General features: G+C 41.7%; 2 protein-coding genes across 10 annotated transcripts; both read right to left on the bottom strand.

Moving 5' to 3' along the window:
* Positions 1-21,060: 21,060 nt before the first annotated feature.
* On the bottom strand, positions 21,061-43,009 carry LOC309643822 (interleukin-36 beta-like). Of its 7 annotated transcripts, XM_082426939.1 has the most exons (6): positions 39,834-43,009; positions 26,404-26,885; positions 25,893-25,928; positions 25,230-25,337; positions 22,465-22,604; positions 21,061-21,678 (listed from the first exon to the last, which is right to left on the bottom strand). In XM_082426939.1, exons 2-5 carry the CDS (start codon positions 26,417-26,419, stop codon positions 22,501-22,503), a joined length of 264 nt encoding a protein of 87 aa, XP_082283065.1. In that variant the 5' UTR covers positions 26,420-26,885; positions 39,834-43,009; the 3' UTR covers positions 21,061-21,678; positions 22,465-22,500. The 7 variants fall into 7 exon arrangements, 1 of the variants encoding a protein (XP_082283065.1); XR_014254074.1 differs by lacking the exon at positions 39,834-43,009 and having other exon boundaries at positions 22,465-25,296; positions 25,893-25,983; positions 26,794-29,325; XR_014254070.1 differs by lacking the exon at positions 39,834-43,009 and having other exon boundaries at positions 22,465-22,586; positions 25,230-29,325.
* Positions 43,010-55,123: 12,114 nt separating this feature from the next.
* IL36G (interleukin 36 gamma) lies at positions 55,124-62,656 on the bottom strand (the record flags this gene model as incomplete). 3 transcript variants are annotated; one of them, XM_082426922.1, is made up of 5 exons in its annotated part: positions 55,124-55,853; positions 59,265-59,404; positions 60,179-60,286; positions 60,771-60,829; positions 62,582-62,656. In XM_082426922.1, the coding sequence occupies 4 exons, from the start codon at positions 60,808-60,810 to the stop codon at positions 55,653-55,655; spliced, it is 489 nt and encodes a 162-aa protein (XP_082283048.1). In that variant the 3' UTR covers positions 55,124-55,652. The 3 variants fall into 3 exon arrangements, with proteins under 3 accessions (XP_082283048.1, XP_082283047.1, XP_082283046.1); XM_082426921.1 differs by lacking the exon at positions 62,582-62,656 and adding an exon at positions 61,351-61,431; XM_082426920.1 differs by lacking the exon at positions 62,582-62,656 and having other exon boundaries at positions 60,771-60,870.
* Between the last annotated feature and the right edge of the window lie 9,433 nt (positions 62,657-72,089).

Here is a 72,089-nt window from a genome sequence, read left to right as displayed (position 1 = left end):
TAAATAAATTAGAGTTTTATTTCTTATAAGAAAGTGAGGGATTAGATATTAAGGCCAATTTAGACCAGGAGTCAGAAAACTATGCCCCATGGACCAAATCTGGCCCACTAGTTATTTTTTATACAGTTTATGAGCTAAGAACGTTTTTTACATTTTTAAATGAGTGAAATAAATTTTTCAAAGAATATTTCATAGCAGTAAAATTTATATGAATTTCAAATTTCAGTGTCCGTAAATAAGGTTTATTGTAACACAGCTTTGCTTATTGACTTATGCATTGTCTATACCTATTTTGTGTTGCTACTTCAACAGAGTTGAATAGCTGTCACAGAGACTGTATGGCTGAAAAGTCTAAAGTATTTATTATTTGGCCCTTTACAGAAAAAGTTTGCCAACCCCTAGATCACCAGTCAAATGTTGCCTCTCCGTGCTTCCTTAGTTAGGGTACACATTGTCCACTTTTTATGTAGTGGGGAACCTAGGCCTGCTTCCCCCCACCAGGTTAATGACAGGCAAAGGGCAAGAAATGATCTTAGTATTTTTGTATCTCTCCATACCTGAGCACCACCCCCTATATTAAGACTATATCATGCTATAAACATCTATTTGAATTATCACCTACCTGCATTCCAACTTTGATCTGGTGTTTCTGATAACAGTTTCATCTGCATGTGAAATATCTCTCCCAGTAAAATCTTGAGAAGGCTAGTTCATCGTGCACAATGAGAGGCTGAATCATACTGTATTATACAGTGGCTAATCTGAGACTCTTGCTATAAATGTAAATGTGGCTTCTGTAGTATTAAAATGTACTGAGTTCTGCTTCCAGCAAGATGGGGTAACAAGAACCAAATTTAACCTCCCACTTGACTCAACTGAAAAACAAAAACAAAAAATAGATAAAATCTATGAAGCAGTGGTTTTAAAACCCTGAACATCAGCCAGTGAAGGACAGTGATTCCCTGAGAGACAGGAAACAAATAAGATGACTCAATAATTACCCCAGCTTTGGAGGAGAAACTCAGGCAGGGCCCTGCATCCTTTGTGAGTAGAGGAGATGGAGCTTTTCAGTTCATGGAGATAAAGGTAGTTAGAGATCATAAAATAGAGTATGAGAGGGAAGGGCTGCATAGAAAGAGAATCCAGAGGATCTATAGGAGGTCCCCATTGCATAATCACCAGAATGCTAATCAGTGCATGTAGGGGAGGAACCTACCCAAGGCTAGAGATTAAAACATTCTAAAAGATTAGTGGGAACAATACCTGTTCCCACCATCCAGACTAGAAACCTCATAATTCGCAAGGCATTGGGGTACAGTATTCAGAAAGGCCTTGCTTAAGAAGTGGAAGTAATTAGACCTGGACTAAATACTGCTGTGGCCCCACCTATCATATCTGAAATCAAGACCCAAAATGATCAAACTCTTTCCCAGGAGCTTAATCGCGTCTCAGAACAAAGCTGGAGAATATTTTTAGGAATACCAAAATATCCCACGCCCTTGGGAAAATGGCTGATTTTAGTACTGGGGCAGGAAGATGAGCCTGGATTATCCTGTAGTGCCAGAAAGTAATAAAATACTTTTTTTAAAAAAATCCACAATGATGAGGTATATCAAAGAGACACAAGAGCTAACTGAAAGAGTATCCAATGGCCAAGGATGGAACAATCTGAGCAACAAAATTAATGAAGTAGCATTGGATTATAATGTAAAGTATAAAATAAATATTCATGAAACCAGACTGATATAAATAAATGATTAAATAAATAAATGGTGAAGAACAAACAAATCCCCCATTCAAGTGAGTTCCAAATAATTTATGTTGGTACTGTGCCCTCAAAGAGTTGAAGCATATTCCACGTGTCTTAAGTGTGGACTGCATTAGTGACTTCCTTCCAATCATCACAGTATGGAAAGGAGGAAAAAAGAGGAGAAACCTAGCAAACACTACCTACCCCAAGTGATAAAGATTAATGTCGAGTGTTAATATAACTTAATTTATTAAACTATACCATTTCATTTATTTAAGCCAAAACCCTGCTAAAGCAAGAAAATAATAGAATAAAATCTCAATTAGATTTGAAAAGTAAAGTCTATTATTTAATTAATTTCATTTTAAAGTATTTAATACAGCATAGTTTTTAATCCTCACCAATATGTGAGTATACTTTCAATGCTTTAATTATACAATTGAAACCTTCTAAAGCTTTTCATTTAAAATTGAAAATATTGGTTTAAGTTATGATAAACCTGAAATCAGTGTAATCCTTATGAAGCAGGATGTCATTTAAATGTGTTCAAATTTGGTTTTATATCTGTAATATTTTAGGCATGTTAACTTTTGCCTGTCTCTAATAAAAAAAGTTAAAATTTAAACAATGATGATATTTTCTCTAAGTAAATAATGCAATTGGCTGAGTGGAGAGGTGATGGGAAGATGAGTCACGTGGTAATGGACAATATAGAAATATACACATAATAAAATGAAAGCCTTTCCATTTCCAGCCATCGATTCTTCTTGGGTAATCACTGTTAACAGTTTGCTTATGTATCTTTCTAGACATATGTCTTTTATAATTAAACATGCACATGTAGATTTAACCAAGGATAATATGCTATAATTTCTGTTCTGAAATGTGCATATTTTCTTCACTTGTTATGATAGCAGTCACCTTTAGCATATGTCCCAAGTTTGAATTCCAACTAACATGCTTAATAGATGTGGGACTTATGTAAGTTCCTTTGCCTCTCTAAACTTTGATTTCCTCATTTGTAAATGGGGTAAAAACTGCTGAGAAAAAAAAAAAAAGAAAAAAAAAAACTGCTGAGAAAGAAGAATCATTCCAGGATGGGTTAGTCAAGAAAATTTTCACCCTGTGGGTGGAGTGACTAGTCATTCTGGTTTTTGCCTATTGTCCCAAAATAATTATTAATAGTAATCTTATTCATCCTCAGAAGTACCCTGGTTTGCATGTTAAGTGTTACGACCATATTTATAGTGTTGCTGAGAGGATTAAATGAGATAGTGTCTGGTGTGATGTGAGTTCTATATATTTATCCTATGAGTAAATTATAAATATATGTTACATCATCTATACATAAACTACTTTAGTGCTTTCACCTTCATTTACATGTTTTTACTATTAAACAATGCAAGTTAGATGTAGGTAGACATACACGAAGTGAGGATTACTACAGATTCTCTTAGATTTTAAATTTAGAACAAACATCTAAAAAACAGGATATGAAACATCTCTGTGGTATAATTAAACTAGATGTCATAATATTGATTGTACAAGTTTTATCATCTTGTTAAAATATGGCAAAATTTGAACAAAGGCTGCTATTGAAGCTGACATGCAATGATTGCATTTTTCATATTGTATATATATCTAGTGTGAAAAAAGAGGGAATTTTCACTAGTTTGTATCTCTTCATCACAATAAGTTTGGTCTTCCAGAAACTTAATGTGCCCTTATTTAAATGAAAACATGATGGGTGGGTAATGCCAGTACTCGGGGATTAAAGTACCCGCACCCACTTCAGAGCTCCATCATGCTGTCACTCTGATTGGGGACCGCCAACCTCTATACCTGGGCAAGCTGCTAACAAGTTAGGCTGTCAAGCTTCACGAACGCTGGCCGAAGACACAAGATTTCTGGGTCAGGGACAAGGAATAGTCTTTTCAACACGTGGTGATGATACAGTTGCCATCAGAGCAAAAACTCAGGAGTTGAAACCTCTGTGGAAACCAGAGCCAGGGTAGGAAAAGCAGAACTGTAATTGACAAATTGCTGGAGGCTCAGAGGGGACAAGTCTGAGAATGAAAAACTGGAAGGGGGCCCCATCAAGGGGAACCCCGACACATTGTGAATTTTACCTCCAGGATGTGGACCAGGTTCTAACAGTAAATATCAGAGAAAAATCCTTCTGTGCTTCCGGCAGGGGGAGAGGAAAAGGAACCATTTGGCGGGTGGTATCACATTCTTAGTTCCTCATATGTTGAGTAATTTTGGATTGCCCTGTGGACATTGTAAATGCTGTATTATAGAATGTGTTCTGTTCCATTCCTCTGAAGAAGTTTATATTTCTGTTTTAGCATGCAGTTAACTTTGACATGAAATGTAAAGTCTGTCTTTCAAGCAACAGTGTATATCTCAGATCAGTTCTTTTATCTTTAGCTGGGGTTCTAGGCATGGTTCCAGGATCAGCCAGAGATTTGGGCAGTTTTTACACAGAACTTTGTGGCTTTCTCTCTTACTGCCTCTCTCCTAAGATTATCTCCTCAATTTCCACTGGCTGTGGTTGTCCCCAAATCTGTCCCCTAGTCCTTCAAGAAAGACTGTTGGGTTTTCTATTTGTTTTAGTTGTTTCATACTGGGCAACGTTAGTTTGCGTGCAGTCTAAAACTGTAAAAATGGGAAATTGACCATTGCAGATCATTTTCCTAAGTGGCTACTTCCCTCTAGAACCTCCCTGCACGTGTTTTCTTGTGCTCCCTTGCCAGTGCACTCAGGTGCCTCCCCGCCAGCTCTTATAGTTGTTTTTGTGAAAGTCTTGGTCCAAGAGGAGCCTATACGAGACACCAAAAGAAACTCATATCTTTCTATTTTAAGAATGGCTTTCATAATTAGCACATTGCAGCATTTCCCCCCTAATTTCTTAATTTTCTGTCAACTGGAGAATAAGTTAAATTGACAGATTGCTGAAATACCTCAATTTATTTCCACCATTCTTCCACTTTTTCTTTGTTTTCTTTCTGATATCCTCTGTTTCTTTCTTTTTCTCCTTCCTTTAGTGCCTTCAATTGGATGGAGTGAGGTGGTTTTGTTTGTTTTTCCTTTATTCATCTTCTTCTCAAGTTTGGAAGTTACATACTCTCAATTAATTCGATAGTTATTCTAGCTATTTTAACAATCTTTCTTGACTTAACTAAATACAAAGTTAGTCATTATTTTTAGCTGGGGAACTGTGCCATAGTGAGGGTGGCCATGAGGGTAGGATGGTGACTACCTCCTGGGGTATCTGAGTTTTCCCTCCTCAAGTGTCCCCTGAGTTTTGTGATGAGGACAGAGTGGGCCTCTCCACCATTTGGCTTGTAATGGTCTTGTTGAAGTGCCAAGTAAGAGCAGAATTCAAAGCTGGTGCCAGCCTCATCCTACAAAGCAAACACTGACTATGTCCTTGGATACTGGATCTGAAGATGACTGGAGTGAATCAGGCATCAGGGACCAATGTGGACGAGTTGGTATCCAACCTAGAGACAGGAGGCTATATGCAAAAATCTATGTCCATCCATCCTTCCTCCTCAGCCCTTGAACTGAAAGGACAGAACACATGATTATTTCCCTTCAGTCTGATGATAACGGGAGAAGATCACAAGAGGACGTGGTTTGTATGGTCTGGAATAGACAGCTGCCCACTGAGTCACTCTCATTGCTGAGTTCTTCAGCTGCAACACAAACATAGGTGGAGATGGAGCAGTTGAGAGGATGGGCTCTTTCCACCTGTCCCTGAATCCATAGACTCTCTACAGCTCAATCTTTTGTCTTCATCTCTGACTTTTGGTTTCCCTCTCCTGCCACTGGTCCTTGAAGTCATAAAGCTTATCTTTTCTCCTGGTGATCTGGGATTATGCTCTACCAAAATAACCCATTCCAAAGCCTCTCATCTGAGACTTAGGCTTGAAGTCTTCACTATTCTACATCTGCCCCCATATCAACCAACCTCCTCAATTTGTGGCCAAATTCCTCTGATTCATTCTCTTGAGGAAGGAAATGCCCAGAAAAAACCTCTCATTGCAGATCTACCCTAATTATGATGCATAAATTAAACTGGACTAAGAAACACAAAATTACTCATGCAAATTTAGTAATATCAAACATCTACTCTTTTAATTGATCTGACCTAGGGTCAAATTAGCACATAAAATTTAGTACATAATTTTGATGAGAATTTACCTCTAAAGCATAAAACTTATTAAAACAAATTTCCTAAAGAGTACTTAAATGTGTTCAAAAATAGATAAAATATTTTTAAAAACTATAAGGTTGTAGAAAAATCCCATTATTCACATAATAATTCAAAGAGTGTACAAAAACGTAAAGTATGGACTAGTTGGGTCTTCTACAGGAGCTAGGTCTTCCAAAAGAACACAGGTTTGTACTCTGTCTGTTGAGAGAATCCACACCTGAGTCTCAAGGGAACTACTAGAAAGAACAAAGGGTCTTGATGCTGGAACCTCCTTGGAGGCCCATGACAGAGAAGGAAGGATCTGAATATGGTGGTGTCAGAGAGGGTGAAAACTTTCTCTACCCTTCTTGGTTCTTCTGGCAGGTATAAAAATTAAATTGACATGAGACAGATTAACAGGAGCTAATCAAATAAAAGGTGAAATAACATATACACATGGGAGAGGCCCAGGAAAACTGAGTAACTCACCAAAATGGCCAAAACTCTCACCTTAAATACCATCTTCAGCTAAAGACAAAAGAGGGTGTTGGGGGTATTGATCTGGGACTTCAAAGGGTAGGAAGGCAATTCACATGAAGATGGAAAAACAAATGTTTGGTAAATAAATGTTTGCTGGCCCTGCAGAGACAATGGGAAACAGAGAGGAATTTTAACAAACAGACTTTGCTAGGTTCCTCCCTGTCTACTCTACCTAGTTCATATTAATAGTTATCTATGATCATAGCTCCATTCCTGGAACAAGTTCCTATCTACATTCTTTAGGCAGCAAGGGGAGGTTAAAAAAAACCTTCCTGGGTCTTCTGTTTCTTAAAAATAATCATCCTAAATGAATCTTCATGCTAAGGAGACACAATTTGGAGTGGCAAATTGGCTCTCCTACATTGGATACATGGCCTGATGGAGGTTGAGAGCCATCCTCCATCTGTGGTCACAGCTCCACACAGATATCCATGTTCATCACAGGGAGGAACAGAGGGAGATGCCAACTGGTTTTCAAGCACTTCAAACACACCTAAGGGTTAGAGGAGATTCTGGTTTAGTCTCAGCAATTATTTTGCTATGGCTACAGTGATTCTATTACATTCTCCAGACTGGAGAAACTTAGGGAAGGGCAAATTTTCTACAGGTGGGAAGCAAGAGGGTGGGCAATCTACATGGAGCAGTGTAGTCCTAGATTTTGTCTGGCTCAGATGTGGCCTCCTCTGAATGCCTGAATCATCAAGGCTGTGCCTCCAACATTATCCACCTCACTCTGAACCAGGAAAGGAACATCTGGGTTTTCAGCTTTGAGAAATCAGAATGAGGAATTCTGCACAGGATCAAAGGCTTACTCATTTTTTTGGGCTCAAGGGCCTCTGAAAGCCTGAGAATGACCTATTCTGGAACTGAGCTACTTGGGCACCACAGAAATGTACTCTTCCGGAGACAGGAAATAGAAATTCCAGTTCGTCATTTACTTTGTCACCAGGAAGGACAAGAATTGAGGCAGAATTTCCAACCTCAGCATGAAAAATGAGCTTGATGCCCTCAAGTGCATTCTTCAGATGTTTGATTTTCCTCTCTAAGAGAAAAGAGGAAAGATGCCATGGTTTGTGATTTGGATAAATCCTCCTGGATTTCTTATATTGATCTCCTTAAAGGAGACTCAGTCCCCATCCTGGTGAAAAAGAGAAAGACATTTTCAAATGAGTAAAACAAGGACACAGAATCATACTATCCTAATTCATTTTAATTTTTACCATAGTAATACATACATATTGCTTTAAAAATTCAGATAGAATTTAAAAGTACGTAACTACAAACAACAGATCCTTGCCCACACCTTTCCCCCAATTTCCACTCCTCTCAGACATCCATTTTCCTTCTTTTAGTCCAATCCTCAGCTCTAGTCAGGAAAGATATTCCCTATACCAAGATGGGGTCATCCCAGGATCCCCATGTCTCTTTCCTGGGCCTTCCATCTTCTTAGTCTATTTCTCTTTTTAACCCATTAGGAAGGGCCATCAAATCATCTAGGTATAAACATCAAAATATTTCTTTTTCCTTTCCTTTTCTGCACTGTCCACTTTTTATTTTTTTAATTTTTATTGGAGTATAGTTGACTTACAATGTTGTGTTAGTTTCAGGTGTACAACAAAGTGAATCTGTTATACATATACCTATATCCACTCTTTTTTAGATTTTTTTCCCATATAGGCCATTACAGAGTATTGAGTAGAGTTCCCTGTGCTATACAGTAGGTCCTTATTAGTTGTCTATTTTATATATCGTAGTGTGTATATGTCAATCTCAATCTCCCAATTTATCCCTTCTTCCCCCCAGTCCCCCTTGGTAACCATAAGTTTCTTTTCTACATCTGTGACTCTATTTCTGTTTTGTAAATAGGTTCATTTGCATCATTTTTTATATTCCACATTTAAGCAATATCATGTGATATTTGTCTTTCTCTGACTTACTTCATTCAGTATGACAATCTCTAGGTCCATCCATGTTGCTGCAAATGGCATTATTTTGTTCTTTTTTAGGGCTGAGTAGTATTCCATTGTATATGTGTACCACATCTTCTTTATCCATTCCTCTGTTGATAGACATTTAGGCTGCTTCCATGTCCTGGCTATTGTAAATAACGCTGCAATGAATATTGGGGTCTTCACTGACCACTTAGATTTTACTTTATTCACTCCATCTTTCCCATTAGGTGTCAGGTCCTCTAGAAACATCTCAGGTGTGGGAAATTTCTTGTCATTTTTTCTCAGAATGGTGGGGAGAGTGGGGAGATTATGTTTTGGCTCTGAGGAAGCTGTTCCCTTTCTTTTTACCAGGCCTAAGTGCTGAGATGTTAGGGGCAGAGCAGGAATAGAAATGCAGAGTTTGTATGGCACTGGCTTCAGGCTTGCAAGGGGAGATGTTCCCACACTTGCTGGTGCAGCCTGGTTTTATCTGATTTCAGTAGGTGCTGTGGGGAGGAAGAAATTTTCTTCTACCTTTCTAGGTTCTTCTGGCTGTTATAAAAGTTAAATTGACATGAGACAGATTAATAGGAGAGAATCAAACAAAAGTTTAATAACATGTATACAAGAGAGAGACCCAGGAAAGCTGAGTAACCTGTCAAAATGTTCGAAACCCTCACCTTAAATACTATTTCATCTAAAGACAAAAAAGGATGTTTGGGTAGTGTTTTGGGACTTCAAAGGGGAGAAAGGCAATGACGTGGAGCTGGAAAAGCAAATGTTTGGTAAACAGATGTTTGCTGGGCCAGGCAGAGACAATGGGACACAGACTGGACTCTGATCTCTAGGCCCTGCCGAGTTTCCCCACCACATTTAGCCCATATTCTTTGCAGGCATCTCTGGTGGTAGCTCTGTTCCTAGAAGAGGCCCTTTATGTAGTCTTTAGGCAGCTAAGGGGGAGGTAAAAAGACTTGCTGTGTCTTCTGTTTCTAAAAAATCACCTAAAATAATCCTGGGGACTTCCCTGGTGGTCCAATGGCTAAGACTCCGCACTCCCAATGCAGGGGGCCCCGGTTCGATCCCTGGTAAGGGAACTAGATCCCACATTCCGTAACTAAAAAAGATCCTGCGTGCCGCAACTAAAGATCCCGCATGCCGCAATGAAGATCCCTCGTGCCACAACTAAGACCCGGTGCAGCCAAATAAATAAATTTTAAAAATAAAATAAAATAAAATAATCCTCATGCCAAAGAGACACATTCTGGGACAGCAAATTTTACTTGTCTATAGCAGTATGTGTGTAGCTGTCAGGGAGAGTGAGACCACCAGCATCACCCTGACTCTTCCCACCATTTAGCATCCTAAGAGGGACCTGCATAGTTCCCAGACCCAAACTCTTCAGGGTTGGGCATCTCAGCACTTGACCCCTTGACCCCTTGGAGAAAAACCCCACAGTTCCAAGCCTTTTGCCAACCTCAGGTTTCTTCACACGAAGTCATGAGGGCCTCTGGGATTATGTTATCCCCGCCACCCCACCAAGCATCTCAGACTTCTGAGTTGCGGTGGGAGTTTCCACCAACTGCTTCCCAATGATGAAATAAAATTCATATTTTAAGGCAAGACAAGAAAAAAATTAAACATAAAACTTTTTCTCTGCCCTTTGGCCTCCTCCTTCCCCTCCAGTGTGCATTGTGCATCTGTATTATGCATTAACCAACCAGACCTCCCCAATGGCAGAAATACCTGCTCAACCATAAAGATCAATTTTTCTTCTTCTGGCGCCAGCCATGTAACTCCTTAAAAGATAACATTCCTTTCTCAGTCCTGTAAGTGATCACAATGACCCACCACTCACCTTGTACACGCAGACATCTTTGGTGAACTTTATGTGCAATGGCAATATAGCCTTTCCTTAAAGACAGCAATTGGTGCAGAACAGACTGGTCAGATGACTTAAGGAGATACTGAGCCACACCCAACGGAAGTTCTTAGTTTAAATACTTACTCATGACCTTATTAATGTTACTAGCTACATTACTTGTATCCTGCCTCTTTTACAAGATTATTGTTTCTTGCATTACCAAATGTGTGACTGAGCCTCAGACAAAATTAATGATGATTAGGTAACTTGAAACGCTTGATCAAATGTATAGTTCTGTAAGATCAGTGATTGTAATGGTGTAACTCTAAGTATGGGAAGAAGCAACCAGAGGGAACCATTTTCTGGGCCATTACAGAGCAGGAAGATAGGTGGTCCAGAGGCTTTTGGCTATCATTAACAGGGCCTAGTCTAGTAAAACACATTGAGTAGCCAATCAACGAAATCCTCTTCTGACCTGAGAATCAGCATTCTTAGCACCGTGGGACAAATTGGTCACAAAATGCCTCCCAAACGTTCGTTGAAATTAAGACCAAAAGGGAAGGGATTGTAAAATAAAGAATGCTGCCCACCATCTTGTTCTATAAGAAACAAGCCACTAGCCACTGCAGTAACTAACCTACATTACACGCTGAAAGGAATTCAGGGCAAAGATCAGGATGAGGTACTTTGTACTCTGGGAAAACTGACAGACTGGTCCCGACATAGTTAGATATTTTCAGGTGAAAATTTTATGAACCCAGTTTCTTGCACCTTCCCATACTTAGAAAAGCACTAAAAACACTAAGATATCTGTTCCTTGCCGATAACAGTAAACTTCTACCGAGATGAGTGCTTGATTGCATGCACGTACCCCTTTGCCAAAATCACATATATACTGGCCTCCCCCTTTACTTCTTTGGAAAAGTCCTCAAGAGCTCTCTGAGAAACTGTCTTCTCAGTTACAATCCTCAGATTGGCCCAAATAAAATTTTCCATTTCTATCTTAGATTGACTATTGATTAATTTTTCACCGACACCAAGATGTTGCCCCACAGTCTCTTTAAGCTCTGCTGGCATAGAAAATGCTAGAGTCTTCTATCTTCATAAATCTCTAGAATACCCCACACTTTGCAGGCATTGGGAATTGGGAAATGGGCTTTGGGAGAAGCCATGAACCAGAGCTTCAGCATTGGAGGGCATTTCTCTCTCTTCTGGATCCTGATGGAGGGATGTTGAGTCCATCATCGTGGACCACCATGCCTGCAGGTGGCCTGCCCTGAGCTCTGAGGAGCTGGGGACCTGTCAGATGGGGGTGCTTTTCACCAGAACCCCTTCATCCAGCCTTAGGAAGTGCCCTCCCAGCCCCCAGGGAACTCCCAAATTCAGATGGAACAGGGTCCAAGCACCTGACTCAGGACAGTCCCACAAAATATTCCTGTCGTTTCATGTCTTTATAGATCCCACATGCCCCAACTACTGAGCCTGCGTGCTGCAACTACCGAAACCCGTGCTCTGCAGCAAGAGAAGCCACCGCAATGAGAAGCCCACACACTGCAACGAAGAGTAGCCCCTGCTCACCACAACTAGAGAGAAAGCCTGCACACAGCAACGAAGACCCAACACGGCCAAAAAAAACCCAAAAGATGAATGGATAAAGAAGATGTGGTATATATACACAACAGAATACTACTCAACCATAAAAAAAGAATGAAATTTTGCCATTTGCAGCTACATCAATGAACTTGGAGGGTATTATGCTAAGTGAAATAAGTCAGACAGAGAAAGACAAATACTGTATATTACTTACATGCAGAACCTAAAAAATATAACAAACTAGTGAATATAACAAAAAAGAAGCAGACTCACAGATATAGAGAACAAACTAGTGGTTACCAGGGGGGAGAGGGAAGCAGGGAGGGGCAATAAAGGGGTAGGGGAGTAAGAGGTACAAACTACTGGGTATAAAATAAGCTACAAGGATATATTGTAGCATGGGGAATATAGCCAATATTTTGTAATAACTATAAATGGAGTATAACTTTTGAAAATTGTGAAACACTATAGAGTACACCTGTAACTTATATACTATTGTACAGCAGCTATATTTCAATTTTTTTTTTTAAGTTAAATGACAAACAGACAAAAAAAAGAAATTTGGCTGTTTGAATTACATCAGCAAGAATGAAACATCTACTTTTACCTGAAGGATATAAGTCACTTTGACACAGAGGAGCAGCCTTGACTTCCAGCCCAAACACAGGGTTTCAGAGAGTGTTCTGGGCACAATATTCTAGATCTATCTCAGCTTTGTACTTTCAAAGGACACAGACCTGGGATGCCTTTCACAGACTGAGGTTGATCCCTTTCCACACAGTCTTTTTGCTGTGGGTCCAGCAAAACACTGCCTCACTTAAATTTTGCCTAAGCATTACCCTTGCCCCAAATCAATAACTTGTCTCTCTTCCTTTGTTTGGTGAGATGGCCCACAGCTCCTGGTGGACAGTCTCCCTTATTGCAATGAGTCAATTAACCTGACGCTGTCTGGCTACGGAGTTGTTCCTGGTGGTCTTAGGCTGATGGGGACACTGTGACAATCAGGCATGGGTTCTTCATAGTTGGACCATGATAGCAGATCCAAGTACCCATCATGATATTCTAGATGAGTGGCTAATATATGCACTGCTGCCCTGATTGCTGTTTCCAGCCTCCTCCTTCACCAGTGCTGTTGTGTCACGTGTGCTTAGTTGTCACTTCAGACTGAACCCAAATATTAGGTCAACCTGGAGTGGGACACATCCATTGATACCGATGACCCTGGCAGTGAGGCCAGAATTGCGTTTTTTGCCGTGTTAATTGTTAGAGTTTGAGGGGAGGGGTAATGGCATCCCTCTTTCCCCCCTGAGTTATGAACAAATTGAGAATTAAGACAAAGTCCAATTTTTTGCTTACTGATAAGGAGGGTATTACTGATAAAGCTGATTTTGGAGAGTATGGATTCCTTTTGGGTTTTTTTGGTTTTTTGGGGGGTGTCTGGGGAAGTTTTTTGCTTCTTATATTTGGCTGCATCAGGGTTTAGTTGCAGCATATGAGATCTTTCATTGTGGCGCATGGGCTCTTCCTTGCGGCACGCAGGCTTCTCTAGTTGCAGCGTGCGAACTCCTCTCTAGTTGTGGTGTGCAGTCTCAGTAGTTGCAGTGCGGAGGTTCAGTAGTTGCAGCGCGTGGGCTTAGTTGCCCCATGGCATGTGGGATCTTAGTTCCCCGAACAGGGATCGAACCCACGTCCCCTGCATTGGAAGGCAGATTCTTAGCCACTGGACCACCAAGGAAGTCCCATGGATTCCTCTTTGCAAACAAATGAAGCACTGAGGAAGAATCACAGTCATGCCCAGCCACAGGCAGCTCTGGACTCTCCCAGATTTCCTCACAAAAATGTAAATAATGAAGGAGCAGAGTAGAAGGGATGCTTTCTTCAATTCAGTTGGTTCCCAATAGAAAATAGGTAAATAGGTGGGCCATACGATCCCAGCTTCTAATAAATAAGGTGACCCCATATTTATCCTATAATATGGCACTTTTGAGAGTGGAAGAAGATGGTATCAGCAATTACACCAGGACAATAGATGTTCACCAGGATGTGTGGTCTTCCCTCCACTTGTGTAGCAGGAGTGCAGGGGAGGAAGAAGGCCAGGTGCATCACGGAAGGAAACATCATGAGTGAGGAAGAACTGCTTTCCCTCTTTGGTGGTTTATGTCAAAGGGGAAAGTGTTACCGAATTGGTAGAGTAGACCCTGGCCGAGATCCCTCGTCTCAACCAAGGAGTTTCTTTTTCCACTCGGATTTGCACAGCCAATAACAAAACCGGTGCTGAGACTGGAACAGCACAAGCTTTATTCAACTGCCAAAGAATGGAGAAGTGAGAACTTAGTTCACAAATCAACTTCTCAATCCAATTTGGGTGGAGACACTGGTGTACATATCAGAAGGTTGAGGTGAAAGGGAGGGAATTGGAAAGAGAGGGAGGAATAGTCATGAACTGGGGTGTGGTTTGGACCTGGAACTGCTACAACACTCCTTTTCAGTCCTTGTTAGGCTTTTTCGGTTGTTGTCATGTCAACCGTCAACTCTGTGTGTGTGTGTGTGTGTGTGTGTGTGTGTGTGTGTCACTTAGCTAATGCATTACAATGAGTGTATAATGAGGCTCACAGTCTAATGGAAGTCAAATCTTCCCCCATCTTGGGCTTAGTTGGTTTTAACCAGTTCTTGTTTTTCTCCTTGCAGCTTCCTCCTGAAACCTAGATAAGAGCAATTGGTTTGCATTCAAGGGAGGGGCAGGGGTATGATTCTGGGGCAACAGCCTTGGTAACAAATGGAAATTAAAGAGGGCCATGGGCGCTGCCTTCACAAAGCTGAAGCCCTTGTGGGGACTTAGAAGCTCCCTTCTCTGTGACATCTAGGATTAGGAACAGGAAGGTAGGCTTTATTCTGAATGAGGCTAGTCTTGCTAGGGAGGGTGGGCTGCCTGGAGAGGAAGTCAGCTCCTCACTTATTCATTCACTTAGCAATTTATTAATAATTAATTTACTTATTCAACATTTTTTTTTTAATTTTTTGGCTGTGTTGGGTCTTCATTTCTGTGCGAGGGCTTTCTCTAGTTGTGGCAAGTGGGGGCCACTCTTCATCGCGGTGCGCGGGCCTCTCACTATCGTGGCCTCTCTTGTTGCGGAGCACAGGCTCCAGACGCGCAGGCTCAGTAGTTGTGGCTCACGGGCCCAGTTGCTCCGCGGCATGTGGGATCTTCCCAGACCAGGGCTCGAACCCGTGTCCCCTGCATTGGCAGGCAGATTCTCAACCACTGCGCCACCAGGGCAGCCCCAACATATATTTATTAAACACAGATACTGTGCTAGGGGCTGGGGATATAATGGTGAATTTGACAAACACTACTTCCCTGCAGTCAAGGACTTTATATTGCAAAGAGGGAAGGAAAGAAAGACAGTGGCAAATAAAGTCATTACAAATTGTGTGAAGGAAAAAATGAAAAACTGGAGATAGAAATTTCAGGAGGTAGAAGAAACAGCTTACTTCAGACATGGTGGTTAGGGAAGGCCTCTTGGGGATGTGACATATAAGGAGCTCCTTGAAGGAGCCAGAAAGGCAAAGAATGAGAATAAGCCAATACACATAAAAGGGACGTACATGAGCATAGCATATGCAAAGGTCCTGGGGCTATAAAGGACTTGGCATGTTCAAAGAACTGACAGATCAGCATGACTGAATATGGCAATGGAGAGAGTGACCTGGAAGAAGGGTTGGGCCAGCAGGGGCCAGACCATCCAGGCAAACCTGTATACTATGGTTTAAAATTTTGCATTTCATTCTAATTGCAAATGGAAGCATCAAAGACGTCTAAACATTGAAATGACATAGTTGAATTTCCATTTATGGAGATAATCCTGGCTGGCTCATAGGGAACTGATTTAATATATAGATGGAGTAGTAGATGGAGGTCACCAGTCAGGAGGCAGATTTACAGGACTGGTGAGATATGGTGGTTGCCAGATATGCAGTGGTGGGTGGCAGAGAATTTGGAGAGGGATAGGTGGATTTGAGGTGTTTTTCTTTTTTTTTTTTTTTTTTTTGAATGATTCCATTTATATGAAATGTCCTAACTAGGCAAATACAGAGAGAAAGAAAGCAGATTAGTGGTTGACAGGAACTGGGGGGAGGGGTGATGAGGAATGACTGCTTCATGGGTTAGGGTTTGTTTTGGGAGCTCAGCAAAATGTTCTGGAATTAGGGTGATGGTTGCATAACATTGTGAATGTATTAAAAGCTGCTGGATGGTATATTTTTAAGTGGTGAATTTATGTTATGTGAATTTTACCTCAAGTTAAAATGAAATCACCTGGAGAGCTTGTTAAAACAAGGTGGCTGGGCTCCACCCCTGTGTTTTTCTGAGGCAGCAGGTCCGGGTGGAGGCTGAACATTTGCATTTCTGGTAGGTTGTTGGGTGATGCTGAAGCTGGGACCACACTCTGAGGGGCTCTGATCTAGGCAGGTGTTGAGTGATGGAAGAATTCCTCCTTCGTATATAAATCAGCACATCAGGGCTGTATTGATCCCCGTCCATGTTTCAACAGTTTACTGCAGGTAATCCAGGGCTGAACTGATGTCTGCAGTGAAGAAAATGAGTTTTTTAAATAACTGAACTTTGTATCAGACCTAGTCTCTGCCATCCCCTGAGAACTCTTAAACAAGTGCCTTCACCTCGTTTGCAAAATGGGAATAATATCTCACTAGGTTGTTTTAAAATGTAAATTAAAAAATAAGGAAATATAGAGAAGAAGAAGATATTACTATGAGAAAGTACCCACCATATCATCTAGCTTAAAGCAGGTTCTCAATAGTTATTCCAAATGGATTTGAGATGTATTTTGAAGGTAGACTTCTTGGTGGATAGACTTGATGGGTTGGCAAAAAAAAAAAAGACTTGATGGGTTGGATGGTTGGATGTAGGTCTTTAGGGAAAAGAGGAATCAAGGATGACTCCTAGGTTTCTGTCTTGAGTAACTGAGATGGAAAAGACTGGGAGTGGGAATAGGCATATTGGGCAAGGATCAAGGGTGCTACTTAGGACATACTCAACTTGCAAGTTCTGAGACAATCCAAATTGGTAGCTGCAAATGCAAATCTGGAGTTCCAAGAAGAGCTCTGGGCCGGATCAAATTGTCAATATCCATTTGGAATTTAAATTCATAACAAGTACGATCATCCAGTCAAACAGTATAGAGGAAACAAGGAATCAAGGATGAGCCCTGAGGAACTTTAACCTTCAGAAGTCACATAAGGAGGAACCAGTAACGGAGAGCGAGGTTGGGGAAAAACTAGGAGTGACTTGCTGCAGAACCCCTAGCATTGAGGGTAAAGATGAGGGGAGAGCAGCAGACCATGTCCAATGCCAATTAAGGTGAGGACAGTGGAGTGTCCACTGGATTTGGCAACAGCGACATCATTGGTGATGCTCAAAAGAAAGGTTTTGGTGGAGAAGTCAAAAGTCAGAGGTCTTGACTTCAGAATGTTCTAAACAGCAAATGGCTTACTAGTAATCAGGGACTTACCAGTTAAAGTAACAACGAGAGGTTATTCTTTGTACACTGATGAACAAAACTTTTTTTTTTAACTTGAAAGTAAGTTTTGGGCAGGGAGGAATTAACACATAATTGGGAGTATACATTGGAAAATCTACATCAAAGGGCAGATTGTCAGTAGCAGTTGAAAATAAAGAATGTCCAGGGAATTACCTGGCCGTCCAATGGTTAGGACTCCGCACTTCCATTGCAGGAGGCACGGGTTTAATCCCTGATCGGGAAACTAAGATCCTGCATGCCACAAGGAGAGGCAAAAAATTAAAAAAAGAAGGAAAAAAGAAAAAAAAGAATGTCCTTTTTTTTTTTTTTAAATAGGAAATTGACATTGGTACAATACTTTTTTTTTTTAACTTTGGGTTTATTTATTTATTTTATTTATTTATTTATGGCTGTGTTGGGTCTTCATTTCTGTGTGAGGGCTTTCTCTAGTTGTGGCAAGTGGGGGCCACTCTTCATCGCGGTGCGCGGGCCTCTCATTATCGCGGCCTCTCTTGTTGCGGAGCACAGGCTCCAGACGCACAGGCTCAGTAATTGTGGCTCACGGGCCTAGTTGCTCCGTGGCATGTGGGATCTTCCCAGACCAGGGCTCGAACCCGTGTCCCCTGCATTGGCAGGCAGATTCTCAACCACTGCGCCACCAGGGAAGCCCAAAGAATGTCTTTAATCTATGGTCAAGCAACTCACCAATCTATTCTAAAGAATGTCTTGTGTGTGTGCACAGGAAGCATATACTAGAATGTTCACTGACACATTGTTTGTAAAACAACAACAAAAAATGGAAACTAACTGTCCATCAATGAAGGGATGACTATTCAACCAATGGTAAAAATCATTCTATTGGAAACTGCAGCAGTTGAAAAGAATGAGATAGATCCATCCATATAAGCATAACTAGCTATTTGAACATATTGTTGAGTGAAAAAAGTTGGAGGAATATAGGTATTGTATCATACCAATTAGGGAAACACACACACACAGAACAACACCAAGTGTTTCCAATAGGTACATATGAGTATGTAAATGCATAGGAAATGGACCAACAGTGGTTATCATTGGGATGAGGAGGGGGGAATTGGGGTTTGGGGAAAGGATTTGGATTTATCAGTTATGTTTTTACTTTTTTTAATTTACAGGAGAATGCAGCCATGTATTAATAACAGCTGAAATTAATATTTTTGAAAGTGGAAAGAGTGACTGGGTTGTGAGGAAAGTAGTTTATAAGCAGAGGCTGTGAGTTTCTCAAAGGGAAGAGAAGTAACTCCTCTGGTCAACAAGACTCTGACCACCATAGAGCAGTGGGTAAGAGGACCAACTCCACCCTGAGGCTGCCTAGAGCAGCTGGGAGCTTAACCCTCTGCCTTATTCTCTTGGTTCTGCTAGCAGATGACAGATCATCACAGTGGCCTGAGACTATGAGATCAGAGTTGATGAACACAGTTTAGGCCCCAAAAGTTGAGGTGGGGAGTAGAAGGCACCTCTCATTTCTCTGTCTCAGCTGCATCAAAAATAAAGGCACTGCTTTGATTTTTATTTTGTCATCAGTATATTCTCTATGTGTTTGAATGTAGATGGGGACCATGGGTAAGGGACCGTACCCCCAAACCTTCAAAATTTAATGTCAGTTTCAGGAGGTTAGATATATGTTTTTCTGCTTTGTTTACTACTGTATCCCCAGCATTTAGAACAGTATAAGTGCTCAAAACACATTTGCTAAATGATTGAAATTATTGGTCCTGACACTTCTCTTGAGAATAAACCCAAGTTCTGGTATTTGGGGTTGAAACCACATGGTGAGTTTAGGGAAACCATTGCTGCTGGCTTTGACCTTGGTCAGTAAGTTACAGCTTTTATTATGGTCATGCTGCTATTATAGGCACAGATGAAGCTGATATTAATCAGAGCTTTCATCTGCAAAGATCTTCTAAATTGCACAGAAGTAGAGAACATCACTGTGTAGGTTTTGATCTTTTAATGGTTGGTATTAGATATTGGGAGGTGGCACTCTATCAGCTGCACAATCTTTGTTAGTGTGTATCTCATTTCTAGTTGCATCTTTGGCCAAGTAGAGAACCAATGAGGAGTGATGTTACGACTTTTCACGTGACCTGTCCACTTATTCCTGGAGTCATTACCCAATCATACGGCTTAGAGTTGACTCTGGAGTATTTTCTTCATAATCAAGGCTCTTCTGCTTATAAATGACTCAAATGCTAATTGATCAGTTAATTGACAGTTTATTTTCTGCATATTTCTCTTCCCTTCTTCTTTCTCATTGATAACTAGTGTTGTTTTCTTGCCTCAAGGTCACATTAGATTATAAACAAAATTAAAGTTCTCAACCTAAGTGAGAGACAAAAATTCTCAGTTGCAAGCTCACAGAGCCTATGAAATTTTCTCTTCCAAAGAATAAAAGAAACTGGAGATGAAGAAAGGGAAAAGCAAATATAGACACTGACCCAAATTGGAAAGGATGGGTGGGAGGGAGTAGGAATCTGAAATAGACTTGTATTGGGGAGTTCAGGTTGCTGAATGGAAGAGATTCAGGAGAAAGGCTATCCTTGAGCATCACAGGTATAACCCCCTCTCTGCCAGTCTGTGGATAACTCACCAGTCAACAGCCCTGGATCTGAGTAAGGCCACCTTAACTTGAGCTTAAGAAAGCAACAGCATCAACATCTTGAATATTAGAGTATTTCAAAGGCTGGAGGGAAAAGTCATAGAAACCAGTGTTTCAGAGACCGGAACAAGGGAAATAACACTGCTACAGCTCTCTTTTTCCATCTGTCATGAGGGCATGTGAGCTCAAGGTCCTTCTATTCTGCCATTTTGTCCCTCCTCTCTTTCTCCATCTCTCTATCTTGGAATGATGAGAAGTGATCCCAGGGAACAAGAATGGGGGCTGGGGAAATTGAAGCAGGAAAATGAAGGAAGCCAATGCAAGGAGGTGTTCCTGAGCTCAGCACTCCTGTGGGCCACTGTGACTCAATCCTGCTGGGACCCTCTGAGGAACCATGTGGAATGCATCTCAGAATTGTCCACTTCAGTGATGGAAGAGAGCAGCATTTCCCTACCCGCTCCCATCCCCCATTGGTGAAGGATTTCCAGCCATTGCAAATCCCGATACACCTGCTCGTCATGTGGAAAGAAGGGCAAGGTTTCCTGACGGAAGAGAGCCTGACATGCTCACATTCATGTTCAGAACATTGCAGTTACTTGCAATTTACACGTCACTGGTTAAGTGAATACATAAATTATACCACAGGCTTTAACTAAAGTAATCCTCACAAAATGGACAACTGGCTTAAAAGCATCTCAATAAAGAAACTGTTGATTGAAAGTTCTACTAGAGTCTAGAAAACATGAATAATAGCAAGAATATATCATAGCTGATGCCTGAAAAAAATGTAAACCACTATTAGTGATTCTTTGAAATACAGACTGATTTACATTTACTATGGTTAACAATTAATCTTAACCAAAGTATATACTGTGTGTCAGGTTATTAACTAATGATATTATGAGTTTATCGTGATTATCAAGACATGTAAAATTTTTACTTCACATTCATCTTACCCTTTAGATTCCTCTTTTGGAGTGCATAATATTTATAATAAACATGCATAGAATTAATAATTAATATTCTTTTATTGATAGGGTTGTATGAACTAAACTGTTTGGAATTCACATCTCTAGGCTATGGCTTGGCAGAAGGAATAGGAAGAGAGGCTACAAGAAGCATTTGGGATGTTGACTTAAGTGGACTTAACTAGGTGGATGGTGGGACAAGATCAAGAAAGAATAAAAAGTGACTCGTAGGTTCACCCTGGAATGATGCTCAAGTAGGGGGGGACATGGTATACCTTGAGGATATCTAGAGGGTGTCCAGAGGATGAGATGGTTTTGGAGTGATGAGAATGAGGTAGGCTACGGGTGGGCATCAGTGCATGGTGGTCTCTTAAGATGACCCACTGTGTTTTCAAACAGAAGAATCTCTGACTGCTTGATCCAGCCACCTAGAGCCCAGGCTGGATTTCATTTTCATCCTCTAAGTAGAAGTCAGTGCTTTCAGTTTTGCCCCTCTCCTTGGTGAGAGTGACGGGCTGTTCCCCCATGGAGGAGGTAGCTATGAACCAGCCTGGGCAGGAGACTGACTGAAAGACAAAAGTGGAGCCCTCCTTGCTGCGGAAAAAGAGAAAGGGCTCCTGCCCTTTGACGTCCCCATATAGGTTCATGATATTTTCCTCCTGGGGGTAGGAAAGAGGCTTGTTAGAGGAAGGGAGGAGGAAGCTAAACTAACTCAGCCCTGGGAGAGTCTCATTTCCCCAAAGGGAGGGACAGAGGCCAGGGACACAGGCAGATGAAAGGAGAACACCAGCTTTAAAAATAGGCAAACCCACTGGTTCCCAGTAGCTTGGCATCACCCCAGGATCCCATCACACAAGGTGTTTCTGATTCCTTAAGGCAGCATGTCTTCCTGAGAACGGGGGCGGGGAATTGTAAGTCTCTTTCATGGATGCACCCATCTGATGGTTCAGGCCAGTCTCACGAGATTCCCAACCTCCAAGTGGGTTTATACATTACAGCTTCCATCATAAGCAGAGGATTCACTTCAAAACTACAAATCTTACTTTCAGTACGGGGACCATAAGTATGTCATCCGCAAAATCTGATTAACAATCTCCCCTCTTGTCTCCACTGCCTTTGCTTAAGAGGAAGCATCCCAGCACCTAAGAGAATTTCTGGGAGGCAGTTAAAGAAGACTGAGAATGGAGAAACCACCATTCTTTGGCCTTTCTGAAACATTTTCATGGGTGTATTCTCTGGCTGGCAGAGGATACTCTGACATTAAAAAGAGTGTTACACCCATTCCAAAGGTCGCTTGTATTGATTTGGGAATCAGCCAGGTCAGCTGTCCTTCTTTACACTGAATATCCAGGATTGCAAACCTGTTACTTTTATTCAGTAACATATTAAATGAGATTGAAAGTTCATCTCATTGCACTTCTCTCATTAGCTGTAAAGCCACTCACCTTAAGCTGCAAAGTAGGCTGGCCCTGGATTTCTACTCAGCAGAGACAGAGATTTTGTTCCTTGATTCCCAGGTAATATGGAGTACCTTTTCCTGTACTGTAGAAGTCTGTGTCTGTACATGCTATTAAGGAAAGAGTGACTGGAAACAGGAAAAATGGAAACAGGTGTCAGGCCCCAAGCAGTGGAAAGGCCAGTCCTTCTGATGTGACACTCACTTACTCCCCCAGCCAGGGTATGCTAAGCAGCCAGGAGCCCTGCCACAGAAGGCTCCTCCAACTAGCCGTGTGTCAGAGACCCTTCATTGTTGTCTGAAACCCCTTTCCTTTTTCTCCCTTAATATCACAACTCCAGCTGTCACCAGGGTACATTACTTCCCCAAAATAAAAATAAATTTCCCACCACACTTACAGCTAACTTTGACCATATGCTTAAGTTGTAGCCCATGAGATAGGAGTGGAAGTGTTGTATGAGATTTCTAAGAATGTCCTTTAAAAGTAGTTGACTCGTCTGGGAGGAACTTTTTTTCTTATACCCTGTGTCTTCATACTTAGATGATGGTGGAGGTGACCTTGAAGTTGGTAAAGCAGAACACTAGAATCCTTGGATTCTGGTGGCGTGATGAAGCCACCATACTGGCCTTAACCTGCCTTCTCAGACTTCTTTTCCATGAGAAGGAAAGAAACTTCTACCTTATTTAAGTCCCAGTTTGGTGGATGTTCTGTCACTATCAGTTGAATTTAATTCCCAACTAATTTAGTAGGTGATTCCCAAGAGCCTGTGTGTTCTGCATCTATCCTTCTGGGCAAGGGGGAGGGAATTTATCCATTCAACATTCTTTATTGAGTGCTCATTCAAGACAAGACCCTGGAGATCTAGGTGAGAACAGGAAAGACATCGTCATTATTGCCACGTAAAATGAGACTAAACCACGTAAGCAGAGAAATGACCAGAACCACAGTAAAAGGCAACACCTGCTTTGGGGAATGTGGCCAAGGCCTGGGACAGTAGAAGACAGACCAAACTGAGAAATAGGAACCACGAAAAACCTCTCTGCTGAGGTGAAGTTCAAACCAAGACCTTAAAGCTAAGAGGAAGCTAGTATATGAAGAAATGGGAATCCGGTGGTGGAGGGGGTTGGATGACAGTGTTGACAGGGAAAAGAAGTGTAAAAATGCTTACGTGGAAAAGAGCTTGATAAGTTCAAGTCTCCAAAAGAAGACTGCTGTGCCTGAGATCTCCCCACTGCTCCCTTTCCCCCACCTCCCACCCCTAAAACACAAATAGATGGGAAGGATATTCTTCAATTAACATAGTAAGAAAGTCACTCTTGATGCTTTGTGATGGCTGGATAGGAGGCTACACAAGTGAAGTGGGAGGGAGGGCAGTGAGGAAGTGATACAGTGATCAAGGTGAAAGATGATATTATCTCATAAATAGGCATATTTTGCACATAGACTCATCAGTGTCTGCTGATGGATTAAATGGAAATTGAGGAAAAGGAGGAATAAAGATGTCTCCTGTATTTCTGGCTCCAGACTGGGTCCATGAACAGTTTGTGGAGTCAGATCCACAGTTCCACTTGGGATAGATGTAGTTAGAGATGTCTGAGAGGACATCAAAAGGACATGTGTAGGATTTTCAGAGGCGACGTCTGGGTTGGAAGCATGAATGCCAGAATGTAGAGGTAAAACATCAATCCAAGAGACCAGCTCTCAATCCCTTTAGAGGGGTGGTAGGATGATTGTAGGCTGAGGTCTGAAAATCCCCAACACTTGGAGATTTTATAGAGAAAGTGGAGTCAGAAAGGAGAATGCAAAAGAGGAGCCAGTGAACCACAGAGAATGTTCTTACCAAAGGAGAAGATGGAGAGTGTTCAAGAAAGAAAGAGTTATCAATTATGCTGACTGCTGCTGAGGAACCAGATATGAAGACAGAGAAGTGGGTCTGGTGGCCTTGGAAAGAGAAGCTGGAGAGGAGTGGGCAAAGAACAGTTCAGAAGTTCTATTGTTTGATGTAAGCATGAACAAGAGGGGAAATGGAAACAAGTTGTATAACCAACTCTTCCATGACTATGATTTTATGTAGAGCAGTATATAGATTGCCACATAGGAAAATAGAATGGTTGTAGAAATGAAATGTGCAAATCCAGAGGAGGTTTTTAGTATTAAGCTTGGAAATGTTATATTAGAGCATGTCTATCAGCAATAGAAAGAATCCAGTAGACAAAGACGGGATATGCCAGGAAGAGAGGAATTAAATCAAACATTGAAGGAACAAACAAGAGAGGAAAGAAGCTGATTTGGATTAACTTTTTTTCATCTTTATTGAGGTATAATTAACATGTGATGGAGTGATGGGAGGAAGGAATATTCCCCCATTATTAGAAGAAAGGACAGCAAATTAGAAAAGTGTAGGTATGATAATGGAAAGATTAAGGAGTTTAAATCTGAGGACAGAGTTTGCGACGGTTAGAAGAGAGAAACTCCAAGGAGAAGGCCAGCTACTAATTGAATGAATAATCCCTTCTTAACTAAGGACATTTTCTTTTGGTAAGGAGGGCTGCCACTCCATCACACCCTCATTTCTGGGTACGGGTTTCCTTTATGTGAGGGAACCATCTTGCCCTTTCTTGCCATTCTTGGGGACACTGAGCTGGTCCCCCGTTCCCAGAAGCTGGTTCCCAGGCTCACACAAGCTCAGCCCCATCCCCAGTGGAACTGATGTCCCTTTAAGAGGCAACGCAGTGGCTTTGATTGTCACTCACCAGGTTCGACATTGCTGCCAAAAGGAACTGCTATTAACCGATTTCCTTTTAGGACCCACACCATCTGCTGAGAATCACGAATAAGATGGTAACTCGGAAGTGATTGTACTGCCAGATGACAGAAAAGCACAAAATACACATGAGGTTATTATAAACTTCAGGACTCCTATTGCATCCTGGTAATAAAGGCTTTTGAATTCCTAAGGGGAGATTTACTGCTCTGACAAAGAGTAACTATAGGAGAAAGGGAAGGAAAATAAGGCAGGGGCTGGTTTGTGAATGAAAGCATCTGAAAGGAGCTCCAGGCATTCATAGTCCGAGAGATTTTCAATAGTCACCCTTTTTTCTAGGGTTATCAGTGACTTGTCTTTTTTCCTGACTGATAGTTTCTTGGTAGTAACAAAACCAAATATATTTAAATCAGTCATCAATATGTTATTTGTTTCTTCTTTACCCTCTTTACCAAAATCAATAAGCAGGTCTAAATGCACATCATAAGAAAAGAGCTAAATAAGATTTTCAAATGCGGGTTTTGTGATCTGAGTATTTTAGCAAGAGCAAACACATTTACAGCTTGAGCAAATGATAGTGTCCCTTGTCCCCTCTTTCTTTGGAGAGGGTAGATGGAAGTATTTCCAAGCTGGTTTGTGATTCACCACTTACCCTGGGGATTAATCGCCATGTTGGCTTCAGGGCTTTCTGTGAAGAGGACAAAGTAGATCAGATGGTGGACAGGTTGTGGTCCGCAGTTGGTCTTGTCGGGGAGGAGGGAACAAAAACATGTTATCCGTTTCTCTCCCCTCCCCCAGAATTCTGTGCAAAAAAATTTTTGAGAAAGCTGCCCTGAGATCCTATCTTATCAATAGATGCACATTTGAGATAAAGGATGGGAAATCATGTTCCAGGGCCATAAAACCCCAGATGGAAGCTCCCATCACTGTCATGGCTGCAGTGGCCCTAGGATGCCCTCCATCCATCACATCTGGGATTGTTAGGAGGTTCCGGTGCATCAGCTCAACCACCTTCTAGTGTAGCGAGTCTCTGGATTCAGAGGAAGGAAGAAAGAATGTGTGCCTATCTCCCTTTAGCCTTCCATACAGCTGGTAAGCCACCAATTCTCCCGACTTCAAGCTTGAACATCCTAAATAATGGGCAGCTACCCTGTCTCTCTTACCCCCATCATCCTCCATCCCTCACCCAAAGAGACATCTCTAAGGGTCCTGTGCAAGGACATCCATGGGCCCCATGAGGTATTTTGACTGTTAGGGGACATCCACCTCTGGGCTTATGGTTAGGATCCCAGGACAGTTTCCCAAGAAGACCACAAACTTCCCACAATGAGAACCAGTTGTTCACATCCCTCTCTGCCTCAGGATCTGCAGTGCCTGATTCTATAGTCATCCCCAGAAAGGAAGTAAGCAAACCACCACCTACACCGTTGGAAGCAGTCCCAGCTCCTCTGACACCCTGTGTCTTGGACCAAGGCCCAGAGAGGCTCCTCAAGGTTGGACACAGAGCAGTGAAAGAAGGTTCCCCACACATGGTTCTGAGGAGCAGGAATTACCTTTGTCCAAAGAGATGCTCTTGTCCTCGAGTCCAATGTTCAAGCTCCACCTGCATCCAAGGGCCCAGTAAAGCTGTCCAGGACTCCCAGGCCTTTAAATGAGCAAGGAAGGAGGGTTATTTCCTGGCTCTGGGTGTGCCCACTTTGGCAAGAAAGCTAGTCCGGAACAGAAGTCCTGTAAGCCTTCAGTGGGTGACTGCGAGGCAACACTGGTGTGGCCGGGCTGGGGTACTGGAGAAACCAGAGCAGAGTAAATGCCAGGAGACACCAGTGAGGAAATACAGAAAAGGCCAGGTGCTGAGTGAAGGAGAACTTCCTTCTGGACTGCTTGGAGGCAGAGGTGTGGCTCTCTTGATTCACTGACTTGTGTGAGCCATAGCCTCATTCACCTCTGATTTGGGGCAATTCATTGTCCTCCTTTCAGAGTTTTGCATAACCAATATGGAGAGCTCATTCTGTATCTGACAGAGATTTACCTGATTAATCTTTTCATCCTCACCACAACCCTTTAGGGGCCATTCATCTTTATTTGTTATGGAAGAAAACAGTCCCTGAGAGATGACAAAACTCACCCAAAGTCACATAGCTACTGAGAAATTTAGCTAAGTTAAAAGCCAAGTCTTGGGACTTTCCTGGTGGTCCAGTGGTTAGGACTCTGCACTTCCACTGCAGGGGGCATGGGTTCAATCCCTAGTCAGGGAATTAAGATCGTGTATGTCGCATGGCACAGCCTAAAAATAAAAATAAAAAGCCAAGTCTTTCTGCTCTTTTTTTTTTTCACACACACACACTGTATTTTATTTTTACAAGAGATAAATAGACTGACACCAAGCATTGTAAATGGATGACCACAACAAAAGCAACAATGATTGCAATTACCAAACACGAAACACACTCATACTATGTCATAATATTGACATTCAGTCCAGTAATCCTCCACTGTAACAGCTCCTTTACTTTGCAGTGAAAATTGATTTGTGTATTCTTTGTTTCTGAGTCCTTGTGGGATTTTTTTTTTAATTCAAACAGAAAGTCACAAAAATTATAATCATCCTCATCAGTTCACTCAGTCCCATGTAATTAATTTTTTTTTCATCTTGATCTTTTGTTAGCACTTTTATGAGTTCATCAGTTTTTCATTAGGGTTCTGAAAATGCTTATTCATTCAGTTCAGCAGTACAGTTACCAGAAACCTGTACTTGTCAGAGTCTTTTCTATGAATTTCTTGAAGATGAAACCCTTTTATAGGAACATATTTGCAAAAGCATCAGAGTACACCCAGAACTGTCTGTAAATGACAAAAGACTTAAAAATGAGCACGGTTAAAGATTTGATGAAAGTTCATAATAGTGCAATTGACAAGGAAATTTAGTTATTTCTGATATACATTTTAAAGTAATAACTAAAATTATGACTTACAACATTATACCAGAACATATAAGATTTTTAGAAATTTCACGTAATGTCTGAAACATTTATATTAACATACTTCCATACAGATAACCCAATGAAAGTTTAGTATTAGTTGTTTTGTTTGTTTGTTTGTTTACACTGCAGGTTCTTATTAGTCATCAATTTTATACATATCAGTGTATACATGTCAATCCCAATCGCCCAATTCAGCACACCACCATCCCCACCCCACCGCAGTTTTCCCCCCTTGGTGTCCATATGTCCATTCTCTACATCTGTGTCTCAACTTCTGCCCTGCAAACCGGCTCATCTGTACCATTTTTCTAGGTTCCACATACATGCATTAATATATGATATTTGTTTTTCTCTTTCTGACTCACTTCACTCTGTATGACAGTCTCTAGATCCATCCACGTCTCAACAAATGACTCAATTTCGTTCCTTTTTATGGCTGAGTAATATTCCATTGTATATATGTACCACATCTTCTTTATCCATTTGTCTGTCGATGGGCATTTAGGTTGCTTCCATGTCCTGGCTATTGTAAATAGAGCTGCAATGAACATTGGGGTGCATGTGTCTTTTTGAATTATGGTTTTCTCTGGGTATATGCCCAGAAAGGGGATTGGTGGATCATATGGTAAATCTATTTTTAGTTTTTTAAGGAACCTCCATACTGTTCTCCATAGTGGCTGTATCAATTTACATTCCCACCAACAGTGCAAGAGGGTTCCCTTTTCTCCACACCCTCTCCAGCATTTGTTGTTTGTAGATTTTCTGATGAAGCCCATGCTAACTGGTGTGAGTTGATACCTCATTGTAGTTTTGATTTGCATTTCTCTAATAATTAGTGATGTTGAGCATCTTTTCATGTGCTTCTTGGCCATCTCTATGTCTTCTTTGGAGAAATGTCTATTTAGGTCTTCTGCTCATTTTGGGATTGGGTTGTTTGTTTTTTTAATATTGAGCTGCATGAGCTGTTTATATATTTTGGAGATTAATCCTTTGTCCATTGATTCATTTGCAAATATTTTCTCCCATTCTGAGGGTTGTCTTTTCATCTTGTTTATGGTTTCCTTTGTTGTGCAAAAGCTTTGAAGTTTCATTAGATCCCATTTGTTTATTTTTGTTTTTATTTCCACTGCTCTAGGAGGTGGATCAAAAAAGATCTTGCTGTGATTTATGTCAAAGAGTTTTCCTCCTATGTTTTCCTCTAAGAGTTTTATAGAGTCCGGTCTTACATTTAGGTCTCTAATCCATTTTGAGTTTATTTTTTGTGTATGGTGTTAGGGAGTGTTCTAATTTCATTATTTTACATGTAGCTGTCCAGTTTTCCCAGCACCACTTATTGAAGAGACTGTCTTTTCTCCATTGTATATCTTTGCCTCCTTTGTCATAGATTAGTTGACCACAGGTGCGTGGGTTTATCTCTGGGCTTTCTATCTTGTTCCATTGATCTATGTTTCTGTTTTTGTGCCAGTACCATATTGTCTTGATTACTGTAGCTTTCTAGTATAGTCTGAAGTCAGGGAGTCTGATTCCTCCAGCTCCATTTTTTTCCCTCAAGACTGCTTTGGCTATTCGGGGTCTTTTGTGTCTCCATACAAATTTTAAGATGATTTGTTCTAGTTCTGCAAAAAATGCCATTGGTAATTTGATAGGGATTGCATTGAATCTGTAGATTGCTTTGGGTAGTATAGTCATTTTCACAATATTGATTCTTCCAATCCAAGAACATGATATATCTCTCCACCTGTTGGTATCATCTTTAATGTCTTTCATCAGTGTCTTATAGTTTTCTGCATACAGGTCTTTTGTCTCCCTAGGTAGGTTTATTCCTATGTATTTTATTCTTTTTGTTGCAATGGTAAATGGGAGTGTTTTCATAATTTCTCTTTCAGATTTTTCATCATTAGTGTATAGGAATGCAAGAGATTTCTGTGCATTAATTTTGTATCCTGCAACTTTACCAAATTCATTGATTAGCTCTAGTAGTTTTCTGGTGGCATCTTTAGCATTCCCTATGTATAATATCATGTCATCTGCAAGCAGTGACAGTTTTACTTCTTCTTTTCCAATTTGTATTCATTTTATTTCTTTTTCTTCTCTGATTGCCGTGGCTAGGACTTCCAAAACTATGTTGAATAATAGTGGTGAGAGTGGACATCCTTGTCTCTGTCCTGATCTTAGAGGAAATGCTTCCAGTTTTTATGTTGAGGTAGGTTTATTATGTTGAGGTAGGTTCCCTCTATGCCCACTTTCTGGAGGGTTTTTATCATAAATGGGTGTTGAATTTTGTTAAAAGCTTTTTCTGCGTCTATTGAGATGATCATATGGTTTTTATTCTTCAATTTGTTAATATGGTGTATCACATTGATTGATTTGTGTATATTGAAGAATCCTTGCATCCCTGGGATAAATCCCACTTGATTGTGGTGTATGATCCTTTTAATGTGTTGTTGGATTCTGTTTGCTAGTATTTTGTTGAGGATTTTTGCATCTATATTCATCAGTGATATTGGTCTGTAATTTTCTTTTTTTGTAGTATCTTTGTCTGGTTTTGGTATCAGGGTGATGGTGGCCTCATAGAATGAGTTTGGGAGTGTTCCTTCCTCTGCAATTTTTTGGAAGAGTTTGAGAAGGATGGGTGTTAGCTCTTCTCTAAATGTTTGATAGAATTCACCTGTGTAGCCATCTGGTCCTGGACTTTTGTTTCTTGGAAGATTTTTAATCACACTTTCAATTTCATTATTTGTGATTGGCCTGTTCATATTTTCTATTTCTTCCTGGTTCAGTCTTGGAAGGTTATACCTTTCTAAGAATTTGTCCATTTCTTCCAGGTTGTCCATTTTATTGGCATAGAGTTGCTTGTAGTAGTCTCTCAGGATGCTTTGTATTTCTGTGGTGTCTGTTGTAACTTCTCCTTTTTCATTTCTAATTTTATTGATTTGAGTCCTCTCCCTCTTTTTCTTGATGAGTCTGACTAATGGCTTATCAATTTTGTTTATCTTCTGATAGAACCAGCTTTTAGTTTTATTGATCTTTGTTATTGTTTTCTTTGTTTCTATTTCATTTATTTCCGCTCTGATCTTTACGATTTCTTTCCTTCTGCTAACTTTGGGTTTTGTTTGTTCTTCTTTCTCTAGTTCTTTTAGGTGTAAGGTTAGATTGTTTACTTGAGATTTTTCTTGTTTCTTTAGGTAGGCTTGTATAGCTATAAACTTCCCTGTTAGAACTGCTTTTGCTGCATCCCATAGGTTTTGGATCGTCGTGTTTTCATTATCATTTGTCTCTAGGTATTTTTTGATTTCCTCTTTGATTTTTTCAGTGATCTCTTTGTTATTTAGTAACGTATTGTTTAGCCTCCATGTGTTTGTGTTTTTTACGTTTTTTTCCTGTAATTCATTTCTAATCTCATAGCGTTGTGGTCAGAAAAGATGCTTGATATGATTTCAATTTTCTTAAATTTACTGAGGCTTGATTTGTGACCCAAGATGTGATCTATCCTGGAGAATGTTCCGTTGGCACTTGAGAAGAAAATGTAATCTGCTGTTTTTGGATGGAATGTCCTATAAATATCAATTAAATATATCTGGTCTATTGTGTCATTTAAAGCTTCTGTCTCCTTATTTATTTTCATTTTGGATGATCTGTCCATTGGTGTAAGTGAGGCGTTAAAATCCCCCACTATTATTGTTACTGTCGATTTCCTCTTTTATAACTGTTAGCAGTTGCCTTATGTATTGAGGTGCTCCTATGTTGGGTGCATATATATTTATAATTGTTATATCTTCTTCTTGGATTGATCCCTGGATCATTATGTAGTGTCTTTCCTTGTCTCTTGTAACATTCTTTATTTTCAAGTCTATTTTATCTGATATGAGTATAGCTACTCCAGCTTTCTTTAGATTTCCATTTGCATGGAATATCTTTTTCCATCCCCTCACTTTCAGTCTGTATGTGTCCCTAGGTGTGAAGTGGGTCTCTTGTAGACAGCATATATATGGGTCTTGTTTTTGTATCCATTCAGCAAGCCTGTGTCTTTTGGTTGGAGCATTTAATCCATTCACGTTTAAGGTAATTATCGATATGTATGTTCCTATGACCATTCTCTTAATTGTTTTGGGTTTGTTTTTGTAGGTCCTTTTCTTCTCTTGTGTTTCCCACTTAGAGAAGTTTCTTTAGCATTTGTTGTAGAGCTGGTTTGGTGGTGCTGCATTCTCTTAGCTTTTGCTTGTCTGTAAAGCTTTTGATTTCTCCATCGAATCTGAATGACATCCTTGCTGGGTTGAGTAATCTTGGTTGTAGGTTCTTCCCTTTCATCAGTTTCAGTATATCATGCCACTCCCTTCTGGCTTGCAGAGTTTCTGCTGAGAAATCAGCTGTTAACCTTATGGGAGTTCCCTTGTATGTTATTTGTCGTTTTTCCCTTGCTGCTTTCAATAATTTTTCTTTGCCTTTAATTTTTGCCAATTTGATTACTATGTGTCTCAGCATGTTTCTCCTTGGGTTTATCCTGTATGGGACTCACTGTGCTTCCTGGACTTGAGTGGCTATTTCCTTTCCCATGTTAGGGAAGTGTTTGACTATAATCTCTTCAAATATTTTCTCGGGTCCTTTCTCTCTCTCTTCTCCTTCTGGGACCCCTATAATGCGAATGTTGTTGATTTTAATGTTGTCCCAGAGGTCTCTTAGGCTGTCTTCATTTCTTTTCATTCTTTTTTCTTTAGTCTGTTCCGCAGCAGTGAATTCCACCATTCTGTCTTCCAGGTCACTTATCCGTTCTTCTGCCTCAGTTATTCTGCTATTGATTCCTTCTAGTGTAGTTTTCATTTCAGTTATTGTGTTGTTCATCTCTGTTTGTTTGTTCTTTAATTCTTCTAGGTCTTTGTTAAACATTTCTTGCGTCTTCTCGATCTTTGCCTCCATTCTTATTCCGAGGTCCTGGATCATCTTCATTATCATTATTCTGAATTCTTTTTCTGGAAGGTTGTCTATCTCCACTTTATTTAGTTGTTTTTCTGGGGTTTTATCTTGTTCCTTCATCTGCTATATAGCCCTCTGCGTTTTCATCTTGTTTGTCTTTCTGTGAATGTGGTTTTTGTTCCACAGGCTGCAGGATTATAGTTTTTCTTGCTTCTGCTTTCTGCCCTCTGGTGGTTGAGGCTATCTAAGAGGCTTTATGGGAGCCTCTGGTGGTGGGTAGAGCTGACTGTTGATGTGGTGGTCAGAGCTCAGTAAAACTTTAATCCACTTGACTGTTGACAGGTGGGGCTGGGTTCCCTCCCTGTTGGTTGTTTGGCCTGAGGCGACCCAACACTGGAGCCTACCTGGGCTCTTTGGTGGGGCTAATAACAGACTCTGAGAGGGCTCACGCCAAGGAGTACTTCCTAGAACTTCTGCTGCCAGTGTCCTTGTCCCCACGGTGAAACAGAGCCAACCTGCCCCCCGCCCCGCCTCTGCAGGAGACCTTCCAACACTAGCAGGTAGGTCTGGTTCAGTCTCCCCCAGGGTCACTGCTCCTTCCCCTGGGTCCCGATGCGCACACTATTTTGTGTGCGCCCTCCAAGAGTGGGGTCTCTGTTTCCCCCAGTCCTGTCGAAGTCATGCAATCAATTCCCACCAGACTTCAAAGTCTGATTCTCTAGGAATTCCTCCTCCCGTTGCTGGACCCCCAGGTTGGGAAGCCTGACGTGGGGCTCAGAACCTTCACTCCAGTGGGTGGACTTCTGCGGTATAAGTGTTTGCCAGTCTGTGAGTCACCCACCCACCAGTTATGGGATTTGATTTTACTCTGATTGCGCCCCTCCTACAGTCTCATTGTGGCTTCTCCTTTGTCTTTGGATGTGGGGTATCTTTTTTGGTGAGTTCCAGTGTCTTCCTGTCGATGATTGTCCAGCAGCTAGTTGTGATTCTGGTGTTCTCGCAAGAGGGAGTGAGAGCACGTCCTTCTACTCGCCATCTTGGTTCCTCCAGTCTTTCTGTTCTTAACCACTATGTGATATGTTTCCTTTGGGCCATGGTCTCCTGCACCTTGTGTTAACTGAGGCACATAGGAGGCCTTGTGCTCAGTGGTGGATAATAAAAACTGCACTGTGTCCAAGGAGACTCACATAGTAGGTGGAAACTTGGAGATCTTCTGGCTTCCTATCTCTGCATTAGGAATCAGACTCAGCCTCAACATTGGTGGTGAAAGGGAATCATTACCCTTGAAACCCATATTGTTGTTCAGGCCTAAATGTTTTAAGAAAAGAAAAAAGAAAATCTACTCATTCTATGCCAAAATTTGCTTCCATGTAACTCACAACCACTGATCAGGGTTCTGTCCTCTGAAATCCACCACTGACTCTCTCCCTGGGAGTATTGCAATAACCCCTAACTGGTCTCCCTGGTCCTGTTCTTACCTCCTTAGAGTTAAACTTCCACCCAGCAGTGAGCAAGATCAAAGATGTCGATGTTGTCCCTTCACACCCCTGCTCAGAACTCTTCAGTGGCTTCGCATCACACCCAGAAGCTCTCACCATGGCTTACACAAGCACACATAACCTTGCCCTTGCTTGTCTCTCCACACGCCTTCTATCCCTGCCCTTCCAACCCTCCCTGCTCTAACTGCACTGGCGTCTTGCTGATTCTCCCACCAGAGAGCTCATCCTCACAGTGAGCCTCTCCTGTTTCCCTGCAGGAGTGGGTTTCCCCAGATCATTATGGGGTTCACCCCCTCACTTCTATGCATTTGCAAGAAAAACAATCTCTAAATGATGTCTTCCCTGACTGCCCTATCTCGAAGAGCCCCCTCACTCATGCTCTGATTTCTAATTCTTCTCTATTATTTTCTTTATAAAATATATGTCTCCATGGCCATGGATATTTATCTGTGTATGTACATATGTATGTATGCATTGTCCTCACCACCAAAATGCCAGCTCCATGGGGCCAAGAAACTTGTGTGTCTTGTTAACTATATCCTTAATGTCTGGAATAGTGTCTAGTCCATTATTGGGATTAATAAAAATTTGTTAAATAAACAAAGGAATGAATGGAGTATTCTATGAATAAGAGGAGGACTGGGAAGAGAGAAAGGGAGAGAGCTGCCTTGTAGGAACATCACTTGAGATGAGGGCGAGTTCCTGTCCCCCTCATGGAGAAGGGTCAGGGGCGGCTCTCCTGTCCCATATCAGGAATGCAGTGCCCCAGGAGAATCTTTCAAACAGGTAGAGGAGACTGGGAGCTTCACCTTCAGCTGGATGATCTATATACCTAGAGACATTCGGGCTCACCCTGGCTCCTCAGCCAGGACAGGGTGTTTAGGGAGGGAGTTCTTAGGGAGACTGACATGGGTTCCAACCTTGCACCCAGGAGACCATAGACCCAGTTGGTCCAAGAGCATCCAGTTTATGCCCATCATCCCAGTGTGATTCTTTTTTTTATTTTTTTCTTTTCTTTTTTCTTTTCTTTTTTCTTTTCTTTTTTTTGGGGGGGGGGGGCTGTGCCTCGAGGCTTGTGGGATCTTAGTTCCCCTCAACCAGGGCTCAAACCCAGGCCCCAGAAGTGAAAGCACCAAGTCCTAACCAATGGACCTCTAGGGAATTTCCTCAGTGTGATTCTTAATAGAGCTCCTTTTAGTCTCTTAAGAGTCTTGGTCACCTCACAGCTCTAGGGAAATTACCTACATAAGGAAAGGCAGAGGAGAAACAGGTCTACCTTTTCGTAGGAACCATGAGAAATGGAAAGCTCAGGGATTGCTGTGATATCTATCACCAGGAATAAATCTAATCTCTGACACTGATGTGGCCACTCAAATGCTGAAAGGCAGAAGGTGTTAGGATGGGATGAGGAGGTTGGGGCAATGCCTGCGGGGCCCAGGAAGTCATCAATGTGTTTGGAAAAATAGTATCTCCACATCTTTCTCCAAATCTTAGGACAAGTAAAAATATAATGGAAAGTAAAAAAATCACAACAAGAGAAATCATCATATAATGGAGAATGAAGTTTACCGACATGATGTGGGAAGAAACTTTATTTCATAAAAAGGTAGAAGAGGAGATAAACCTTTGTAATAAATATGCTCTAGATGAATGGGAGCCATGTCAGATTATGGCTTGTGAGTTCATGGAAAAAACCCACAGAAGACTCTCAGAAACCATTGCCAGGATGGGATGGGGGAACTTTCCAATTAGCTGTGCACTAGCATTATGCACTGAAATATGAAGTATGATTTCTATTAATGATGCTTTTTTTGTACCACCCACCCCAGTAGTGAAGCCAGGGGAAACCTGAGTTTAGGAAGATACCACATTCCCCAGCTATCCTACTGGGTTCTTAGAAATGGGAGACTTCATGGGAACCTGCTTTACAAATGATAGAACTCCTTATGAATGCAAGGAATCAATGTTATGATCATTATATCTCATTAAAGTCATTCCATTCATAACAGAGCAACTGATAGACAAAATTTTTACTTCACAAATTTAACTCTCCGTGAGATCTAGTGATAATGCTTTAGGTGAAAGTTTCATAAACACCACTAGTTCTTCATTCAAACCAGCAGAATATATAACTTCACTGAGACACAAGCCACACCCAGGAGGGGCTCAGCTTTCTTTTATAAATTTATTTGTTGATTTTTTAATTTGTGGCTGCATTGGGTCTTCGTTGTTGCATGCAGGCTTTCTCTAGTTGCTGCGAGAGGGACTATTATTCATTGCAGTGGCTTCTCTTGTTGCAGAGCATGGGCTCTAGGTGCACGGGCTTCAATTGTTGTGGCACACGGGCTCAGTAGTTGTGGCTTGAGGACTCTAGAGTGCAGGCTCAGTAGTTGTGGTGCACGGACTTAGTTGCTCCATGGCATGTGGGATCTTCCCGGACCAGGGCTCAAACCCGTGTCCCCTGCATTGGCAGGTGGATTCTTAACCACTGCGCCACCAGGGAAGTCCCTAAGCTTTCTTTTTGGTCTTTTCTTTTATGGAATTTCTATGTCTGCTTCTTCCCACCAGGATTCAAAAGATCTTGATACAACGTCACAGAGAAATGTATCTGAAAATCTAGAGATCTGGACTCCAAATGAAAGAATCATCACCTTCATTTATTATTTGAAGCATAATTAGCAAGGATGTTAAGTAGAGTTTTCTTTATTATTTTTGTCAAGGTGTCTTAATTTAGCTACATGGCAATAGCAAAGACCCTCAGTTTCCCTGGACTGTTTTCCATGTGGCCCCTGGGAGAGCACATATAGCTCGGCCCAACATTGCATGGATGTTAGGTCATTGCATGGATGTATGGAGGGCAGTAAGGTACCCTTGGGTGAAAAGCCCAACCACAGATGTGTCCTTCCTTCTAGACTAAGAATTGACTGCTTATTCCCCTTTAAACCCGGTGTGTACTTTCAAAAATTGGACATAATTCTGGCAACTCTGCTTTCCCTTGTTGAATGGTCGGTATGACAACGTTCATCTCAGAAGCACTATTATTTTTCTTTCTTTCTTTTTTAATTAAAGGATAGTTGATTTATAGTGCTGTGTTTCAGAAGCACTTCGAGAGCTAGAATGGAAGAAACCAAGACAAGATTCTCTGCCTGGAGAACCACCCGCAACCTTAGACCAACCTTAAGCCTGAAGTACAGTGAACCAAAATTTAGTGGTGTAGGCTTTCCCCAGTTCTTGGGTAACAATAAGAGGACAGCCTCCATTGGAGCAGGAAGCAATGAACCAACCAGGAAAGGCTACAGACTCAAAGGTGGAGGTACTGCTGCTCTGGTCATGGTAGAAGGGAAAGGGCTTCACAGGCTCGGTTCGGCGGTACAGATCCATTATGTTCTGTTCCTGAAGGGCGAGGAGGAAGCCCCAGGGAGAAACATAACTGTTAAGAGTTGTTCCACATTCTTTACACACTAACAGTTCCTATCCAAGATAGTCTTCTCCATTCATTAAAACAGGCCTGGGAACCTCTATTTCATATTATACCATTAAAAATTATGAGCCTCAGATACTTTACAGATGTGAAGTTTATGAGTGAAACCTTAGACCACCAATTTCAGTGGTTCTTACTGAGAGCCTTTGAAGGAAAACAGTGTTGACATCAGAGTTTTTGAGAATACAAAGCACAGGTTTAGTCATTACCTGTTGCTTAGAAATGGAGAAAGCCAAGGAATATTTACATTACAGTTACCATGAATTTTGAATTCAAACAGAATTGTTTAAGGTCAGGTGTCTCCAACCTCAGAACTATTGACATTCTGGGTGGGATAATCCTTTGCTGTCAGGGGCTGTCTTGTGTACGGAGGGACGGTGGGACGTATAGTAGCATCCCTGGCCTCTACCCACCAGAGATCATTAGCATATCACCCAGCCCCCAGTTGTGGCAACCAAAAATATCTCCAGACTCTGACAAATTTCTGGGGAGCAAAATTGCCCCTTGTTGAAAACCACTGTTTATATCCTGTCATCAAATTGAGTGTCTGCCTATGCTTGTTTGCTGAAAAAGGTCAAGAGATTTCCTAAAGCACACAGAAGCCTGGTTTGTGATCTTCCTATAACCTAAAATATTTCTTAAATAATGGAGAATAGCAATTACTAAAATGTTTGTTACAGAGAATTAAGTTTGTTCGCTTAAAGTTGAAAACTATCTCTTGTCAAAAAGATGTTTTAATTGGCTCATCCACCTAGTGATAATCAACTGCTGAAACCATCAGAGCTGATTTTACCCACACATCTACCATTAGCCCTCTCCATCAGCCGGTTCCGCACCCTTGGAGTCAACCAAATGTGGACCAAAAATATTTGGAAAAAAACAAAAAATTCCAGAAATTTCCAAAACGCAAAACTTGAATTTGCTGTGTGCTGGCAAATATTTACATAGGGTTTACATTGTATTAGGTATTATAAGCAATCTAGAGAGGATTTAAAGTAGAATATATGAGAGGATGTGCATAGGTTACATGCCTATATAGGTTATATAAGGAACTTGAGTATCCACTTTGGTATCCATAGCGGGTAGAGGGGTCCTACAACAAATCCCCTGCAGATACCAAGGGACAACTGTGTGTGTGTGTGTGTGTATGTTCTTTTTTTTAATTGGAGTATAATTGCTTTACAATGTTGTGTTAGTTTCTGCTGTATAATGAAGTGAATCAGCTATATGTATACATATATCCCCTCCTTCTTGGACATCCCTCCCACCCCTCCCCCATTCCACCCACCTGGGTCATCACAGAGCACCAATCTGAGCTTCCTGTGCTTTATTACAGGTTCCGCCTAGCTATCTATTTTACTCATGGTAGTGTATATATGTCAATCCTAATCTCCCAATTCGTCTCCTATATGTTCTATATCTACATTTATTCTATTGACGTCAGGAATAAATCTAAAAGCCTTCCTCTTTGCTGAATTATTTCTTAAGCAAGATAAGTGATTTTAGCAGATTAGTTTCAAAGCACCCCTGCAATTTTTTCTTATTCTCTCATAATATATGCAACCCAAAAAGAACCAAAAATAAATATGCATAAGGATAATAACTTGTCCTTTAAAAGATTCTTAAAAAGCTAGAGTTTCCATCAAATGAGCACTTTGTGAAATAAATGAGCTTCTCCCTCCTAGCCAGGCATGGACAAGACCCTTTTTTGCCATACTCACCTTAAGCTGCAGTGTGGGCTGCCCCTTGACCTCCGTGCAGAATAGGCAGAGCTCCGGCTCCTTCAGTCCCAGGTAGACGGGATTCCCTCTGTCCTCTCAAGTGTCTCCGTATAATTGCATGAGATTAAGCTAACAGTGACTGGGAACACAACATAGTCACAGAACAACACTATGATCACCCTCTAGTTCATTATTGTCAATGAGATATGCCCAGTTAACAAGCCTATTCATAGTGAATAAAAAGCTAAGCACACAACACACAACAGTACTGGCCAAAGAGACTGCCTTTGACAGATCTTGGCCACTCACCTGGATCCATAAGGTGCTTCCTTGGGACTGCTTTGAGGGTCTGGCCTTAAGGACCCACACCTGATGATTGACATCCTGAATATTCCCCTGAACAGGGTTTGCCCTGGAAAATACTGTAAAGAAACTCGAAATGCAAATGTAAGGATGAAGGTACAGAATGTCCCCCCTTTCCAATTTTTTGCCCTTCCATGTAGAACTTTACCTGAATCCTTACCTTTTTCATCCATTATTGGTGGTGATGTTTTAGAACTGCCAAGGTGTGAAGACATTTATGTGCAGACTGACCCCACGAGAGGACCTGAGTCAGTCCCAAGCCACAGTTTGACCCTGAATCATAAGAAGAGCTGGTGACCAGCCCAATAATGACCCCAGTCAGAATCTACACTCCCAGAACTCACCTCACTCCCTCACCTGCTCACCTTCTTGGATGTAGCCTACCTTCCTGCAGAAGCAGTTGTACCTGTGAATCTTGTTCAGACCTAAACCCAGAGCCTTAAGAAGACAGGAGTGCCAAGGCCAGAGGCCCAGAAGCAAGAGAAGATCAAAGGTCAGCAGGCTTTGCGGTTACAGAGGACCCCGTGTCCCTACCACTATGGACTATGGCTTCCTCTGTACTCGGGCGCTCTGATGGACTCCAATAAGGCCCAAGCCTTTGATCCATGTAGTGAAGGGAGGAGGTTCTGCCTCACTGGGGTTAGGACTGAACCTTGAGTATTTGTCAGTTCCTGGTGCTGGGGGATTCAGTGAGGCTTTATATAAAGAAATTTCAATGGAAGCAGGATTGTGACCTGTCTATGCACCCTGAAAAAGGAGGCATGCTAAGCTTTTAAGAGCAGCCAGCAGGGAATATAGTCATCAACACTGAGTTTGAGGAAAGAAGTATTATGTGACTGCCCCATGGCCAATGACTAAACTCTGATACTGCAAAATGACACAAGGTAATGTTATTCCTAAGAGTGGAAACCCACAGTAGGTGCAAGGTAGACTGAGAAAGGGATGGGTCCCCTAAGACCTGTGTAGGTTCTAAACACTCCTGGTCTAGTAACCATATCCCTTGCCAATCTCAGACAAAAAAAAAAAAAAAAAAAACCCCAGTATATGCTCCTCCAGCTTTTCAGAGCCCGTGTGCATGCTGCTTCTCCACTCAAGGGAGCCTCACCTGGGGCAAGGTCAACTCCTGCACACCTTGCCCCTCATGGACTCTACATTAGTGGGGAAGGGAGGTTGGCCCAGATACTCCAGTGCCCTGAGCTAGCAGACATGCATTAGGTTTTCCTCAAAGGGAAGCTGAGGCAGTGCTGGCGAGACTCTTCCCCAACCTTTCAGCCCATCTGAGTTCACTTTCTCTGTGGTGATTGCCAGCACCGGTCAGCTCCACACCTCAAGTGCTTGCATCTCAGGAGCAATCTCAACCTATTGCGGAAGGGACTGGTGAATAAATGTCCCAGCCTCTTCGGCCTCTGGTGGGACAATGCTAATGTTTCTCATAAGGCTCCTAGCTACCTCATCAGCCTACCCGGCCACATAAAGACACCCTCATGTTCACACCCTATACCCTTCCAAGGAATTCTTGCTTCTCGATCTTGTGCTAGGTAGCCCCATAGCTGTCCTCTCGGGAGTGTGGAGTCATGAATCACCTACAATTAAATGTACAACAGGCTTCCTCGAGTCAAAACTGGGATTCAGAATCAAGCTGAGTCTATAAAGAGGTCCTGTCCCGAGTATCCATTAGAGTGAGTTGATTTCCATGCTCTGAGAAGAAAATCCAGAGCTTATGACATCACCCCCATGCTCCTTATACAGGACTGGATGCACGTGGATATCTTAAGAGGAGGGGCTCTATGTCCTGCCATCAGGTACAAGGAAGCAAACATCCAGGACACATTGTATGGATGCTGCATATATTAATGCAAACTCATTCAGGACCACAGCTGAAAAATTATGTGTCCTTTCAGATTCCTTATTTCATCCTATAAATACATGGAGCTCTACATGGCCTGGAAATTTAGCCCACAGTGCCATTAGTGGAGGTGATGGGGGCTTCAGTGATACCAGATAACCCAAGACCTGTATGTATCTCTCCCTAGTATGGAAGTGGCATCCTTCATAGCCAAGGGGGTAGATGCTCCTGAGAAGGGAAATTGAGTCAAATGTGATGAAGGAAATTCTGTCTCTGCTAGAAAAGAACTCCATAAGAATACAATTTAGAGATACACCTGCCCCGCTCTCTTTAGCTAGCCAGAACTGGATTTGCCTTGGGATTTAGTTCCTTTATCCATCCATATCTATCTTTCACTTCTCAGTTTAAGGTCTAACATAGTCACCTCAGCCCCACAAATCCTTCCCAACTCTGATAGCATGATTCCCACCACTCAAATTGGCTATTGTTCACATATTGCCAAATTGTCACATGGAACTGTCCTCGTTCTGTACATCCTTGATGTTCAAAGTGTGGTCCACGGAGCAGCCACACTGGCATCGTCCAGCAGTTTGCCAGAAATGCAGAATCTCAGGCTCTACCCCAGATTTACAGAATCAGGACCTGAAATAAAAGAGCATTAAAACCACAATATGTTCTGTGCTGATATAGAACACACCCCTGCCAGCACTCTAGTCACATCAGTACAAAAAGAAAGAAGTCAGGATTCAGCGTCTGCCTGGGGCTGGGGAGTGGACAAGCCAATCAGATCTAGGCCCACCCTCACCTTTCCTCAGTCTCTGGAACCCATGGGGTAGGCTGTCTTGGCACTGAAAAAAGGGGGGAGAGATGAAAGTAGTAAAGAAAAGAAGTCATTCCTGGAAGGCTGTGGCCATGGACAGGCCCTCACAAGGATTTTCACTTTGAGTACTTACAGTTTGATTGAACCAGAAACCACCACAAACTCAGGCACCTGGCCAGCCCCAGTGAACTCAGGCATAGTGTAGCCCCTGTGGATCCAAGCACTAGGTATAGCCACCTGCTGACCCAGGCACCAGACCTGCCTGTCCAACGACTCCAGGAGCAAGCCCACCAATGGACACCACCAGATGCCTCACTCAGAATCTCTGGACAGGCTGACTGGTGAAGGGCTTTCCCTTCCAAACCTGGACTGCGAAGACTGGAAGAAGCAACTACTTCTTTAAATGCACAGACACCAATGAAGGCCACAAGGATCTCAAATAATAAGAAAAAATGACACCAAAGGAAAGTAATATAGCTCCAATGACTGACCCTAAAGTAGAGGAGATAAATGGACTGGCAAATAATTCTGAATAATCCTCTAAAGAAATTCAGTGAACTATAAGAACACACAGACAACAAAACAAAATTAGAAAAATAATGCATTTAAAAAAAAATGAGTCCAACAAAGAAACAGAAACCATTAAATATCTATAAAAAACAAACAGAAATCCTAGAGTTGAAGGACTCTTCAACTCTGCAATGACTGATCTGAAGAATTCCATAGACAGCTTCAACAGCAGACTTGATCTAACAGAAGAAGGAATTAGAGGAACAGAAGACAAGTCATTTGAAATTATTCAGTCAGAGGAGAAAAAAAAAAATTAAAAATGGAGAAGAGGTCTTCTATATCAAGATGGTGGTGTACAAAATCCTGAACTCACATCCCATGGACACAACAAATCTACAGCTGTATATGAAATACTTTCCTCTGAAAAAGACCTGAAAACTAACTGAACAGTGCATCCACAACAAAGGATAAAAGGGCCACATTTAGAGGGGTAGGAGGGGCAGAGACTTGGTCTCACCAAAAACCCCACCTTAGGTATGGCAACCCACAAATGGGAGAGGTCTCAAAAGAATATGGAGATTTACCCTGAAGAGTGAGGGGTTTATGTTCCACATCAGGCATCCCAAATCCTCAGGACCTATGCCAGAGAGACGAGCCCACAAAACTTTGGCTTTGAAAACCAACAGGGTTTATGTCCAGAAAAAACCATAGAGCTGTAGGGAATGGAGAAACTGCTCTTAAAGGGCTCATGAACTGACTCACTTGCCCTGTGACCTCACACAGGAGTGGCAGTTTAAAGGGCGGCTGGACTATACACTTGCTGGTCTTGGGGTGACTTCCAGAGAGGCAGGAACCTGCTGAGACTCTCTCTGGGAATGGTGGGTGTCATCTTTGAGTTCTCTTTCTGCCTTGCTAGTGTCAGCATTGGTGGTGCCATTTTGGCACTCTCCCTCTCACCTGCTAGAGCCAGTAGGCACACCACACCACACCATGCCACAGCTGTGGTCCTGCTACATCTAGCAATTACCCACAGCCCACACAGGGATGTCCCTTGAGTGCCTAGCTCTGGTGGCCAGGGAAATAGTGCATCTGGGCCCCATGGGTCATCTCTGCACAAGACCACTCCTTTAAGACTGGGAGAGGTAGCTGTTTCACCTAATAATACATAGAAACAAACACAGAGAGTCAAGCAAAACGGGGAGTCAGAGGAATATGTTCCAAATGAAAAAAACAAGATAAAACATCAGAAAAAGACTCTAATGAAACAGAGATAAGTAATCTACCTGATAAAAAGTTCAAAGTAATGGTCATAAAGATGCTTATGAAACTTGAAAGAAGAATAGATGAACACAGTGAGAACTTTAACAAAGAGACAGAAAATATAAGAAAGTATGAAAGAGAAGTCACAGAGCTGAAGAATACAATAGCGTAACTGAAAAAATACACTAGAGGGGTTAAACAGCAGACCAGAAGAAGTAGAAGAATGGATCAGTGACCTCAAAGAGAGGGTACTGGAAATGACCCAAACAGAGCAACAAAAAGAAAAAAGAATTTTAAAAAGTGAAAATAGCTTAAGGGACCTATGGGACGACAACAAGCAGAAGAGCGTCCACATTGTAGTGGTCCCAGAAGAAGAAAGAGAAAAAGGGGCAGAAAACTTATTTGAAGTAATAATGGCTGAAAACCTCTAACCTGTGGAAGGAAACAGACATTCAGGACAAGGCAGCACAGAGAGTTCCAAATAAGATGAACCCAAATAGATCTACACTGGGACAAATAATAATTAAAATGTCAAAAGTTAGAGATAATCTTAAAAACAGCAACTTGTTACCTACAAAAGAACTCCCATAAGCTGACTTTTAAGCAGAAACTTTACGGGCCAGCAGGGAGTGACATGATATATTCTAAGTACTGAAAGGAAAAAAACTTCAACCAAGAATACTCTACCTGGCAAAGTTATCATTCAGAATTGAAGGAAAGATTAAGAGATTTCCAGATAAGCAAAAGATGAAAGAGTTTGTCACCACTAAACTGACCCTAAAAGAAATGTTATAGGGACTTCTTTAAGCAGAAAAGAAAAAGTACCAACTAGTAACAAGAAAATATATGAAGATAAAAATCTCACTGGTAAAGACAAATATGTAGTAAAGGTAGGGGATTAACCACTATTTATGGTTATAACCTATTATAAAGCTACTCTGAAGGTTAAAAGACAAAGGAAAGTAGTAAAATTAACCATGACCACAATAGTTGGTTAAAGGATACTAAAAATAAAAATATATAAACTGTGACATCAAATATATAAAATATGACATCAAAAACAGCATGGAGCAGGGGATACAAATGTAGAGTTTTTAGAATGTGTTCAAACTTAAGTTGCTATCAACTTAATATATTTTTAAGTTTTATATATATATATATATATATATATATATATATATATACATATATCTACAATATATATATAATGTTATATGTGAACTTCATGGTAACCACTAAGCAAAAACATACAATAGGTACACAAAAACCATAAGAAAGGAATCTAAACGTTACACAAAAGAAAGTCCCCAAACCACAAGGGAAGAGAGCAAGAGAAGAAGAAAAGGGCAGAGAGGAACTATAAAAACCATTAGAAAACAATTATCAATACAGAAATAAATACATACCTATCAATAATTACTTTAAATGCAAATAGACTAAACTCTTCAATCAAAAGACATAGAGTGGCTGAATGGATAAAAAACAAGACCCATCTATATGTTGTATACAAGAGATTTACTTCAATCTAAGAACACACACAGACTAAAAGTTAAGGAATGGAAAAAATATATTCTATGCAAATGGAAACAAAAAAAGCTGGGGTAGCTATACTTATATCAGACAAAATAGACCTCAAAACGAAGACTGTAATACAGGACAAAGAAAGGCATTACATAACAATAAAGGGATCAATCCAATGACAGGATATAACATTTGTAAATATTTATGCACCAGACATAGGAACACCTAAATATATAAAGCAAATACTAACAAACCTAAAGGGAGAAAGTAACAGCAATACAATAACAGTAGAGGAATTTAATACCCCACTTATATTAATGAATAGATCATCCAGACACAAAGTCAATGAGGAAACATCAGCCTTAAACAACACATTAGACCACATAGAGTTAATAGATACATATAGATTATTCCATCCAAAATCAGCGGAATACACATTCTTCTCAAGTGCACATGGAACATTCTCCAGAACATATCATGTTAGCCACAAAACAAGTCTCAAAACATTTAAGAAGACGGAAATCATATAAGCATCTTTTCCTACCACAGTGGTATGAAACTAGAAAGCAATTATGAGAAGAAAACTAGAAAAACCATGTGTTAATCATTTAACTCTAGTGTAAAGGTTAAAGAGCAAAATTATTAAAAATAACTCTAATTTCAATAATTTATTAAGGGATACACAATATAAAAAGAGGTAAACTGAGAAATCAAAAACATAAAATATTGGGATAGGAGTAAAAAGGTAGAGTTTTGTATATGATTGAAGTTAAGTTGTTATCAGCTTAAAATAGGCTGTTATACCTATATGATGCTTTAGTAAGCCTCATGGTAATCACAACATAAAAACCCACAGTAAATACACAAGTGATAAAGGGAAAGAATTAAATCATACCACTATGAAAAAATCATCCATTCACAAAAGAAGACAGCAAGAGAGAAAGAAAGAAATAAGAAATTATGAAACAGCAAGAAAGGAGGATTAACCAAGATGGCGGAGTAGAAGGACGTGCTCTCACTCCCTCTTGTGAGAGCACCAGAATCACAACTGGCTGCTGGACAATCATTGACAGGAAGACCCTGGACTCCACCAAGGAGGATACCCCACGTCCAAGGACAGAGGAGAAGCCACAGTGAGACGGTAGGAGGGGCGCAATCAGAGTAAAATCAAATCCCATAACTGCTGGGTGGGTGACTCACAGACTGGCGAACACTTATACCACAGAAGTCCACCCACTGGAGTGAAGGTTCTGAGCCCCACGTCAGGCTTCCCAACCTGGGGGTCCGGCTACGGGAGGAGGAATTCCTAGAGAATCAGACTTTGAAGCCTAGTGGGAATTGATTGCAGGACTTTGACAGGACTGGGGGAAACAGAGACCCCACTCTTGGAGGGCACACACAAAGTAATGTGTGCATCGGGACCCAGGGGAAGGAGCAGTGACCCTGGGGGAGACTGAACCAGACCTACCTGTTGGTGTTGGGGGGTCTCCTGCAGAGGCGAGTGGTGGCTCTGTTTCACCGTGGGGATAAGGACACTGGCAGCCGAGGTTCTGGGAAGTTCTCCTTGGCGTGAGCCCTCCCAGAGTCTGCCATTAACCCCACCAAAGAGCACGGGTAGGCTCCAGTGTTGGGTTGCCTCAGGCAAAACAACCAACGGGGAGGGAACCCAGCCCCACCCATCAACAGTCAAGTGGATTAAGGTTTTACTGAGCTCTGACCGCCACAGCAACAGGGAGGGAACCCAGCCCCACCCATCAGCAGTCAAGTGGATTAAGGTTTTACTGAGCTCTGACCGCCACAGCAACAGTCAGCTCTACCCACCACCAGAGCCTCCCATCAAGCCTCTTAGATAGCCTCAACCACCAGAGGGCAGACAACAGAAGCAAGAAAAACTACAATCCTGCAGCCTGTGGACCAAAAACCACAGTTACAGAAAGATAGAGAAGATGAAAAGGCAGAGGGCTATGTACCAGATGAAGGAAGAAGAAAAAACCCCAGAAAAACAACTAAATGAAGTGGAGATAGGCAACCTTCCAGAAAAAGAATTCAGAATAATGGTAGTGAAGATGATCCAGGCCCTCGGAAAAATGGAGGCAAAGGTTGAGAAGATGCAAGAAATGATTAACAAAGACCTAGAAGAATTAAAGAACAAACAAACAGAGATGACCAATACAATAACTGAAATGAAAACTACACTAGAAGGAATCAATAGCAGAATAACTGAGGCAGAAGAACGGATAAGTGACCTGGAAGACAGAATGGTGGAATTCACTGCTGCGGAACAGAGTAAAGAAAAAAGAATGAAAAGAAATGAAGACAGCCTAAGAGACCTCTGGGACAACATTAAACGCAGCAACATTCGCATTATAGGGGTCCCAGAAGGAGAAGAGAGAGAGAAAGGACCCGAGAAAATATTTGAAGAGATTATAGTCGAAACACTGCAGGATTCCACTTCCTGTGCTTTGTGGTTGCTTCCCACTAGCTATCTATTTTACATTTGGTAGTGTATATATGTCAATGCCACTCTCTCACTTCATCCCAGATTGACCTTCCCCCTCCCTGTGTCCTCAAGTCCATTCTCTATGGCTGAGTCTTTATTCCTGTCCTGCCCCTAGGTTCTTCATAACCATTTTTTCTTTATTTTTGGATTCCATATATATGTGTTGGCATACGGTATTTGTTTTTCTCTTTCTGACTTACTTCACTCTGTGTGACAGTCTCTAGCTCGCTCCACCTCACTACAGATGACTCAATTTCGTTTCTTTTTATGGCTGAGTGATATTCCATTGTATATATGTGCCACATCTTTATCCATTCATCTGTCGATCCTGCCAACACTTTTACCTTACTCAATTGAGACCAATGTCAGACTTGTAAGGTAATAAATTTACGTTGTTTTGAGTCACTCAATTTGTGGTAATTCGTATGAAAGCAATAAAAAACAAATACAGAGGTCCTACAAAAAAAAAAAGAATTCGCCTACCAATGCAGGGAACACAGGTTGGAGCCCTGGTCCGGGAAGATCCCACATGCCGCTGAGCAACTAAGCCCATGTGCCCCAACTACTGAGCCCACGTACCACAACTACTGAAGCCTGCACGCCTAGAGCCCGTGCTCCGCAACAAGAGAAGCCACCGCAATGAGAAGCCTGCGCACGGCAATGAAGAGTAGCCCCTGCTCGCTGCAACTAGAGAAAGCCCGCGCACAGCAACAAAGACCCAATGCAGCCAATAAATAAATAAATAAATAAAATTTTGAGAAAAAGAAAGTGGGTCCTAAAGAGATTTCCTGAATTTTCTGGAAATAATAAGCATAATACAACAACAATATCTATCATTTATTGTTTACCATAATTTCATTCCTTCATTAAATTCTCATAACAATTTCTTAAAAGCCATATGTAACAATTATTTTAAAAGCCATGTGTAAAGCAAAAGAAAAAAAAGCTAAAATATTAATTATTTAAAAGGTAGAAACAAGTCAGACATCAGTAAAAAAAAAAAAGATAAAAAATAAATTCAGTCATATAGGAAAGACAGTAATGCTTTCATCTAAATTTTACAAAGAGAAAAAATAAAATCATTTATCAAAGCTTTAAGTATAAATATTCAGATATTACAATCACCAAACATAGATCTGTGAAGAACGAAAACATTTAGTCCCTCTTCATAGACTTGGGCATTAATCTAGGCAACCTCAGGGCGAGGTCCTGCAGGCAAAGCAATGGTACATCCTCCAAGTGGGAAAAAAGAAGGCCCACTTCCCCATCCTATAGCCTATAGTCGACTGGCAAAATTAGCAATCACAATTTGCTTAAGCCAGAAAGAGCACTATTGGCAAAGGAAAATTATTTTAAATTCAAATGTTAAGGGTTAGACAACTGATGATGTACTTGAAAACATTTTTTAATTTACTTTATTGAAGTATAGTTGATTTACAATGTTGTGTTAATTTCTTCTATACAGCAAAGTGATTCAGTTATACATATATATGTATATATATATATATATGCATTATTTTTCCTATTCTTTTCCATAGTATTTTATCCCAGGATATTGAATATAGTTCCCTGTGCTATACAGTAGGACCTTGTTGTTTATCCATCCTGTATATAAGAGTTTGCATCTAATCCCAACCTCCCACTCCATCCCTTCCCCACACTCCTTTTCCCTTGGCAGCCACAAGTCTGTCCTCTACGTCTGTGAGTCTTTTTCTGGAAAACATCATTTTTAAAAGACCATGAACACAGCCTGAGTTTTCCACATAGAAAAATAAAATTTGTCACCAGTCCTCTTAGCTCTGATCTCTCTACTTCTCAAAACAAAATTTTCTCCTAAATGTGGCTAGTGTTTTCCCAGCCTCACCAGCTCCTAGGAAGGGGTCACACCAGCAATGATGGCCCATCTATGAGCTGGCTTACACAAAGGTATGGGTAGGGAGTGGTTCACCACTGTAACGCTGAGACCTGGCCTTTTCTGTCCTCCCTGCCCCACTCCCTCTCCACCCCCAGCCCCTGCAGATGGCATGTGCCTCTTCCCCTGTAGCCTGGGAACGAGATTTGGTTAACAACCCATATGACAGGGGGAGATTTCCGAGTGGTAAGGGGAAAGTCTGTACATGGAACCCTGCCTCCTGATATCTCATGTACTCAGCTAAATATTATTTTACCTCTTTAGGACACAGCCCAGCCAATATGCAATCATGTATTGTGATTTGTAATAAGAAATAGATATTTGGTCTTTGTCTCCATTTCTGGCACAGAACTCCTAAAACCCTTGGAATGTCCTAGGTGTGGAGAGCAATCGTGGTGACTTTTGCTGGTTTCCAGGAAAACGAACTGTTTGATTAGAGGGTTTGGAACTTTCACAGTGCCACCCACCCTTGACCTCTAGGGAGGGGAGAGAGGCTGGAGGCTGAATCAATTGTCAATGGCCAATGATTTAATCAATCATACCCATGTAATGAAGCCTGCATAAAACCCCAAAAGCTGGGGTTTGGAGAAGTTCTGGGCTGGTGAACATGTGGAGATCTTGAGAGAGTGGCACCCTCAGAGAGCCTGGGAGCTCCGCGCTCTGTCTCCATACCTTGCCATATGCATCTCTTTCATCTTAGGCCCAGCTCTAAACCTAGTAAGCTGGAATTTTGAGGGGAATGGGTTTAACTTACTAGGTCTAAATTTTGCCCAAACACCAGAGCTTTTAGTTTACACCCCAGGTGATTCTGATATTGCTTCAAGTTTGAGAAACTGGTGCACAGTACAGCTCAGCACTTATGTCATTGCATAATGATGCTTAGGTGGCCAGGAGTGCTCTGCCTGGGGTGGGTCATCCGCTGACACCCTGCTAGGTAAGTACAGCCCCAATGATGGGAGTGAGGTGGCTCATATTTGCTGTCTTGCTCTGGATAATTGTTGCTGATTTCTCCCACAGTGTTTCATAATATCCCAACTCCAGGAGACAGAAATTGAAGGACCCCAAATCAAGAGTATCATTATTTCCAGTTCAAATACTCAATGTCAGTGCCACCCTCAGGAAGTCACCGCCACACCATGCACCTCCCTTTCCTCACCTATAAAATGAAAAGGCTAAAGGAAATGATGTCATTAAGAAAAACTATCCAATTCCTGGAAAAGGGGTGGGGGAATAATTATTGTGTGCCTTTTATTTTTAATTGAAATAGAGTTGATTTACAATGTTTCACGTATACAAGAAAATGATTCAGTTATATATATATCAATATACCTATATGTATATATATATATCTATATAGATATTCTTTTTCAGATTTTTTTCCATTATAGGTTATCACAAGATATTGAATATAGTTCCCTGTGTATACAGTAGGTCCTTGTTTGTTCTCTATTTTATATATAGTAGTGTGTATTTGTTAACCCCAAATTTCCAATTTATCCCTCCCGCCTTTCCCCATTGGTAACCATATTTGTTTTCTATGAGTCTATTTTTGTTTTGTAAATAAGTTCATTTGTATCATTTTTTTAGATTCAACATGTGATATCATATGATATTTGTCTTTAATCTCTATGTCCATCCATGTTGCTACAAATGGCATTATTTCATTCTTTTTTATAACTGAGTAATATTCCATTGTATATATAGACCACATCTTCTTTATCCATTCATCTGTCAATGGACATCCATGATGCTTCCACGTCTTGACTATTGTAAATAATGCTGCTATGAACATTGGGGTGCATGTTTCTTTTTGAATTAGAGTTTCCTCTGTTCTGGAAATATACCCAGGAGTGAGATTGCTGGATCATATGGTAACTCTACTTTTAGTTTTTTAAGGAACCCTCATACTGTTTTCCATAGAGGCTGCACCAATTTACATTCCCACCAACACTGTGTGTCTTTTCAAGGTCATACTAGAGCATTATCTACCAGGCCCACTCAAGCATCATCTCACTCTCTACAAACACAACTTTGTTTGACTTACTACTTTCTGTTAACTTGTAGAAAATAAAGAGCATATGACTTTCGCCCAATAGAGATGTAAATGACATCAATCTGATAGAAAAGATAATGTACAAAGTTTATACTTTAAGAAATAGAAGTAGGACTTCCCTGGTGGTGCAGTGGTTAAGAACCCACCTGCCAATGCAGGGGACACAGATTCGAGTCCTGGTTGAGGAAGATCCCACATGCCGCAGAGCAACTAAGCCCATGCGCCACAACTACTGAGCCCACATGCTGCAACTACTGAAGCCCACGTGCTTAGAGCCCGTGCTCCGCAACGAGAAGCTACCATAATGAGAAGCCTGTGCACCACAACAAAGAGTAGCCCCTGCTCACCACAACTAGAGAAAGCCCGCGTGCAGCAACGAAGACCCAACCCAGACAAAAAATAAAAGTAAATAAATAAATTAAAAAAAGAAAAGAAATAGAAGTAAAAGCATATACTTAGACACATGGAGGAAAACATAAAAAGAGCTGCAAAAGACTTAGCAGTTGCCTCATGAAACAGAAAGCAGTTGGCTCAGAAATAGGACTGAGGCAGGAGAATATTGCTTTTAACCATAGACATGTACTATTTTGGTAAGAATCTTCTTTTAAATAACTTCCTAAAGTCTAAGAAATAAAAACTGATGTTTCATTGACATGAATAATTATTCATTACAACCACTGGTCTCAGGGTTTTGGGGCAGCATCTTTAGTCCCCATGCCCAGTTGTTCACAAGTCAAGGGACAGTGTCTTCAGGAAACAGGCTTTGCCCTTCACCAACTCTGGTGGCAGAAGATGTGAGCCCCAAAGCAGCTCAACAGAAAAACATCCCACTCAACTGTTTTCTCTATACTTGTGATTTTGGTGGCAAAGTTCTTAATTTCCCCCCTGGAATCCAAAAGCTCCTCTCCCAGTGCATCAAGGCTGTCTGTCGCATCTAGTTGCTAAAAATCCAAAGGAAACAAATCCTTCAATGAATGTCGGCCTGGAGCTCATGGTACTCAAACGTAAGAGTATTTGATACAGCAAATGCGTGAAAATCAGAAGTGCGCCAGGCAATCGCCTGAAAATGAGGTTGCTGCTCACAGGGGCCTTCCATGATTTCATACACTGTGCCATATTGTGTATGTTATTTCTCAAATGCAATGGGTAAACCAGGGGTCCATGGAAGTCTGTTCTCTGGGTCCCACAAGCTATGAGATTATTATGTTTTTGTTTTTGTTTGTTTGTTTGTTTTTTGTCCGTACTGCGCGGCATGCAGGATCTTAGTTCCCTGACCAGGGATCGAACCCCAGGCCCATGGCAGTGAAAGTGCCAAGTCTTAACCACTGGACAACCTGGGAATTCCATATGTTTTCATTTTGATTACTCTTAAATAAGTTACCAGAATCTCTTGGGGATGACCAGAATGACCACCTTACCCCTGAGCCCAGCCACATGGCACCAGGGCTCATATTAGAGCTTTGTGTGAGTTCCTACACGTGCCAAGTAACAATCCAGGGTGTCACAGTGCCTGCATGAACAAAGATTTCACAGTAGAGAAAGGAGATGGGAAAACTGAATCATCACACAGCCTGGTAGGATGGCGATGCCATAGCACTCAGAACCACAATCATGTCACATGCAAATGTGTCATCAGATCCCAGTTGTCAGATGTAACAATTGATAATGTAGCAATGTAAATTGGCAGATGTAACAACCTGTCACCATTTATTAGCACTGAGTGTAGTACTAAATATCCAATGACTAATTCTTCTATTTGATATTCCAGAACTAATTAGCTTAGTGTTCACTTTAATGTTGACTTTTATAAAACTGCATGTTAAAAATATATTTCACTGAAGAAGAAAACTTTTAAGAATCAAGAGACACTGCATTAAATCAGTGTTGACTGATCGCTTACTAGCGTGCCTAGTAGCGTATGTGGTCTGATTGTCCAAAAGTTCTTTAAAAAAATTTAAGTTACTGGTGCTATTTTGTTGACTGTATTCAAGTAAACATAATTTTCTGCATTTGTAGTATGTCAAAATAAGAAATCTATGATACGCAGAACCAGATCTGAGATACATCCTTCTACAATTATACCCACAGTCAGTTATTTCATTTCAGCAGAATATATCATCTGAAGCATGGCTGGTGGGAAATTTAGGCTCTCTGTTCAAAAAAAAAGGCAACTTTACTGCAGTTTTTAAAGGGAGTAGGTGGATGGTGAGAATGGTTAAAAGAAAAAAAAGAAAGCAAGGCTATGAGACTATACAGAAAGTAGTCAAATAGTGGTGACTTTTACATGTGATATCCCTCCCACCACCCTATCACCATTGAAAAGGGTCCTTCTCCCCTCAGCTAAGCCCCAGTGCCAGACTTACCCACTACGGTGTCCTTATTCAATCACTCTTGGTAATTTCAGATTACTCCTTGTTTCCTATTTCACTTTGTAACAATTTTAGCTTTCTTATCATATAAACACATGGAGTTTATATTTGGTTTTATGGTAACAGATTATTAGAATTAGACATAAATAATTTAATTAAGAATTGGTTTTCTTTACAAGTTCCTAACCCTTAAAAGGATATATTACACCCCTTACAATATACTGGAAACATATAGAGATTATGGGAAATGTAATCCCATTAGGAAAGGAAACAAAGCAAAACAAAAACAAAGATCAGCTCCATGCTAGTCCCAGGATCTTGGGTAAGACTGGTGAGCTCTGAAATCGTGGTTCTTCATAACCACCCCTGGGACAGGTGTTCCTACTGTGTTTTGGGTCCTGATGTCCTTGTACAGATGGCTTGAGAGATGTACAGTTTCAGCTTGAAAGGAGAGCCACACATCACCGCCTCACTCCTGCTTTGGAGCCCACATTCTATTCCTTGGGTGCCACGAGGTCATTGCTTCTTCTCCGTTCATAAAATAAGATGAGAACAGGGACAAGCCCACCTCTCAGCATCAATGTGCAATGATGCTGAGATAATACAGGTGAAAACACACTGAGAACGAGAAATTAATAAGACCAAGCTGCCACATCTAGGCTGAGTTAAATCCTTAAATTCATACGGAAGGCAGTACTGTACATTCTCCCCAGGTCCGAAGTGAGAAAGATGGGCTGGCCTCTCTTGGAGGAGGCGATGAACCAGCTGGGAAAGGCCACAGACTCAAAGGTGGAGTTAATGTCTGTCTGGACATGGTAGAAGAGGAAGGGCTTCATGGGCTTAGCTTGGTTGCACAGATCCGGTGTCTGCCGGTCCGGAAACGGGACAGAAAATGCCAGAAGGAGAAGCACAGGCTGTTTGAGTAGTTCAACATTACTTGTACACAACATGTAAATGTTCCGAAGTTTGAGCAACCCTATCCATCTATTAGAGCAAGCCTAGAAAAACCCATTTCAAAGGAACAGCAGAGTGGGCACACATGAAATCTCACCTTCCTGCCCCCCACCCTCAAATCCAGAGATGGCATGGAGTGACACAAGGCACAGGCTCATGAACAAGTGGCCACCCTTGAATGACAAATTGGAACTCTCCCGGCACAAGAGGCTGCGGGGACCACCCCACCCCCAGGAAAAGGAAGGAAATGCAAATTTGCTGCAGGAAGCCAAGGTCTTCCCTCACCAAAGCTGCATCCGTGAGAGCCCCCCTCCTGCAAGAACCACTGCTCTGCCAAAGGACCGCCAGGGCAGGGGTGTTTGGGTTTCCAATGAATTGCCAAACATATGAGAAAGGTCAGAGCCATGAAAAAGGCACAAGAGGGTCTAACAAATCAAAGGACTTGCACTCAGAAAAGCAAAGTATATAGAACAATCAGAAAAGGTTTCTATATTGTATATAGAAGTATATTTGTAGATGTATATATTTATATATTCACATATCATTCTATTTAGGTAAGATAAGTATTTCTAAGTAAATTGCATTATGTCCAAGATCCCCAAAGAGACACAGGAATGGTTCATAATTCAGCCACATTCCACCCTGAGTAGGGGGAATTCTTCCAAAAGATTCCTTTATTCAGTTAATAACTTCCAGTTAATCTATCCAATTCTTTGAGCAGCCAAAAACCTAGGAGTCATCCTTGATATTGCTTTCTTAGATCCCTCAACATTTAACCCAGCAGCAAGGCTTGTGAGCTCTATTTCCGAAATCTTGCCTGAACTGAGCCACCTCTCACTCCCTCCCCTACACCTGCTCCGTCCTTACCAGCCATTCTCCACAAAGCAGTTGAGTTAACTATAAACTGAAATAATTGAATAAATAAGATCATGTTACCTTCCGGCTTAAATGTCTTGAATGATTTTCTAATTATCACAAAATTCAAAGTCTTTAACAAAGCCTGCAGGGTCAACACCATGCAGCTCTTGCTTACAGAGCTGAAAATGTACTGTTCGGTCCTCATCTTCTTAATCACACCCCACATTCACTCTGTCAGCAAAGCCCATTGACTCAATTGAAAATATTTCCAGAATCTGACCGTTTTCTTCCTACCTCCATGCTATCCCCATATCCATCAGATCACACTTGGATCACCTCAAAGCCTCCAACAGGACTTTCCCCTTTGCCCTTCACACTCGGCTATCAAGTAGCAGCCAAAATAATCCCTGGTGGTCCAGTGGTTAAGAATCTGTCTTACAATGCAGGACATGCCGGTTGGATTCCTGGTCAGGGAACTAAGATCCCACGTGCCACGGGGCAACTAAGGCCTCACATGGCAACTACTGAGCCTGCGGGCCACAACTAAAGAGCACACGTGCAGCAACTACTGAGCCCGGGCGCTCTGGAGCTCACACACCACAACAAAGAGCCCTCATGCTGCAATGAATGATCCTGCACGCCGCAACTAAGACCCAATGCATCCAATAAATAAGTAAATAAATAAATGAATAATTTTTTAAAAAACCATATGTCCGTTCATGTCACTTTTCTATTCAAAACATTCTAACAATTTGAATTGATTGAACTTGCCCTCACTGGACACTGCTGGCTCACTCCTTTGCCTCCTCTCCCATCTGCTAAAATCTCACCTTTGCAATAATGCCTGCTGTACTATTTACCACACAGCCAGACTCCAGCTGTTTCTGGCACTGCCAGTCTCTTTACCCGGCTCTAATCGTTCTTTCCCAGGAGACATAACACGCTTTCACATGCCACAGATTTACCCATGATTATACTTCTTATGGACCATTTCTCTTCTCCCACTAGAATGCAAGCCCCAGGAGGGCAGGACTCTTTGCCATTCTGTGCACTGATGATTCGCAAATGCCCACAACAGTGATGGAGGCCAGTAAGAACACACACATTTGCTGACTTGGATTATATTGAATTGCAGTAAACAGAAGTTTCAGAAACAAGTTTTTACTAACAGGCAGTTATAAAGAAGAAAAATGCAAAACCAACAAGAGAGCCTCAGAATTAACATAGTAAAGATTGAAATTTCATAAAAACACAATAGAAAGATAATTTAGCAGGCAGGGTGCGAATTAAAAGGTAATCATGGGGCTTCCCTGGTGGCGCAATGGTTGAGAATCCGCCTGCCAATGCAGGGGACATGGGTTCGAGCCCTTGTCCGGGAAGATCGCACATGCCGCGGAGGAACTAAGCCCGTGTGCCACAACTACTGAGCCTGCGCGTCTGGAGCCTGTGCTCCGCAACAAGAGAGGCCGCGATAGTGAGAGGCCCGCGCACCACGATGAAGAGTGGCCCCTGCTTGCTGCAACTGGAGAAAGCCCTCGCACAGAAATGAAGACCCAACACAGCCATAAATAAATAAATAAATAAAAATTTTTTTAAAAAAAGGTAATCATGACCTGGGATGTTGAACCAACAAGTTCTCCCAGAATGAAACATGAAAAAAAAAAGGACAGAAAGTATGAGAAATTAGGTGAGATATTGAAGTGAGATCTCGAAGTTCCAATAACTGATGAATAGGAATTCAAAAAGGAGAGGGGAGGCAGAATGAAGGAGAGAATATACTTGAATAAACATTCATAGAGACATGGATGGACCTAGAGTCTGTCATAGAGAGTGAAGTAAGCCAGAAAGAGGAAAACAAATATTGTATATTAACTCATGTATGTGGAATCTAGAAAAATGGTGCAGATGAACCTATTGGCAGGGCAGGAATAGAGATGCAGACATGGGGAATGGACGTGTGGACACGGGGGGTGGGATGTATTGGGAGATTGGGATTGACATATGTGCACTACAATGTGTAGAACAGATAGCTAGTGGGAATCTGCTGTATAACACAGGGAGCTCAGCTTGGTACTCTGTGGTGACCTAGATGGGTGGGACGGGGGGTGGGGTGGGAGGGAGGTCCAAGAGGGAGGGGATATATGTATACATATATGTGATTCACTTCGTTGTACAGCAGAAACTAACAGAACATTGTAGAGCAACTATACCCCAATTAAAACAAACAAACAAACAATGGCCAGAATGTCTCAATATTCAAGAAAGACGAGTCCTCAACTAGGGAGGGGCAAGATAAATCAAATTAAAGTCTATTGCAGGCACATTACTCTAAAGGAGGAAGGGAGAAGTATACTTAAGAACAGGAGGATATTTCTTTTTTTAATTATAAAATTAGATTTCCTAACAAATCAACTTCTCAGAAAAGAAACTGAGGTTTTTCTACATTATTTTTCTTAGTCACTCACCTTCAGCTGCAATTTGGGCTGTCCTCCGACGTCCTCACAATGCAGCCACATTTCTGGATTCTGTATTCCCAAATAAATGGGAATCCCTTTGTCTTTCTCAAGAGAGCCTGGATTCTTGCATGGGGCAACAGTGACAGTGACTGTTAGATAAGAGGGGATATGGTGTCAGTGCCCCTTTGGAAGGCAGCTATGTTCACCACTATACCACCAATGCACACAGTCCGTGCCCTTTTGAAGTCAGGAAAGACCAGGATCTTCCAGGCAAGGCTGGAAGAGACCTTAAGAGTATAATCCCTACTACCCCAGACCCACAAAATGGCCAGCCCCATATTCATTCATTCATTCATTCATTCACACCAAGCACCAATCACTGCACTAAGAAATGGAGCAAACACAAAGAGTTAATCAGAGGGCAGACCCCACCCTTGAGATTTTCACACCTCTGCTTGAACACCTGGAGGTGAGAAGCTCCAATCCCAAGCAGCCCCCCTTAGCCTTGGAGAGCTCTGTTCATTGACAAGTATTGCCTAATGTCATGTTGAGATCTGCCTTCCTGTGCTATCCAACCAATTAGTCCTCTTAGGACACCAGAAGTCTGGCAGAACAAGCCACTCCTCTTCCCTAAGACAGGCCTTCAGATCACTGAAAGCAGCTCTCCTCCTCCCCAGAACGCCGCTCCACTCTCTTTGCTCTCTTTGCCCTGGTCCAAGACACCCCTTCCCAGGCAGGTGTGGAATTCTTCCCCCTCCAGGTGAGCCCTGTTATAAAGCCACACTTTTAACAAAAGGCTGGGTACCAGTATCCCAGCCACACTGAAGTGTGGGGGATCACGTCACAAGGATCAACCACATGGTGGTTGATCAACCACAGGGATCAACCTCCAAGGATCAACCACACGGTGACCTCTCACCTACCTGGAGTCACACCGTTGCTCCACGGAACTGCCACAAGGGTCTGACCCTGAAGGAACCACACCTGCTGATTCAAGTCAAAGACTTCTCCAAACCGAGGTTTCTCCATTACTATTTAAATAGAAAAGAATAATGAAGAAACATGATTAAGGTTGCTTTACCAGATGTTAGGAGAAAGATTATCTACTCCAGGCCTTTCAGGAAGGACGGTTCAGGGTTTACACATCAAAACTGGCAGCTCTCACATGGCCCATCAGCTCAGCCTTTCTTTCCAGTAAAACTATGAGCTCTGGTGTGGAGAACAAGGCTGTAACTGGTCTAAGAGTTAGACCATAAATGAGTTAAACCTTCATCTCCATAAGTACACATGTGTCAAGGCCCAGCTACTCACTTTCACAGCCACTTTGTATTTGGCCCAAGGCTAGATCTGAAGCTGGAGCAGTGAAAAAGAAATGGTCCTCACCCTCGCGGCCCAGTGGGAGATGGACAGCACTGGGTGGTAAGATCCAGATACAGGGAGGGGCAGAGAAGGCTGGGGTGTCCGGAAGAGACAGGCATGAGTGTCCTCAGTCTCCAGACCCCATCCCAACATTACCTGTACAGACTAGTTCATGGGCTTCCAGAACACCTGCCATAGCGGGGTTGTCTCGGCACCTGTGAGGACACTGACAGGAGATCTGAGTCTCAGGAGGCATTTCCAGACCCTCCCAGGACACTGGTTCTTAAGGTCCTGATTCTGGGCAGGGACCTGGGAAGCCTGGCCTGATACCAAGCCCTCGTCAGAAGATCTAGGCCACTTCCTGGGACAAAACCTCAAGGCAACCTTAGGGAGGGGCTATCAAGCAGAATTTTCCTCCACCCAGAGATCCAGCCAGGGACAGTGTCCCCCTAGGGGTTCCAAGGCCAGGCATGACTTTTGACCTTAAATACCCTACAGCTCCCTGATGTCTGTGTCTCCTCCTCCCAGCAGCCCTCCCCACTCCCACTGGCAAATTTGTCTGCCTGGGAACAGGGGAAGGACCCGAGCCAAGGCAGCTCTGCCAGGATCCTAGCAGCTCCCCAGTAAGAAGCAGCTAGCTCCACACAGGACAAGACATGGACCCAGCCTGGCGTGGCTCCACCCCTTCACTGAGCCCTAAAGCACAGAAAAGAGGGATGTATAAGGGTCAAGGGACCTTTCAGCTATCCGCTGGCAAGAACCTTTATCAAAAGTGCAGGGGACTGAATCACAGCTCAAGCAGTTCCCGAGAGCAGTGACGGGCTCTGATAGAGTGGGGAACACTTATCTGGAGAGCATAGGGAGGTGCCAGCTTCCTCAGTGGGGAGGAAATCACAGCGTCAGTATGAGGATGACCTGTCTGGGCTCCCTGAGAAGTAAGCACCAAGCCAAGCCCTACCAACAGGGTTAATGACAGACCCTGGGCTTCTCAGGAAGGGGAGACTGAGGGACTTCCCCAGATCCCAGGTCTCCTGCTGAGTCACTCTGGAGCTAGAACTGGACATGCAGGCTCTAAGTGAAGGGAATCCATCACCTGGGCCCAGGAAGCTTGCCCACTGCAATTTCACTAAGAGAGTCCTGTGATGGCAAAATTAGCTGTGGGCTCAGGCAGGAGCCATATGGCATTCCTGGCCACCCAACTGTTCCACGTCGGGCTGCCCGTGAGTGGAGGGTTAGGCTAAAAGTCCCTCCCCCACTCTTTCAGCCCCTCAGAGATGCACCTCTATCCTCTTGGGAGCCACAGGCATTGAGCAGCACACCCTTAACTGAGATAATCCTGGTCCCTGCTGCCCCCAAATATAGTGGACTCCAGACCAGCCTAAGGACTAACGAGGTAGGTAGTGATTTCTCCAAAAACTGAGCCCCAGTTGCCAACTTATTCCTCACCCTCTGCTCCAGTAATGCAGGCCATTTGTAGGTTCTCAACAAATGGTAGTTATTTTTCTATATGTTTGTTACACACGCACACACACACACACACACATAATCTGCTGAGGTCACGCATAAAAATTTTCTGAGACGAGTTAATTTGACTGAAGTGAGTTTCAGAAGGCAGACTAGAAGCACCTAGAGCTTCATATTCACCTGGAAAAAAAATTGCCAAGAATAAGACAGAACCTTCTAGGCAAGCACCTCCATGAGCCCCTCTTCCCAACCCTGAAAAGAGTCTCCTTGCTCAACCTCTCATACATTTCACCCCCATCTCCTTTTTGGCCTTAGAGGGACATAGTCTTTTCCTGTTGAGGTCCCAGTCCCATCACTTTTGGTTTCTGGAGGGCAGTTAGGAATTTAGACACTTCTGTTCAAAGCCAAGCTCAGCCATTGTCACCCCTTGAGTCCCCTCCACCCAGCTGAAGAGTCTCTCCATTATGCGTCAGTCAACATATCCCCTTTCTTGGGATGTTTACCACAAAACAGCATCGAAAAGGCTTCATCTTCTGGCCCCCAAATTCCTTAGGTCTCTGTTTCAATCAGAATCCAGTCTGAAAAGCAGAACCCACACAAGGAATTGCAAACAAAGGGAATTGTACACAAGAAACTGGTAACACACCATGTCAGAAGGCTGAAGAGTAAAAAGGAGTGGACGAGGTATCCCAGATAGCACCCAATGTGGGAAGGAATCAAGAAGAAACAAAAGAATCTAGAAGCTCAAAGGAGGAAACTTGTAGGACTGATACTTAGACCTCAGGACGGGTTCCTCTGCTGAACTGATGCTCAGACCTGTGAAAAGAGAGTGTAGTCCGCTGGGCACATGAACTGCAAAGGTGGAGATGAGGGGTCAGCCCCGGAGATGCTCCAAGGGCCCAAGGGACACAACACAGACAGCTGTATTTCCATTGATTCAAAAGCCTTTGGGAGCAGGTTGGTGCCATCACATGCAAGAAAGTAATAGTCACTTAAAGAAGACAGAGGTCATTATGACATTTTACAATGGCTGTGTGACCTGGGGAGAGACGGTGTTTTCTGTTCACTTCTTCAGCAGGCTTTATTTGTCTGTCCTCCCAGGCTGATTAATAGCAGAGCTGATTTTTTCTTTCAGTTCTGAGCAAGTTTTGACTCTCAGATTCTGACTTTTTTTGGAGGGGATGGGCCTGAGGGGGGAAAAAAAAAGTTGATGCTAAGATCTACTATTAATAGTTTTGTTACTTTTCACCTGAGTTGGTAAATTATTTAATGGAAGAGTACATGTAAAACTGGCAAATTCTGAAAAAGGCTTGTATTTCAGTTAATATTGCAATATCAATGTCAATTTCCAGGGTTTTGACAATGTACTGTGGCTGGGTAAAATAAAATAATACAATACATATTTTTTAAAGCTTTTGGGGAAAAAAAAGGGGCGGGGGAATTCCCTGGCCATCCAGTGGTTAGGACTCCACACTCTCACTGCTGAGGGCAAGGGTTCAATCCCTGGTCGGGAAACTAGGATCTCACAAGCCACGCAGCCAGAAAGAAAGAAAGGAAGGAAAGGAAGGAAAGAAAGAAAGAGAAAGAAAAGAAAGAAAGAAAGAAAGAAAGAAAGAAAGAAAGAAAGAAAGAAAGAAAGAAAGAAAGAAAGAAAGACAGAAAGAAAGAAAGAAAGAAAGGAAGGAAGAAAGGAAGGAAGGAAGGAAGGAAGGAAGGAAGGAAGGAAGGAAGAAAGAAAGAAAGAAAGAAAGGGAGGAAGGGAGGAAGAAAGCAAGAAAGCAAGAAGAAAGAAAAGAAAGAAAGAAAGAAAGAAAGAAAGAAGGAAGGAAGGAAGGAAGGAAGGAAAGAAAGAAAGAAAGAAAGAAAGAAAGAAAGAAAGAAAGAAAGAAAGAAAGAAAGAAAGAAAGAAAGAAAGAAAGAAAGAAAGAAAGAAAGAAAAAAGACTTTGGTGTATAGCTTGGATTTTCCATGCGCAGATAAAGATTGCAAAAGCCTACGTATGATGGTGACACGTGTCTTCTTTAGCCTCAGCCTCTTATTCCACTTGATCTTGACGTTTTCCTGGCTCCCCAACACTCAGAGCAACCAGTATTCCCAGAATTATCAGCCATCTGCATCCATTCTGAAGTCCCCAGTTTCAACTTTAGTGTGAATGAGTATCAGAGAAATGAGAAGGAATAGTACTGATGATGGTAAGAAGGAAGAACTGAGCCACTAGGGTGAGTAATTGAAGAGCAGAGAGTCCATCTACTAAAGAAATGGACGAGAACTTTTGTCTTAGAGCAGAATGGATGATTACATGATCCCTTAGCTATATTTGAGAAGACTGTTAATATTCATGCTGATCATAAAAAGTAAAGAATATGGTTCTGTTTTATAAACATAACCCAGTTTGCCAGATTCCACTAATGTTTTATTGTCACCTAGAACAATGAAAATTATGCACACTGTTAAGTGTGGCTTGAATTGAATTCAAGTAAGTATTCATAAAGCCAAAGGTCCTACACATGCAAATAATTTGAAGAGATCACTAAGTTCAGATTCCAATTTCCAAGTTCTAAGATAGCATCATCCACCCTTGTTTGGTAACAAGTCCCACCAGTCTGCTCACTTAACATGTCCATCATCTTAATAAGTTGAGGAAACATCAATGGAAACCAGCTAGAATAAGAGAGCTTGATCATTCACTACCACTGGAATCTCTAGATCTCTTCACAATCTCCGCAATGACTTATTCATGTAACCAAGTTGACAATCACAAGTAATAAAGCGTGAAGCAGTAGAGGTTATCTGGCCCCCACAGTTGACAAATAACACAGAATCAAATTAATGGTATCAGTAGAACTAGGCTTGATCCAGGGCTCTCTGCTACAGTGTTCACCAGTGCCCTTGGGGTTCCTAAGAGGACCAAAGCCACTGTAGCTTAGATTCTATCATAGCTACCTTCAAGCAGGACAGGCAGCCTGGGCTGGGTATTGCTACTGGAAAAAAACTGGCACTCACCTTCGTTCAACTAATGGGGCAACATGATATGTATCATGAACCACAAAGAATAGCATGGAGCCTTTGGTACTCTAGTCGATTTGGGAAAATACCAAGGAAATTCCCAGGGCAGCCTCTGCAGTACACACTTTACCCAACATGGGTGGGATGATGTAATTGAACTTGCCCAAACCTCTGCTCCTCCAAACAGCCCAAGCCCATTGTCTAAGACTTGCATCCCTGTGGGCTGACCTATCACATCTCCCTGAAGCTAGTTTCTCCATGAAACCCCAGGTTTTAGGAGTTGGGCCAAGATGCTATTTAACAGCTTCCTCTCTCTCATGAAAATGAAGGACAAATGAACAAAACTAACCTCCAAACTACTCACCAAAAATGGCAGAAATAAGTAGAAGCATTAAAAGCACTAAGACAAAAGAACCAACTACACAGGACCAACATAAAGGGGTATTTTTCTAAATTTAAAACAGCTATTGACCCAGTTGTATGCTTATGATGTGCAACCAAAAAATAAAAAGCAAACAGTAAAACCTTAATTGGACAGCTTGTGGTACAACACTTAAGGAAAGGTTGTAGGTTAAATGCCTAAAGTTTGAAATTCCCATACAAAAAGTCAAATGCCTGAGTACTTTTAGCCTTTGCCCAATGATCACACAAAATGCAAAGCCATGAAAGAAAATATGGTAAGTTGATCATCATCAAAATTTTAGAATTTGGGGCAACCTTGGACAAAACACACCATGGAAGAAAGCTAAAAGATAAGGTACCTTTGGGGCTTCCCTGCTGGCACAATGGTTAAGACTGCCTGCCAATGCAGGGGACATGGGTAAGATCCCTGGTCCAGGAAGATCCCACATGCTCACAACTAGCCCATGAGCCACAACTACTGAAGCCCACGTGCCTAGAGCCAGTGCTCCACAACAAGAGGAGCCACCGCAATGAGAAGCCTGTGCACCGCAACAAAGAGTAGACCCCGCTAGCCGCAACTAGAGAAAGCCCGCACACAGCAGTGAAGACACAACACAGCCAAAAAAAAAAAAAAAAAAAAGTAAAATTAATTAATTAATTAATTAAATTTTTAAAAAAGATAAGGTACCTGGGAGAAAATATTTGCAACACATCTAACAAGTTAATAATTAATATCCAAAGTTTTTTAATTGTTCCTACTAATCAATAAGAAAAATGCAAATAATTCTATAGGAAAAATGAGTGGCAAATGTAAAAAGCATTTCACTGAGAAGAAAATGTAAATATCCAGTAAGTAGAAGTAATTATAGTTAACCATACTAGTAATTAGCAAGAGGCCAATCAAAGCAATAATGAAATTCAGTTTCCACCCATCAGGAAGGCACAAATTAAATAGATAATAGGCCATGGTGTGAGGAAACAGATTCACTCACTGGATGGATGGATGTGTGAATCAGCACAGCCTTTTTGGATAGCAATTTCTCAGAAATTTAAAAGGTATGTACCCTTGACCCATCAATTCTACTTATGATAATCTATTGGTTAAGTTACCTTCAGCTTCAAAAGCTAGAAAAACCCAATTCAAAGTGGCTAAAACAATAAAAATACTTACTAGAGCACATAATTGGAAGCCCAGGAGTAGTGTAGGATCATGGTTGCTGATGTGATAGTTCTATGACGTCAGCAAGGATCAGCATTTTTTTAATTCTCTCTGAACTGACTTACATAACATAGGGCCAGTTTCCTTCAGGCTGTAAGATAATTGCCTTTGACGATCAGAATTGCATGCTCAGTCATTTATATCCTTCAAGGAAAAGAATGTCTCTCCCACATCAAAGTCTCAAGAATGTTTGGGTCAACTTGGGAGCCATGCTGTGTCAATCAGCTTCTAACAAGCAACATAGGATGCATTCAAATTTAGCAATTTGAAGTAAACATAATGAAGGAGTTATTTACAAAGATGTGGGCAGAGTATAGCAAAATCCCAAGGCATAGTGCAGAACCCCAGGGCTTCTAACAGTAGGATACACCCTTTACCACCCATAGGCTTGAAGGGACAAGAGGAGGAAATGATTACCAGAACCCAGAGAGAGAGCTTTGTGGAGAGGGCCATTTAATAGAAGTTATGACCTTTGTCAAGAAAACGTCAGGCGAATTTGCAGCAACATGGATAGACCTAGAGATGATCATACTAAGTGAAGTAAATCAGACAGAGAAAGACAAATATCATATGACATCACTTATATGTGGAATCATAAAGAAAATGATACAAATGAACATATTTATAAAACAGAAATAGACTCACAGACATAGAAAACAAACTTACGGTTACCAAAGGGGAAAGGGGGGAGGGATAAATTAGGATTTGGGAGTAACAGATACACACTACTATATATAAAATAGATAAACAACAAGGACCCTATGCATAGCACAGGGAACTATATTCAATACCTTGTAATAACCTATAATGGAAAAAAACCTGAAAAAGAATATATATGTGTGTGTGTATGTGTGTGTATATATATATATATATATATATAACTGAATCTCTTTGCTGTACACCTGAAACTAACACAACATTGTAAATCAACTATACTTCAGCTTTTTAAAAAAATCAGGCCGGGTGACCCCAGAAGGGAGGAACCAGGAAATAGATACCCTGACCTCACCCCTTCCCACCATCCAATTTCCTTCCAGTGTCTCTTGAGGGGTAATAGAAGTCATCCAGCATCATCCAAGTCTTCCATCCCTCTGGGTCATGGTCTTCCTCCAGGGGTGAGAAATCTGTATTCCCTATCCCAAGCGAAATATAAAAAATTATCAGCTTCTGAATCATCACAAGTTAGGTCAATGTGGTCATACCCACAAATGAAACTCTTTTTTTTTAATTAATTAATTAATTAATTTTAATTTTGGCCACGTTAGGTCTTTGTTGCGGCATGCGGGCTTTCTCCAGTTGCAGCGAGCGGGGGTTACTCTTTGTTGCGGTGCACGGGCTTCTCATTGCGGTGGCTTCTCTTGTTGCAGAGCACGGGCTCAGTAGTTGTGGCGCACTGGCTTAGTTGCTCCACGGCATGTGGGATCTTCCAGGACCAGGGCTCAAACCCATATCCCCTGCATTGGCAGGTGGATTCTTAACCACTATGCCACCAGGGAAGTCCCTGAAGCTCTTTTTTAAGCCATTCCCGGTGTTATTCATATAAGGGGGTTAGAGGAAAAGGCAGGAGTGGGGAAGAAAAAGTTAAGCAGTCAACTGATGCACTCCTTGAATCCATAGCTACTCACTAGGTCTAATTTGGTAACCATGTTGCCTTTTTCCACCATTCATTCCATGTTCCCCCTACCCTCTACCAGTACCTCGGCTGATGCGCTCCTTCACCATGAGGGTGAATCAAGCCTTCATTTCTGTGGAATCAGAGTCCTTTGTGTTCTTCTTTATTGGGTGCTGCAGTTTTCCATTGACTAAAACTACTGGGCAAGGGACTAATAAGACATGTAACAAGACATGCTCCAGGAAACCCCTTAGATTCCAGACATAGTCCTGTTTACCTTCACTGAATAGTAGCAACCCAGTTTTCCCAGAGTAATCAGGATCAATCACCCCAACCAGTAAGGTGACTCCTTTCTTCCTGTTTATTCAGTGACAAGAGGAGCCTAAATGGTCAGGGGCAATCTTGGCTTCCAATTCCTCAGATCTCGTTTCCTCAGATCCATATTTGTTGCACAGCCTAACATCAGACTTTAGGTCTCAGAGATCACACAAACATTTACTCCTTCTAAAATTGGAGATCATAATGGCCTTCCAGCCTCCTTCACAGTAATGATATGCCAATGACATGGAGATGATACACGCAAGCCTAAAGGCAAGAAAGAAAGTATTTAAAGTTAAAGAACAGGGGAGGACCTTCAAGATGGTGGAGGAGTAAGACGTGGAGATCAGCTTCCTCCCCACAGATACATCAGAAATACATCTACATGTGGAACAACTCCTACAGAACACCTACTGAACACTGGCAGAAGACCTCAGACTCCCCAAAAGATATATATATTTTTTCCTTTTTCTCTTTTTGTGAGTGTGTATGTGTATGCCTCTTTGTGTGATTTTGTCTGTATAGCTTTGCTTTTACCATTTGTCCTAGGGTTTTCTCTGTCTGTTTTTTTTTCTTTTTTTGTACACTTTTTAGCACTTGTTATCATTGGTGGATTTGTTTTTTGGTTTGGTTGCTCTCTTCTTTCTTTCTTTCTTTCTTTTTTAGTACTTTTTAAATTTTTTTATTTTTCATTTTAATTATTTTATTTTATTTTTTTTTATTTTTTTATTTTTTTCTCCCTTTTCTTCTGAGCCGTGTGGCTGACAGGGTCTTGGTGCTGTGCCTCTGAGGTGGGAGAGCCAAGTTCAGGACATTGGTCCAGCAGAGACCTCCTGGCTCCACGTAATACCAAAGAGCGAAAGCTCTCCCAGATATCTCCATCTCAATGCTAAGACCAAGCTCCACTCAATGACCAGCAAGCTGCAGTGCTGGACACCCCATGCCAAACAACTAGCAAGACAGGAACACAGCCCCATCCATTAGCAGAGAGGCTGCCTAAAATCATAATAAGGTCACAGGCACCCCAAAACACACCATCAGATGCGGTCTTGCCCACCTGAAAGACAAGATCCAGCCTCATCCACCAGAACACAGGCACCAGTCCCCTCCACCAGGAAGCCTACACAACCCACTGAACCAAACTTACCCAATGGGGGCAGATACCAAAAACAACGGGAAATACAAACCTGCAGCCTGTGAAAAGGAGACCCCAAACACACTAAGTAGAGCAAAATGAGAAGACAGAGAAACACACAGCAGATGAAGGAGCAAGGTAAAAACCCATCAGACCAAACAAATGAAGAGGAAATAGGCAGTCTGCCTGAAAAAGAATTCAGAGTAATGATAGTAAAGATGATCCAAAATCTTGGAAATAATAGAATGGAGAAAATACAAGAAACATTTAACAAGGACCTAGAAGAACTAAAGAGCAAACAAACAATGATGAACAACACAATAAATTAAATTAAAAATTCTCTAGAAGGAATCAACAGTAGAATAACTGAGGCAGAAGAATGGAGAAGTGACCTGGATGATAAAATAGTGGAAATAACTATCACAGAGCAGAATAAAGAAAAAAGAAGTAAAAGAATTTAGGACAGTCTCACAGACCTCTGGGACAACATTAAATGCACCAACATTCGAATTATAGGGGTCCCAGAAGAAGAAGAGAAAAAGAAAAGGACTGAGAAAATATTTGAAGAGATTATAGTTGAAAACTTCCCTAATATGGGAAAGGAAATAGTCAATCAAGTCCAGGAAGCATAGAGACTCCCATACAGGATAAATCCATGGAGAAACACACCAAGAAACATATTAATCAAACTATCAAAAATTAAATACAAAGAAAAAATATTAAAAGCAGCAAGGGAAAAGCAACAAATAACATACAAGGGAACTCCCATAAGGTTAACAGCTGATTAAGGTTTCAGCAGAAACTCTGCAAGCCAGAAGGGAGTGGCAGGACATATTTAAAGTGATGAAAGGGAAAAACCTACAACCAAGATTACTCTACCAAGCAAGGATCTCATTCAGATTCGACAGAGAAATTAAAACCTTTACAGACAAGCAAAAGCTAAAAGAATTCAGCACCACCAAACGAGTTTTACAACAAATGCTAAAGGAAGTGCTCTAGGCAGGAAACACAAGAGAAGGAAATGACCTACAATAACAAACCCAGAACAATTAAGAAAATGGTAATAAGAACATACATATCGATAATTACCTTAAATATAAATGGATTAAACGCTCCAACCAAAAGACACAGACTGGCTGAATGGATACAAAAACAAGACCCATATATATGCTGTCTACAAGAGACCCATTTCAGACCTAGGGACACATACAGACTGAAAGTGAGGGGATGGAAAACGACATTCCATGCAAATGGAAATCAAAAGAAAGTTGGAGTAGCAATTCTCATATCAGACAAAATAGACTTTAAAATAAAGACTATTGGGCTTCCCTGGTGGTGCAGTGGTTGAGAATCTGCCTGCCAATGCAGGGGACACGGGTTTGAGCCCTGGTCTGGGAGGATCCCACATGCCGTGGAGCAACTAGGCCCATGAGCCACAACTACTGAGCCTGTGCACCTGGAGCCTGTGTTCCGCAACAAGAGAGGCCGCGATAGTGAGAGGCCCACGCACTGTGATGAAGAGTGGCCCCCGCTTGCCGCAACTAGAGAAAGCCCTCGCACAGAAACAAAGACCTAACACAGCCAAAAATAAATAAATAATTAATTAATTAATTTTAAAAAATAAAGACTATTACAAGAGACAAAGGACACTACATAATGATCAAGGGATCAATCCAAGAAGAAGATATTAACAGGGCTTCCCTGGTGGCGCAGTGGTTGAGAGTCTGCCTGCCGATGCAGGGGACACGGGTTCGAGCCCTGGTCTGGGAGGATCCCACATGCCGCGGAGCGGCTGGGCCCGTGAGCCACAATTACTGAGCCTGCGCGTCTGGAGCCTGTGCTCCGCAACAAGAGAGGCCGCGATAGTGAGAGGCCCGCGCACTGCGATGAAGAGTGGCCCCCACTTGCTGCAACTAGAGAAAGCCCTCGCACAGAAACGAAGACCCAACACAGACATACATACATACATACATACATACATACATAAGTAAACCCAAAGTTTAAAAAAAAAAAAAAAAAGAAATGACCTGCAGCCAGTGAGTGGTGGCAATGGCATCACAGGGAAAGGGCATCAATTAGTAGCAGCAATTCCAAGATCCAGCTAGAGGATGACAGTGCTTGGAAATGAAAGAGGCTAACAGACAAGGGGTAACTTTAGGACAAATAAAAGAACGCCTTTACACAGTGGGTAATAAACTTTAAAAAAGAAGATATAACAATTGTAAATATTTATGCACCCAACACAGAAGCACCTCAATACATAGGCAAATGCTAACAGCCATAAAAGAGGAAATTGACAGTAACACAATCATAGTAGGG

The sequence above is a fragment of the Balaenoptera physalus genome, assembly GCF_965194825.1.
Source record: "Balaenoptera physalus genome assembly, chromosome: 15".
Classification (NCBI taxonomy): Eukaryota; Metazoa; Chordata; class Mammalia; order Artiodactyla; family Balaenopteridae; genus Balaenoptera; species Balaenoptera physalus.
The sequence above is the reverse complement of the archived record's forward strand: the minus strand, read 5'-3'. Positions and strand labels throughout refer to the sequence as shown.

Bases quoted from the DNA above. Each gene is read 5' to 3' on its own strand.
- LOC309643822 (XM_082426939.1), bottom strand. The intron at 25,338-25,892 runs GTAAGTGGTGAA...GTCATCTGGCAG, and splicing joins CATGGCGATTAATCCCCAGG to TACAATCACTTCCGAGTTAC. The intron at 22,605-25,229 runs GTGAGTGACAAT...TCCTGTTTCCAG, and splicing joins TGGCAGCAATGTCGAACCTG to TCACTCTTTCCTTAATAGCA.